Raw genomic sequence first — 67978 nt, forward strand, 5'->3', positions numbered from 1 at the left:
CATTCATCCCCACCTGCACTCATTCTTTTCTTGCTCCACCTCAACAAACTCAGTGAAAGAGCAACGGGGCATGATAAGAACTCTTTCAAAGTCTATTTATTTAGCACAAGCACTTACCCAAACACCCCATTGCGTCCGTCATACAAACCAAGCAAAATGCCAGGCCAGCTCTAAAAGCCAGAGCCATTGTTGAGTGTGGGCTGGGCGGGGGGCAGGGAGGGTGGGCAGAAGGGAGAAAGCGGGGAGGGCAGGTGCCTATACCTGAGAGGCAGGGTGGGCGGGAGCCCTGGGCCTCCCCTTCCCGGCTGGCAGGGCAGAAGCTTCACCCCTCCAAGCAGGCCTGGTGGCGAGGCCTGAGGGCCCGGGGCTTGGGGCAGATACCTGAGCAGGGCGAGGTGGGTGTCTGGAGAGGCAGGAGCCAGGGGGTCAGGGGGTGGTGTCCCAGCTGGGAACAAGGGAGGGGCTAGAGCTAAACGGTATGTTCTCCAGGCACTGTTGGGCAATTCTGGATCCACCTAAGCATCAAGCCCAGGTCCCTGATCAGCCGCTACGTGACAGAAACTAGGAAACAAAGAAAAAGACCTTAGCTCTTCTGTCCGTCCTCCACCTCACCGGCCCCCAGGGCACTGGCTTCCCAGGACAGCGGGCGGGTACAAGGCCCGTGGCCGTGGGCATATGCATGGGGGATTTGCTTCAGTTGGCGGGGACATTCGGAGGAGTGTACAGTGATCTCCTGATAGGGATCCGCTCCCGGGCAGAGGAATCAGTACGTCAGCCCCATGCTGTACCCTGGGGCAGCTCTCAGGCCACTGGCTCCTCTCTCAGACGCCTCCCCCTCCTCCTGGTCATGCTGAAGTTCCCAGCTCCACAAGCTGACTTCCATGTGTCCCCAAGCTACGGGGAAGTCCAGGATCCATTACACAGTCAGGGCTGGGCCTAAAACCCTTATGCACACACCAGAGTGCAGGAGACGTCAGAGCCCAGGGCTGCCTATTGGAGTCTGCCTGGAAGGTGCCAGTGTGTGATTCTATGACTGAGGCACACAGCCCACCATGGGCGGTGGCTGATGGATGTACTAAGATGTTTATTGTCATATGCAGGTGGCCAAGAGCTAGCCTTGTGCCCAGGGGGCCACCCACTGGGCTGGTCCTTGCTGCAGACTTGGTACAGAGGGTAGCACCCCGCCCACCTGGGCCTGGACTTGTCTGTCCGTGCAGAGGGACAGGTCTGGCAGAGCTGTCATGGGTGCAGGCCTCCAGGAGCCCAGATTATTGTCCTGCTCCACAGTGGTGAGATCGTTGGGCTCAATCATACAGTCACTCTGAGAATCAGCTTCCTGTCTGTAAAAAGAGAATCGTTAGCCTGCCTTAGGTACAGGGATGTTGTCAGGGTTAAAGATAATGGACACACGGAAAGACTTTATATGCTGTACAGCATCGCAGTAGGAATGCAAGTCATTTGCTTTATCTTCATTGCTGGGATGATATTTGACATTGGGAATATTTCAAATTGAACACATCCAGGAAATAACTTCCTGGTGGAGATATTAGAGCTGTCTGAGCTCAGGGGCCCTGAATCTCATAGTGGAAGGAGCATAGGCCTTGGGACCAGATAAATCTGGGTTCAAAAATCATTACCAGTTGAGTGATGTTGGGGAAATTAGTCCATCTCACCGAGCCTCAGTTTCCTGTCTACAAAATGAGCACAGTCACAGTCACCTGACCTGAGGCAAGGAATCGGCTCTCCCCAGGCCGTAGTTGCCTATCTGGCAAAGGAGGCCAATGACCTCAACACACAGGCCCCTGGGGGCACCTGGCCCAGGGTAAATGCACTGTAACAGCCCCGTTCCTCTCTCCCCTTCCCTTCCTTCTGCAGCTGTTCTGTGTCTTGGAGCCCTTTCAGTCACCAGCTTGCCCTCCCAAGTGCAAATCCCACCCCCAGATCCAGCCCGCACTGGGCAGGTTTCTGTGCTGTCCATCCCATGGACCTCAGCCCCTATCCTCCCGAAGAAACAGGTTCACTCCAACCCCTGATCACGGTGGAGTTGGGTAGGCAGGAGGCTGGGGCGCTTCCCCTACTCCAGGCCCCAGTTCTAGAAGATGCCTCACGTCAATTCTTGGTTTTTACCAGCTCATCCCCTGAAGCTCAACTCAGATGTCACATTCTCTCTTTTCTTCCCTCGGCACCCATCCTACCTCCCAGGGTTGGTCCTAGCCTCCTCTGTGCCCCTAGCGCCCTTTCCTTACTCCTTTCATGTGAGCAACATGACATTAATATTGCCCCTCTACCTGCCTGTTTCTCCCACTTGCAGAGCCTCGGAGGAGGAGGTGAATCCACACTGTGTTCTTTTTTCTCCCCGTCAGAGCACCTGGCATCGAGTACATGTTGAGCTGTGCTGTGTGGAGAGTGGGCCGTGCCAAGGAAACTGAGAGCACTTTAGTGCGTGTATTCCTTTTCCTGAGACCCAAAGGCAAAGGTGGGTCAGTGTGCAGGGGAGGGGCCCAGCTGGCGACAGGGGAACAAGGAAGGTGACAGGGAACCCTGTGTGTGTGTGTGTCTGGGATGGGGTGGGGGGTGTTTGTCATTGCCCAGCCCACACACAGAGAAATGGCTTCTGCCCTGGAAAGGTTAAGGGACCTGCAGAAGGCAGGAAGTGAGCAGCAGCTGGGTGGAGGGGAAGGTGTGGTGTGTGTGCAGCACGGGCACCTGTGACCTCCGCTTCCTCCATCCCCCCCGTTGCCCTAGGCAACCCCTCCTGGCTTCCCTGAGACCCGGGCTGCAAGAGTGATCGCTGCCCAGAGGCACAGAGGTGCTGGGGCAGAGGCCACAGGGCCTGGGAGCTTCTCCTTACCCACCAGGCTCAGCAGTGGAGGGGGAGGGGAGGGGAGGAGGCAGAGCCCTCCGCCCAGGGAGAGGAGAACACTTGCAGCGTCCTCTCTGGAGCTGGTCTGTGTGGGGGCTGGAGGGGCCTAGGACTGCGGCCCCTGGGAGGAGAGACCAGCCGTCTGTCTGGGGGTTCGGCTCGCTGGCCCAGGGCCATGGGAGGTCTCCAAGGACTGGGTCAGAGGTCACCTTCAGGGAGCCTCAGTCTGATCTGTCTCCCTTACCTTCTTCTCTCTGAAATGGGAGGCAGTGGGAGGATATGGGAGAGAAGAGGGAACAAGGACACGAGGTGAGCTAGGCAGAGAAGGACAGAGACACCTTATGTCAGTACAGGTTTGGTGACCCGCGTACTTTCACGTGTGTGCTTCTCTTTTACTATCACAACCATGACTGGTGGCCAAGTCAGAGATTATCAGCTCACACCAGGGCAGATCAGGGGACTGGAACTGAGTTTTCACCTGCGCACATCGTCCCCAAAGGGGCTGGCTCTCCACTGGGGAGCTCTTGGGGGTGAGAAGTTGGCAGAGATCCCAAGATAGCCAGTGGCCGAGCAAGTGATGGCATCCCTGGAGGAGGCTGGTGCCAGCCCCCAGTTGTCGCCACAGCTTGCCCAGGAAGGAGTTTGGAAAGCCACTCTGACAAAAGGAAGGAAGGAGCCCTTCCAGGACCATCCCGCTCCCACACACAAGCAGATGCCCGGCCCTGCAGAGGCCGGCCTTGCAGGAGCGAAGGCAGCGGTGCTCGAGTCCTGCCCCAGGTGCTCCTGCCGGCTGCCCGACCCACCGACATGGGGCCGAGTTACCCAGCGTCCCCGTCAACGTGTTTTCTTTCCTTGCACCTCTCACCTTTCCCTCATGAGCCCTTAAGAAACAGGTGGGCCTGGCCCGGAGAAGTAAATGATCCCTGACCCATGAGGGCATTTCTCGGCTTTTCCCAGCGTGAGCTCAGGTGTGGGTGTGTGAGGACCCGGGACACCCCGCCTGGCCCCCTCTCCAGCCCCGCCCAGCCCCGCAGGGACTGCAGTCTCTGCTCTGTCCTCATCTCCCCCTCAGCTCAGCCTCATTACCCCCGACCTTATCTTGCATTTCCTCCCAGCACAGTGGAGGGACTCTGACCTCTGCCCTTCCTTCCCCAGGCCGCAGGTAAAGCCAGTCCTCAGGGGTTGCACCACCATTCTTACCAGAGCCAAAACCTTGTCAATAAAACACTTTGTAAACAGCTGGGAGGGGACATATTTTTAAAGTCCAGTGAAGCCCTGGGAGAACAAAACCTGCCACCTCCCTGGCCCCGCCTGTGAGGCACACAGGGGTACCAGCCCTTTCTGCATTCTGTACTGTGAAGTGATGGGGAAGGGGACAGGGGCGGCGGGGTGACCACTTGGGGTGCCCAAGAATCCCTGGCGCAGGAACAGCAGCATTCTTCCACTGTCCTCCCCCCCCCGCCCCTGGAGCCCTGTGAGGGCAAGGCCCTTGTGCTTCTTGTCCTTTCTCAGCTGCGGTGGCAGCTGAGGGCCGAGGAGGAATCCTGCAGAGGGCCTGGAATTGCCCGTCTGAGGGTGCTGCACACCAGAGTTCAGAGTATTCTGGGGTCCTCCCTCCTGTTCCCCCCTCATAATGGCCCACGTCTCTGTGTCGGTGTCCCCCTCTTCCCTCTCCCCCACCTCTGTCCCCCTCTCTCACACACACAGAAGTACATTTAAACTGAGAAAGTCTCCCAGCAATTGCTCATATTTACATTGGTTTTTGTCTTTTCCAAAGTGCTTCTGCCCATGTTATGCATCATCTCTACTTCCTACAACCCCGCTCAAAGGGAGGTATTTTTTACCACCTTGGAAAGGCAGAAGAAACCTTACGTATGGCCAGTAGGAGAACTTAGGATAAAAACAGGTCAATCATAGATTCAATTAGTGAGTATTTATTGGTGCCACATTGTACCAGGGTTTGTGCCCGATACTGAGAACATGACGATGAATAAGAAGGTGCCACCTTTGCCCTCCAGAGCTGACAGGCCACGGAGGAAGACAGGCATCTACACAAGCAAGTTCAACAAAGTGCGGGATGTGTACAGAGCAAATATAGGTGGTCTGGAAACAGAGCAGGTGGCCTCTAACCTAGCCTGTGGGTCAGGACCCCTACTCTTCTCCCCCTTCTCCCAACACACACACACGCACACGCACACACATGCACGCACACAGCCAACGTATGATTGTTAAGCGGAGACCAACACGATGAAAAGAAGTTACAAAGATGGACGGGTGAATGCTGTGCAGAGAGGTAACAAGGCCTGGACATGTGAGGCCCAAAAAGAAGGACAATATAGCTCTACCCAGGAAGTAACAGTAATACAGTTTGGTGAATGGAGTGCAAGAGGAGGGGCGCGAGGAGGCTGCCGAGGTGGCCAGGGGCTGACAGACGGCCTCCGGAAGACCATGGCTGAAGGCAGGAGTTGGATCCCACAGAGATCATTCTGGCTGCAGTGTGAGCTATGGACTGGAGAAGACCAAGGCGCGTGCACAGAGAGCAGCTAGAAACCGACTTCTGTACTGCAGGGGGGAGATGACAGTAGCCCATTCTGGAAGAATAACAACAGGGCTTGGAAAGGTAGAGAAAAATGAAAGATAGTTTCATTTTACATTGGTATGGAACAGTCTTCAGAATGCATTAAGTGAAAAAAGGTTATTCTAATAAACTGTGCTATTATATGTATCTTTGAGAGGGATTTATACATACACATGCTTGGATAATGCATAGAGGATTATGGGAAGGATAAATAACCAACTTTTCTTAGTGTGTGCCCCTGGGGAGAATGCTGCCAGGGCTGGGACAGATGGGAAGGCTTTTTCCCTGGGTCTTGTGGCCTCTTTGAATTTTATGCTATGTGATGTATTATCTAACTGAAATTACTTCTTTTTCAAAGGAGATAACTTAAGGCACAGAATCCACAAGACTTGAGATTTATTGGATACAAGAGTTAGAAGAGACTTGCTAAGGAGAGGCCCAGGATTCTGGATTAGGCGGGTTTGCCTGTTACTTGGTTAGTGGAGGAGCAGGTTTGGTGAGGAAAAAAATGCTGTTTGGTTTGGGACATGTTGAGTTGGAGGTGTCTCTTAAATACCCAGGCAGAAGCTACCCAACAGATAGGCATCCACGATGGGCAGGCCTGGAGCTCAGGAGACAGATCTGAACGGAAGATGGGGAGTGGGCAACCATGGCGCCAGGTGCACCTTAACACAATCTGTAGAAGTAGGTGGGACTCCAGGGCGGTGAGGAAACAGCCTTGCGAACCAAAATCTTTAAGGGATTGGTAGAAAGGAGGCAGACAGTGTGGTAGGAGTGTCTGGCTCTAGATGCACTGAGAGGTGGAGAGCGGTCGAGTATGATCTGAATGCTACAGAGGGCTGCTCAGTGGGCTTAGCCACAGGGAGATGACCTTGATGAGAGCGATACCAGTAGAATGGAGAGGCGAGGCCAAGTCACAATGGGCAGAAGACTCAGTGTGAGGTCCGCAGACAACGGAGTCTTCTCCTAAGAAGTCTGGCCCTGAAGAGGGAGTAGAAAAGATATGTCAGTGGCTGAAAAGAGAGAGGACAAGGGAGGGCGTTTGCATTTCTTTGAAGAAGGGCAAGAATAGAGTATGGTTCTTCGCTGCCTGTTAGAGCTAGTGGAGGCGGGGAGGTTGAGAAGAGTTGGAGGAACCAGGATGCGCACAGCTTTCTGAAGGGCCAGAAGGGACCTGGGTCAGGAACACGGAGGGGAGGTAGGTTCACGGAGGGGAGGAAGGGCTTCCATTGTGAAAGGAAATCAGGGGGTCCCAGGAACAGCTCTTTCCGGAACCATGCCCCCCGGGCACCAGTGCGGATGATGACGTGTGTGCCTCCGTCACTGTAGGGGATGCCCACCCCGTTCCACCTCAGCTGTGCTTGGCATGAGTATCCAGATGAGCCTGCCTGTGGCTTCACAATCCCACTCACCTCTTTCTACTCCAGACCACAGGACTCTTCAAAGTTACTATATATCACATATTATGGGCTGGGATGAGAAGTAAAGGGCTGGAGACCAGACAGAGGCTGTCTGTGGGCCCCGATCACGGGTGCCCTGGACACCTAGTTCCCAGTTCCTTCCTGAGGTGGAAGGCCCATCCTCCGTTATTGCTGTCACTCAACTCAGCCTCAGGGCTAAGGGACAGGGTGTGGAGGATGGCTGCTGCCAGCTCAGAATTTGCTACCTCCAGGCACAAGGATGATTAGCTGCTAATGAGCCATCTGAGGGACAGACCAGGGACAGTCCCATAAAAGCAACCGTTGGGCCATTCAGGCACAGAAAGGCACCATGTGCCACACATTTTTAAAAGCACCAGGATGCAAATGAGATACAAACACTTCAGACTCTGAGCCTAAAAGCAAGGATAAAACAACTCAAAACCACAAAAAACCACCACAATTCATCCATGGGAAAAGGATTTGAATAGACATTTCTCTAAAAAGAGATAAGCAAATGTCCAATAAGCACATGATAGATGTCCAATTTCATTAGTCATTGGGGAAACAAATCAAAACCACAATGAGATACCACTTCATACCCACTAGGATGGCCATTATTTAAAAAAACAAAAACAAACAGTAACAAGAGTTGGTGAGGATGTGGAAAAAAATGGAACTCTTGTGCATTGCTGGAGGAGATGTAAAATAGCACTGCCAATATGGAAACGGTATAGCAGTTCCTCAAAAAGTTAAACAGATTGTTGTAAGATCCAGCAATTCTACTTCTAGGGGTATGTCCAAAGGAACTCAAAGCAGGAACTTGAACAGATATTTGTACACCAGTGTTCACAGCAGTATTTATTCACAACAGCCAAAAGATGGAAACAACCCAATGTCCATCAATGGATGAATGAATAAACAAAACATAGTGTGCGCTTACAATGGAACATCATTTGGCCTTTAAAAGGAAGGAAATTCTGAAACATGCTAGAACGTGATGAATCTTGAAAATATTATGCTTCGTGAAATCAGCCAGTCATGTAGGACTAATATTGTACGATTCCACTCACATGAGGTCACCTATAGTAGTCAGATGCATAGGCAGAAAGTTGAATACTGGTTGTCAGGGGCTCTGGGGAGGGGATGGTGGGAGTCAGTACTTAGTGAGGAGAAGAGTGTCTGGGATGACAAAAAAGCTGTAGGCGGGCAGTGGTGATGGCTGTGTAGTCAGCCACCGGAAGGTACTTAATGCTGCTGAATGGGATACCTAAAAATGGGAAATTTTGTTATGTGTATCTGACACACAATAAAAATTAAAAAAATAATGAAACAAGGTTAAAGAACCTTTCTTCTTGCAGTTTTCTAGGTGGGCTTTGGTTGCTAATCGGGGAGAACACTCCACAGGGGTACAGGAAAGGGAAGGACCACAAACTGACGCCAGGCCTGGCTCTCCCCACAGTTGGCCCTGAGGAAGCAGGCAGGTGTCACAGCCTACTGCTTCCTAGGGTCTGCAAGGAGCACCGGGAGAGATGACCCAGACACTAATATAGCAGCCCTACCTCATGTCTTTGATGGGCAAGTCCAACTTTGCTTGAAAAGATATGTTCTTTTCCCAAAATATGGGACTTGAGGAACCCAGAAGATATGTGAGACAACAGAAGCCCATTGCTCATCTCCAGAAATGTTCATGGGAAGGGTGAGACAGGGCCTTTAAGAATTCTTCTGTCCACCCCCTCCCATGATTCACAGGTAGGAGGTCAGATACACGTGTAGGCAAGCGTCTCCCCCTCTGCCCCAGCGCAGGCCCACCTAGAGTCCAGCAAACAGTAACAGGGTCCTAATCATATATGATAGACATCTTCCTCTCCATCCCCCTCACCAAGGTCCAGCCCAGGATTCAGGTGTCCCAGGGTGTTGCGACGAAGGATTTCCCAGCCCCGGTGACTGCTGCTGCTGTGGGATGTGGTCCGGGACAAGGAGGGAGTTGGAGGGGCTAAGGATGCTCTGGCTAGAGTCCCACTTTCAACCACAGAGGGCTGTTTCTCCGAGAGACGCTCCTGTCCATCCTCCTTGTCCGAGCCCTTGAAGGCTTCCACATAACGAAGCACTCGCAAAGGATTCTGGTCGTGGTGGTTCTCGACTCTGAGCAGGGGAAAGAGGAAAGGACTCAGTGAGGTGGGAGAGATGGACCGTGGGGGGAAGTCGAGGTGAATGGGGCACATGTAGCAAACAGGATCAAGAGCTGAGGGGAAGAGGGACTGAAGCCGATGCAGGAAGAGCATCCAGGCTCAGTGAAGGTCAGGTGCCGGAAGGGGGTGTGCACTGGGCTGGAGACCCCCGAGGTAAGTGGCCAGGATCTGGAGGGTAGCAGTGCTCCTGTGTGTGATGGTGGGGGGACTGGGTGAAGATGCAAGAGACAACGGTCAGTTATCAGATAAAGATGTCATGAGGATAAAGAGATGCAGTTGAGGAAATAAATGAGAGGAGAGCCAGGTCAGGAGCTGAAGGTAGAGCAGGAAAGAGGAGGTTGACTTCAAGGCAAGAATAAACTAGAAATGGGGGTCAGGTGGCATCAAGACTGGAAGGAGTTGGGTAACCTGTACTCAGACGTGTTTCATATACACAGCCGCTCACACACAGCTGCTCTGAGGTACTCCTGGCCTGATGTGCCCTCCACCCTGATGTGCTCCCAGCCTTGATGTGCTCCCAGTCTGGTGCCAGCCACCAGCATCCTTCTGTCCCTCCACTTCAGCTCCGTCCTCCTCCCCTGAGGAGGCTAACACGTCTCACTTTATAGAGTGATGCTTTCTCCTTTGGGTCCAATTTGGGATCTCCAGAAGGAGAAGAGGAGGATACACGTGGAACTGATGCCCCTTGCTCCGTGGCCTCACACCCAGCACAGCCCCCACACACACGCTGTCACTCACCGCAGGAACCAGTGGTCCCCCAGCCCGTAGGCTTTCCCGCAGATCCCAGACCGAGGCCACAGGAAGCAAGGCAGCTTCCTCTCCAGCATCACCGTGGTGGCCACCACCTAGAAGGAGGCCAGAAGGCCGTGAGGGCCAGGGAGCACTGGAGGCCGCCCACAGAGGGAACTAAAAGGAGCCTGTGGGATGACGACAGCAGAGCTGAGTGGGGATGGCGGCCGTTGCCCATCCCCTGTGCCAGGCACCATGTGGCCTGCCTTCCTCATCATTCACCAAAAAGGAGAGAGAATGTTTTGAGTGTTTTGAATGAAACAGTGACCCTTACATTACTATTCAGATTCATGGAAAACAAGTCATTCCAAAGTAATCTCATTTGCTTTTTCATAAGGAAAGCCACAGACCAATGACTCTAATTTAAATGAAATGATTTAATAGAATCTCTGTGTTCTTGGGGACACAATGATGCTGCTAGTGTTCAGGGAATTTGCAGCAAATTAAACACCACATATCCCAAGAAGGAAAAGAGTAGGTTAATGACCACCAACTTGGCAGGGAAAATTCTAGTGGCATGTCACATATTCTGTCCTTTGCCTCATTAATTATTTAAATGAAACACAGAAGAAAAGCTTATCAAACAGGCCTGTGACACAAAACTGGGAGGGATATATAATAGATGAGGTGACAGAAGCATGTAAAGGTGACCTCATCAGACCGAATGCTAGTCAAATAGCAGTAACATGAAGTGTAAGGAAACTAAGTGGAAGGTCCTAGATTTACATTTAAAACTAAAGTATCTGTACTGAGTGTAGGAAAACAGTAAAGGGGCTTAGCTATTTAAGTCACATAACCAAGATGCTGGGGTTCTAGTTGATCATAAGCTTAATAAGGGCCAACTGTATATCTGCTCTGAGACCTGACTTGCCTTAGATGCTCCTTACAGCACAGTGTGGAGGGCAGGACCCTCACTGCGCTGCTCTCCTCCTGCCCATCAGGACCATGCTAGCTTAGAAAGGGCCCCAATCTGTTAGGGCATGAATACAAGGCACAGTCAGGTCGGACTGGGCCCAGGGAGCTTTATTACACAAAGGAACCAGTATTCCTGAAAGGGGCCCAGTGCTCCATGTCCTGCCCCTGTCTTCCCCTTGCCCACTGCCACCTTAGGGGCCCAGTCCCCTAGGCATTCTCTGGATTTCTGAGTTGCACCAAATTCCCTTGAACTTCAAGACTTTCAATTATTTATTCTGTTTCCCTGGATAGGTCTTCTCCTTTATCTTGAATGTGTATTGTGTCTCCTTGTGCCCTCAGTGTCCCCAGCTCCTTCTGGTAACAGGACCCACCTTTCATTTAGGGGCCCGTTCCTTCACCGCTCTTGGTCCACTGGTTGGAGCAGACTGGGCTGCACACAGCCCTGGTTAATCAGTCCGTTCTCCTCCAAACCCCACCACCACCAACACCACCCTGCAGTCCTGGGCATCATCCCTGACTTCAAGGATGCACCCATGACTGACACTTGATGCAGTGAGAAGGAACTCAGGCTGGGTTCACTGGGGGAAAGATGCTCTTTTGAAGGCTGCATTTTTCCACGGCATCAGGAGACACCCAGGATACCACAAGAATGGAGCCCTTGGAGTTGTGCAGTGCAGTGTACCTGCACATTCCTTTTGGAGTCTGGAGCTTCTAGAAGATAGCTCACCAATACGCCAGGAGAGTCTGACTTACAAGAGAGCCCGGACAAAAGATGGCAGAGCAAAGCAACTGATGTCATGTGTGACCTGGAGATCTGGGCTCTGGCCAGACATGCCTAGAGCTAGTTTAATTTTAAACTCTCTAGTTATGAGGACCAACACATCCTCTTCCCAGTGCCTTCTTTAAAAAAGTCTATTTGAGTTTGGTTTTCTGTGCCTGTAGCCAAGAGTCTTGATTGAAGCAAACCCTCATCTCCATCCTCATTCTTCTTAACTGGCTAAGTCTTACTTATATTTAGAGGCTCATCCTAAACATCACTCCATCAGGAAAGCACCTGCTCACTCTCCAGGCAGACCCCTCTGTTGCATCCCTTTCTTAGCATCTTCTACTTCTCTGTGACGCTTTCCCTGCCGCAATTGTACAGCTTTCTGTCAAGTCCTTTGTTTAATGTCTGTCTTCCCAAACAGACTGTAAGCTTCATGAGGGGACAGACTGCATGCATGTGTCCCCAGCTCCCAGACATTTCCAACACATAGCGGGCTCTAAATATTATTGTTAAATGAATGGAACGTCTGAGGGGATCAGTGATGGCTGTATTAAAATATTTGAATGTAGCCCATGTGGAAGAATGTGTGCTGTATTATATGAGAAAAAAGACTGGGGCCAAAGAAAGGAATCAAAGATAGGTTTAGCTCAATGTAACATGGACCTTTCTAATAACAAAAACTTTTGAAAAATGAAAAGCTCTCTTCCTCCCAACCACTACCCAAATCCACATGATAATAAGATCCTCATCGGCATGAAAGAAGATATTGAATGACCCTCTGACAATAAATGACTATTCTTGAGTAGGAATTCAGCCAGAGGACCACTAAAGGTACTTACTACTCTATAATGTTATTAGCAAATTATTACATAAAGAACAGATCATACAGAAACAGGGAGTTACAGAAGCAAATAGAAAATAAGGCCCAAATTAAAAACTGGAACGTATAAGAAGTTTCTATTCCCACCAGACTCAAGAATAGCCACTGGAGCTACTTTTCCCCTGTGATCAACATCCCCGGCTCTTGGGTGGTGATCTTACCCCTGTCCTACCATTTTACCCTGCAATTTCCCCCCTCTATGCCTCCAGATGCTCCTCTGTTGAGGTGACAGTCCCACTGGGTTGTTTTATGACTCTCCTAAGAGTATCAACTGTAACATATTCCACTTTGAATTTTGTCTCCATTTCCTGCCCTTTCGAAAGACTAATACTAAGAAACTCACCTGGGCCCTCCATAGCTCGTCCTGCTCGTGGGCCACCCTCCAGTGTGTGTCACCCATCATGGCGATGAACAGGTTGAGCATAAGCAGTGTGGCAACGATGGCGAAGACAAAGTAGACAATGCCAAACGTGAAGGGCAAGTTCACATTGTAGTTGGCGGGTCCATCGATGATGCTGAGGAAAAGCTCGAAGGTGCTGAACAGAGCCATGGGGTAGTCATAGAAATTCCCCAGATTGGTGGGGTCCTCCGTCTGGAAAATGATATAGAACGCTGCTCCGCCCAGGAGGAGGGCACGGAGATGGGAAAACACGTTGTTAACAAATAAGCGTGGACCTGGTCAGTACTCGTGCATTCACTTTACCTCCAACATGTATCTCCATACGGTGAACACACACATACACACCCCTAAATGTAAATGTGTATGCATACATGTAAGTCACATTTTACCTGTGGACCTGGTTAACCCTGAGACATCCTATGACCAAATCCATCACTCTTGATAATGGTAACACACTCAGTCATTTATAAAAATTTATATATATATATATGTAAAATAAATCACCAAACTGGTTTTTATATTTTAGAAAATCAAATATTTAAGAGGCAGGTAACTACAAGAAAGCATGGAATCTCTAACAATTTTAAAGAACTGAGCACATGGAAAGGCTAAAAAACAAAAGCACCTTTCAGAAAGTCTGAATGCCCTGCAGATAACCATCCGCCACTCTAAGATTCCCTGGGTGAGTTTGGACCATCATGGAAAGTTTTCCCTGCTCAGTGTCTAGCCTACTAGATGGTACTGGGCATCCTCAAACATTTTTACAAAATTTGAACCTTTACAAGACTCCTGTCTGTGTGGGGAACTCAAATATAAACAAGGTGACCGCAAGAGCAGAAATAGGGTCTAGGAAAAGCGTTGTTTCTCATTTACTTAGGAAGAAAGCAAGTGCAACAATAAAGAAGAGACAACATAGGTGATATGGGTATAGGACCCCTACTGACAACCACTCTGTGAGCCCGAGCGCATTTTGTCATCTGCATCCATGTGGATGTGGGTGGGACAGAGGGCATGTGTGGAGAAAGGGCATGTGAGGGGTACTCCCAACAGGAAGATTCCCTTTCAGAGTGCAGATCTTGGTACATTATTTTGCTCTACTCTTTTGTGGGATCCCCATACACAGGGGAATTCCTAAGACAGAGATATTTCCCTTTACATTGAAAGCCATGGTCCTTTGGAGTTGGGGGTTCTCCAACTGTCATCCAAGACACCCCCTTGTCTAAGGACGCTCATTCGAGAGAGCGAGACAGGAAACTCTCCATTCCTTGGAAGGTCTCTCCCCAGACCTTCCTCCACGCCTCACGCCCTTCCCCCCGCCGCCCTGGGGCTCTGGCTGGCTGCTCCTTTCTTCTTGTTCTTCTCCCTCCTCCTGGCACTCGCCCATGGGCTCCGAGTCCCAACTGGGTCCCGCTTGCTCTCTTTGCTAGCCTCTCTTCATAACTCCTCCTCTGTTTTCCTCTCTCGCTCTTCAAACTCTCCAAACTCGTTTTCTGCACCTCCTTTTTTGAAATCTTTCCTTTTCTCTCAACTCTGACCACACATAGAAAAAAAAAAGCATGCTATATGCCACCAAATGCTGTTTCTTCTTCTTTAGTGTAAACAGAGAAGAGCCCAATATCACCCCGTCTGTCTACAGCGTTTTCTGAGATCTGCAACTGGCCAGTCTTTCCTGTTTAATGTCCCTCTCTCTCCAAAGTCCTCTTTTCTCTCTCTTCTTTAAAGGTTGTGCAGGGCAGTGAGTCAACATGAATGTTATTCAAAGCACATGGGTCTACCTTGTGGGCCAACCTGAGTGACCCTGATCTGATGGACTTGAGTGTGCTTTGAGACTCACTTTCCACCAGGGGAAAAGGAAGCAAAAGGGGGTGCAAATGAGAAGCCAAACGAGGACTGAGAGCAAGAGTGAGGGAGCTTTCTGGAGACCTGGATCCGATGATCTGGCAGAGGGCGGAGTCGCACTCTTACCTGAGGCAAATCCCAGAATAACCACAACCATCAGCCAGCAGAAACGCATCAGGTCTCCAAAAATCATCTACAGGAAATAGCAGGGGAGGGAAGAAGGTGACCTTTCTCCCCCTGACCCCCAGCAGCACCGCTGGCAGAGGGAGGGCCCCATGGTGGCACTCTGGGCGGCTTTTCCCTCGCTCGCCCTCCCTCCCTCTGTCTGGGAAGGTCCTGTGGCCGAAGCCAGAGAAACTGCTGGGGAAACACAGACCTTCTGGATCATGATGGTGAAGGGGCCCAGCATCTGGAATCCTCGAGCAAAGTACATGACGCTGCACCAGCCCAGCACCAGGGCGAAGGACATGGGCACCACCTCCCCGGGGGCACTGGAGAGGCGCATCACCATGGTCACCAGCACCAGGCAGGCGTGAGTGATGCTGGGGGAGAGCAGGGAGCAGAGGGTGAGAGGGGAAAATACCCTAGGTCCCCTCCGGCACTGCAGTGAGTCGAGTGGTACCCCACACTCAGACTTAGTCCTTACACCTACAACGCACGTATATTCACACATTCAGGCCCACTGGAGAGAAACCACTGGAGGTGAGGATCAGCTGAGGTCCCAGAGGGTGAACAAGAGACCCAGAACATGCATGGGCAAGGGAGGCAGGGGGGTTGGAGGAAGGGTCACTCACATGATGACATGGAATGGCCCCCCGAGGACAGTCTGTCCGAAGTAGCGAGAGGCACCAACCCTGAAGATGTCCGGGATCTGGAAAGAGGCCAGTGAAACAGAAAGACAATGTAGACTGCACTTCAGACTGCAGCCTCAGGTGGACGACCTTAACCTGCACCCCTCACCTCTAGCAGCAGGACGATCACAGCCCCAACGATGGTCACCAGCTCCCCCACTAGTCGGATTTTATCCTGTGGAGTCACGTAGGCCTCCTGCGGGAAGAAATTCAAGATAAGAAGTGCTTTCTGATGGGTCAAGAGTCAAATCCTTTAGGGCAAGTGGTCTAAAGCAACTAAAGTTTATCCAAGATGAATAAAGGCCCCCCCTTAGCACCACCCTCATGACCCCCTTGCCCCCATTGTGTCTGTCACTGTGGCTAACTCTGTGGCCAGGGCATTAGTCGGTTTATCAAAGCTTAATAAATGTTGCACATGCTAATAAGTTGAATCGCCACCTAGCAAGTTGTAAGCAGTAATTTATGTTGTGTGTACTGAAGGAATTTATGTTGTATGTACTGAGGGGCTGAAATCACATTTTAGAGCATCCAGTTAAAAAGGCTAAAGCAACAAGAAGAGGTATTAGTGGCTTGGATGGTTTCAGCTATGCTGAAAGTCCAGTTTTCACAAACTCACTGTGGTTTCAGACAGGTAGAATAGACCATAAACATATCACAGGATTCAGGTTCCGGAGTGGAGCCAGAACCTACCAGGTCTAGTTAAACCTGGAATCAGTCCCCAAACATCCCTGAGCCTGAGGTTTCTAATCTGTAAAATGGAGTCTATAATGCCTACCTCTTAGGGCTGTTGTGAGATCAAATTGGATGATGTATTTGGTTATACTTTATATAAACAATAAAGCACTGTTGATGTATTCATTGTGTTTTTCTTATGATTTGGCAGTATAGAAAAGATCAGGAAAGGGGCTAGAGATATGAAATGGATTTTAGTTCTAAGAAAGGGCCTTATCCTGAGCAGTAGGTATTGAAAGTATAGTCCTAAGGTTAAGATGAAAGAAGCCCATCCTTCTGTGCATGTTATTTCACAGTGAAAGGCTCACACATTACATGGATGTAGTGAGAGGATCCTACAATCATAACCCTTAAGTTTTTTGAGTTTATGAACCCATCTGAGACTATCATAAAGATGATGGACCCTCTTTCCAGAAAACTCTATTCATTTATACATAATTCCCACAGGAAATTGTACAAATAATTTCAACACATTCGGGTTCCCTTTAGACTTTTGGTAACTCTGTTCTCCAAGGTCACATCTCTGAATAGTGCACCCAAGAAAGTTGCTGAGAGTCCTGGGGGCCAGTGGGAAAGCTGATGATCTAAGCTAGCGAGGATGTGAGCTCTCCTTAGGCTTAAGGAATGTAAGTTATCTCTGATTTGCTGATAAACTGGAACCTCTCATCATCCCTCTGCAGGTCCCTCCAGCAGCAGACCCGCTGGCACAGTGAGAGGAATGGTTTTTGAAGTAAGAAGAGATGCTCTGTAGTAGGAGGCAATTTGTGGTATAAAAAAGGCCCCCACCAGGAGCCCCATGGTTGCCCAGAATGTGAGTGCCAGCTCAGAAGAGGCCAAGGAGGTAGGCTTCATGGAAGGGGAGCAACAGACTTACCAACAGATGGTGGACATACTTCAGGCAAATCTTTTGGGATGAGAAGACACTGGGAAAAGGGTTGGCACCTATGCGCCTGGCGAACAATGTGATCTAACAACCTGTGACTCAACTTCAGTTACCTTGTTGTATAAAGAACTGATGTTCTGTAAATGTCTCTGATGTTTATCCCTTTTGGTAAGCTGGTGAATTTTATTTTATCATATAATGGGATATTTCCCTTCTGCTTCGCTTCTGAGGAGGCTCCGAGTTCTTTTTTTACCCTCAGTTCTAGCAACTATTGTTGAATCATCTCTCCTCTGTCCTGAAATTCAGTTATGGGCCTTGTTCTCTTTCTTTATCTTACTGTTCCTATAGCATCTGTTTTAAATTGTAAAACATTCCAATTCCTTTTGCGAATCAGGTAGTAAGTAGAAAGATAAATAATACATTAACCATAAAAATAAAATAACTTTAAATATAGAGATAAAGTAATTACATCTATGCCATATATGTGTTTGTACAAAATTTTTGAATTCTTTTTAAAACTCTGTATCTTAGTTGCATATATCTGGAAAGCCAACCTTTCCCTGGCTCAAGTAAGAACAGGAACTGTACAAGTTGGCCAGGAGAACAGTGGGGATAAGAGCGGCACCCCTAAAGGACAGCAGGCGAGAGGCACCAGCCATTTCCTCAGAAGATGAAAAGGTAAAATTCCAGCTAATGGAGAACTTGACCGCTCTATCTGACTACCTAAAGTGGCCGCCTCCACAGCTCTATCCCCAGAGGTCCTCTCCCTTAAAGCAGCTGCAGGGTGCCGCAATCTCCCGAGATCCCCTCCTTCCTTCCTGTGCTCCGGGACCACCACACAGACCTCTGGGTAGGGTTTTTATTTGTTTGCTGCTTGTTTTTAACTGCTCTTTCTGGAAAACAAAAGGTAATATATGTGTGTGAAAATTGCAGTAAAAATAATGATAATTCATACAACTCACTAGCAAAAAATACCAAACAATCTAATTTAAGAATGATCAGAGGAACTGAATAGCCCCTTTCCAAAGAAGATACACAAATGGCCAACAGGGACATGACAAGGGGCTCAGTATCACTATTCACTAGGGAAATGTCAATCAAAATCACAATGAAATATCACCTCACCCCGGAGAGAGAAAAAGACAAAAGATAACAAGTATTTGTGAGGATGTGGAGAAAAGGGAAGCCTTGTGCACTATTCATAGGAATATAAGTTGATGCAGCCACTGCAGAAAAGAGTATGGAGGTTTCTCAAAAAATTAGAAGTAGAGCTACCATATGATCAAGCAATCCCACTTCTGGGTATATATACAGAGGAAATGAAAACAGGGTCTCGAAGCAGTATCTGCACTCCTATACTCATTTGAGCATTATTTATAGTAGACAAGACATGGAAACAATCGAGTGACCATCAGCAAATTAATGGATAAAGAAGATGAGGTACATGTACATAATGAATAATATTTAAACATGAGAAAGAAGGAAATCCTGCTATTTGTGACAACATGGATGAAACTTGAAGGCATTTACATGCTAAGTAAGATAAGAGAGAGACAGATAGTGCATGGTATCACTGACATGTGGAATCGTTTAAAAAAAAAAAGTCAAACTCCTAGAAACAGAGAGTAGAAAAGTGGTTGGCAGGACCAAGAGGTGGAAGAAATAGGGAGAGGTTGGTAAAAGGATACAAACTTTCAGCTATAAAATGAATAAGATCTAAGGATCTAATGTAGAACTATGACTATGTTATATAATTGAAATTTGCTAAGAGAGTATAACTTAATCATTCTCACACAAAAAGAGTCAAGTATGTAAGGGGACAGATGTATTAAAACTGGATGGTGGGAATCCTATCACAGTGTATACACATAGCAAATCATTGTGATACAGACTTCAAAAATCTTCAATTTTATTTGTCAATGTTAACTCAATAAAACTGAAGAATATGGTGCTATGGGGTTTTTAAAATATTTTTCCTTTTTTTATTGTTAAGGGGAATTCTAGTGTTCACACTAATGAAAATGCTGGCTCTTGGTTTGGAATAGATACCCTTTTCAAAGTTGAGAAAGGTTTCAGTGTTTTAACAATGGACAGGGTCATTGAATCTTAGTGAACATTTTTTATGTCTATTGAACCAATAGTAAGAACTCCCTCTTTAATTAGCCATCCTTGTTTCTCTAGAATTAAACTCTAAAACTGCTAATGAGTTTTTATTTGAATTTTTCAGAATGTTATACGCTGGTGATTGTATTCAAGATTTTCTGTTGATATTGCAAGGCTGATCCACAGCTTTCTACATTTATGGTTCTTGAGAAAGGGTTTTGGGATCAATGTTATGTTTGGCAAAGTAAATTAGCAGAGACACATTTTCCAGATCCTGTTCATTCAGTCACCCAATTCTTTCTCAAATACCCTTATTTCCCTCAATTCCCTTAATGCAGACCCTTAGCGTCTATCATCTCGTTTCTCATGCACCATTTCTCCCTCATTCAACCCACTCCCTGCCATGCTTCTGGACAGGTCTTTCTAAAGTGCGACTACCATCATATGGCTTCTCTGTTTAATACCATCCCTGGCTCCCCAAAGTCTCCAGAATAAAAATGAAGGGAAGATGGGAGAGAGGGTCTTCTCTAAATCCTTATCACCATAGTTTAGCAGAGAATTTCTAAATGTAATTAATGAACAGAGAAGGAAACACATCATTCAGCAGGTAGAGATGAAGACAGGATTGAAGAGCTTACAGAGGTAAAACTGGTGGCCTCCTGGGAAGAAGATGTAGGGGAAGAGAACCAGCACGCTATTGCTCTCCACTGTACCTGCTGTTTGATTTTTAATCGTGGGTATTTATTCTTTTAATTAGAATTGCTCATTGTGAGATAAGAACAAGAAAAGAAAACCCATTGCTACCAACGTGACGTCCAAGACACTTGCTTTCCTGGCTCCCAGTTCATGTCCCATACTCTGTGTGAGCTCAGCCTCATTCCACTGTTGGGGTTCTTGGTTGTTAAGTAGGGATGGATTACCGTTCGCATGAATGGTGCCGTATTCTTACACTGCCTTCCTCCACCACGTTCTTCTGGTTCAGTTTTATTCTGCCCTCCAGACTCAGGGCCCAGCACGCTCTCTGGGTCTCCTTCCCTGCCCCACCCGCACAGGGGGGTCAGTGTCTCTCCTGCAGGTCCAGGTGCTGCTCCACAGACAGCCCTCTCCCTGAGCTGAATCGTCTGAATGCTCCCAGTCTCTCCGATAATTTTAGAGCCCCCTGGGAGCAGGGACTTTTTATCCACGAAGCACAATATAGTAGATGCTCCGTTAATTCAGAAGAAGGAAGGAGGGAAAGAGGCAGAGGATGCTAGCTGAGCAGGATCTGAACGTCACAGAAGGAAAGTGAAGCCGGGGGTGGGGGAGTGCCAGGAAGTAGGACTGGGGAAAAGATGGCAACAAATTGGGCTTTTCTGGGATTTCCAGATGCTTAGCTCAAGGTCACCTAAGCAGACTTGATTAATAATGCACTGAGAAAATACTCCATCCAACCCTGTTAGAAATAAATGTCTTCCAACAATGAGTGGAATGCTTCACAGCATTACATGGCTTGGCATTTCAGACACTGTCAAAAGCCAAATCCCCTGCAGAGGCTGACCGTTCATACTTCATTGAGAATGGGCCTAAGGAGATTGTTCTCACTTACCAGCTGGCTGAGCTCAGGGCCTTGAAGGAAATGCCCAGAGGGTATGGACATAGCAGAGTAGTGCGCAGGACCGAGGGGGAGGGGAAAGCATGGGCCACCCCGAGGAAGTGGGAGGACTTCAGAACTCGTCAAACTCCAGGCCTGCACCATCTTTTCCTCCCCAAGATGGGGCTTGCAAAGACGTGAAGTTCCCAGAAAGAGTCCTGCTGGCTCCCGATGGAGAGTTACTCTGATTCTCTAGACTGTGAGGGGTTCCTAGCCAGGGCTGCCCATCAAAATCAACTGGGAAGTTTTTGTCACAGCCCACATGCCCAGGCCAACCCTGGGGCTTCTAATTCAATTAGTTTGAAGCAGGCACCTGGCATCTTCTTTTTTAGCTGTAGGTATTTCTGCCACGTACCACAAGTTGAGAACCACTGGGCCAAAAAAAGAGGGTGATCTGGTCCCCATCTAAGGCTGCCTTCCAATAGTTTACTTCATGTCCTGGTGTCTGCATTTTCTCAGGAGGATTAATTTGGGAAAAAAACCACTCCCTACAGAGGAATTCTCCCTATTCCCACTGAAGTATGACTTACCTTAGAAACTGACAGGTTAACCACCTCAAAAACAGAGGCCCTTTATCCAAACTAGCAATCAGACAGAGCTCAGTAGCTGAAAGAAGAAGGTGCTTCCATATCTGCCTCCTGCCCGACACCCCAGTGTCCCTCACTGGGACAGGGAAAGACTAGCTATAGCCAAAGGTGAGTGTGGCAAGCCCTGGCTAGCTCTCAAAGCCTGGAGACATGGATTTCTCACCTTTTACTCATCCTTTTCACCTTTAACTCATCCCCAGATCTCAGCCCAGTATTCTTCCTCAGGGGAGCCTTTGCTGGCCTCAGAGTGCCCAGAGGCCCTTATAATAAGCTCTTAGCATCCTGTTCTTTTTCTTACAAAAGGAACAAATAATGTGAATTGTAACAGTAACATTGCCAGTCCGTAAACTGCAAAAGGGCAGAGATCACATGTTCTGCTCAGACCACGTTGAATTTCCAACACCTAGAACAATGTTTAGGCTCTATGGGTTCTTGGTGATGACTTGCCTAATGAATGAATTAGTGAAATGTTTTTGGGAAAGGGGCAAAGGTGAAAGCAAGAAAATCTTTAAGAGACAAAAAGGAAATCAGCTGATAAGAGATCAATACCCTCTGACTGCACGGTTCATCTGGAATCTAAACGAGCAGAGTGACCAACTCAAGACTGGAAAGTTGTTGCCTAGTTGATCAGAAAGATGGAAGCCGGGAGTTCTCAGCCCTGCTGAATATTAGGATCACTCAGAAGGTTTCTTAAAAATACCAGTGCCAGGGACTCAGCTTCAGACATTCCGATTTATTAGGTGTGGCATAGCTTAGGAGCCAGTATTTTTACCAACTTCCAATGTTTCTAATGTACAGTCTTGGTTAACTACCACCAATCTAGCAAGAGGTTGGAGCTGCTCAAGGTCAAAACACTATTTGGTTGCAGAGTTAGGGCTAAAACCCAAGGCGACTGACTCCCAGCTGAGACTTCTGCTCACCTGGAATCCTCAGACAACTATAGTTCATGTTCTGCCTGAGCCAAGCAGACCCTGGGTGGGGAAAGGAAATTAACTCTAACTAATTAATAGAGTTCTTGGAAAACTGTGAAAGGGCATAACTTTCATGACCAAACAATGAGGCATCTTAGAGTGAAAAACCCATTAAAATAGATCCCAAACTGGATGGAGACACATTGACGCCATCCTCATACATCTGCTTTTGTGTAGTTTGTGCCACCTCACATAAATAGACGAGTTTTTTCTTTCATTTCAAGTGCCCTGAGGTGGTACCACTGTGCTGCCCTCATAGAGCCCAGTGATTCTCCAGACCCTGGAAGATTCACAGGGGGAATCCTACAGTGACTCAGAGCCCTGTGCAGCCAGCTTTATTAATATAATTGGATATTAAAGTATTCATTGATCCAAGAAAAAGTTCCACGGGTTAACTATTATGGCAACAATTGCATTAATCAAGTCAAGACACTGTATTGGTGGATTTTCATTTTTCTAAGACTTTCAGGTAATAAAAAGTGTAGAGAAAAAGAGAAACTCCTGTTGTTTAACAAGTCATGAGAGTAAAATCTTTCAAATCATGGTGATAAGTTTGGAAACCCATGATCAAGTCCTAATTGACTTACTACTGAATAACAGGAACACAGATAATCCATAAACTCAAGACCAAGGCTCAGGGGCTAACGCAACGAGCAGAGCTCTTTCGTTGGTGTTCTTCACCGTCCAAACCCCTTAACACAGCATTCATAACCCCTACTCTACCTCCTGCACCAAAAAAGCATATGTGAAAGTCAAGAGTTCTATTTGAACCAAAACAGCTCTTTACTAGGTGGAAGGCAAAAGGGTAAAAGTGCTAAAGGGGCAAAGGAAGGAGAGAGGAAAGGTGTAATCAGGCTTCAGTTCGTCCTGAGCCACGGGGAGGGCATCTTTCAAATATAAACAAGACCATCAGGGCCAAAAGACCATGTTCTCTTCCCCAAAGAGAAGCAGACACATAGGGAAAAGACTTACTGGTTATCAGTTGCTCAGCATCACCCAGCTCTCAGTCCAGAAAGCTATCTACATTCTAAGTCCCCAAAATTCCCAAGTTTGAGACCAAAGGGAAGGTAGAGAAAGAATGCATCTGAGAAATAGAGCCAAGAACATTGGAAAAATCCCACCACTCTCAATTCATTTGTGTTTATACATTTCCCCCATTTCCGGTTACTTTCCTGTCCCAATTGACTGTCTCCTAAATGTCCTTACTGTGTGGCTTCCACCCAAGGCAGCCTTCATGCCCAGCACGAGATGCATGGAGCACAGCTGCCCCGAGCACCCCTGTGCCCGTTCTAATGAGGCGGCCCCACCACACCCAGGCTTGTCCTCTGCAGGCAGCAAACGCTACTCTGTGAGCAAGTGGCTCTGGGTGCTGAGCACACTGTGTATATGTTTAGAGGCAGTTACAGAAGCAGAGATGGAGTATCCTGAACTGCTTCAGGGTTTAGCAAGGCTCTCTGCTCTGTTCCTTCTCTGTGCCTACCACTGTCTTTTGTCTAACTTCACTCAGCATTTTTGATCCTCAGTGAGGCAGGCAGTTTATATTCTCTTTCTGACCCAAGCTACCCCTTTTCCTAGTCTGAGCTGAGCTATGCCTGTGGCTAATCCACCTGCAGGAAGCACAAACTCATCACCCATCTGCTACTTGCCAAACAAAATTCTTCTTCCTCTTTGTTTTGCTTCCTGCCTACATGCCCGCATCCCCTTTTGGCTATTTTCAGGTCACCAGGACAAACATGTTTGTGACCTATGAACAATAGGCCAACCCAGTGGAGCTACACTGGTTTGAATGTATATGCTTAGAAGCACCCATTAGAGTCCAGTTATTCTGTCACACAGGGAGGGTCAGCTCCCTTTGACCTCAGGCTTACATCTGCGCCACCCCTCTGCTCAGCCATCCTCTCCACGCCAGGTTTCTGAAGGAAACCAAAGAGTACAAGCCCACAAAAGCAAAAGGGACTGTGGAGATTATTTACCTCCACCTGCTCCCGCTCCAGGCATCCTCCAAACAGGGTCTGACAGCTGGTCAGGCAGCTGACACGTCATTGCCAATGGGCTCATATTGATAGTACACAGAAGAGAGTGTGGGCCACAGGGGTATCTGTGTTGCCCCAACAGATCAGAAAAGGACTTAGAAGTGGACGTGGAGCACAGTTTTCCTCCCTTCGGAACAAGCTTTCCCTTTAAGTTCACATTACTGGTTTTTATGTAAATCGTCAGGAATTTTACAAACGTGTGGTGTTTGTAAGGATTCTTACAAAGTTAACGAGAAAAGCCACGGCTGTGGACGAGTGCACATTGACTTACTAAGAGCCCGGCCTGGTAGCCTCTCTCATGCCTAATTTCTGCCTGGGTGATCAGCAGCCTGCAGTTGCTGGAGCCCGGGACCGCAGCGCCGTCACCCAGGCCACCCTTCCCTCCCACCCCCTCCGGGGAGAGGCACCTGCAGCAGTTTCTGTTCGAGGATGGTGCTATCTCGCGGATTCGTGCGGTTGCCACTGCGTAACTTCAGGGGGCGGTAGGCACAGCACGTGGTGAAGCAGATCATGTAGAGCACGTACAGGGCGCCCAGCACACAGAAATACGGCCGCCCATGTTTCTTCCACTTCTGGTTCACCAGCTGCTTCACTGGGGTTTGTTTCAGGATCTGGCGAGCCTGCCACGGAAGGAGAGTGCCGTTCGGGGCGACCAGCATAGTGAGGAGGGCGGCTTTCCCGCCGCGCCCCAGAGGGAGGGCAGTGGCCCGCTCTAGCATCATTCATGCAGCTAGATCGCCATGTCTTTTACAGACAACTAGCAAATTTCTCCTGTGTGCTAAGCCCTGAGCTAGTGTGGCAGATAAACGATTGCAGAAGTAAAGACAAGGCGCCACTGACGCTTCGAAAGATGAGTAGTGGTTAGTGAGTTAGAGAATATTGCTCGGCGAAGTAGCAGCAGCTGCCAAGGCCGGAAGGTACGAGAAGCCACTGGGAATGAGGTGTGGACAGGAGACGGCGGAACCTGTTGGGAGTAGTGGGCAGGAGTTACAACCCAGGAAGTCACTAAGGGCCGATCACCGTGCATTGTGAATGCCAAGATGGGGAGTTTGAACCACTCTCTGAATGCACTGGGAAGCACTTGGAAGTAGTCATATTTGCTCTAGAAGCATTGTGGGGTGGAGAGGAGCAATAGAGGGCATAGGTAGCAGGATGTGACCATAATCTAAGCCAGGTGGGTTGGTACTCTGGGGTAAGCAGACAGCGAGAGGTTAAAGATACTGATGAGAGAGGAGGGTGGATGGGATGAGGCATGGGAAAGTAGGAAAAGACAAATATTCAAAGTGCAGCTGGAAGGACTATTAGCCGGAAGAGTATCTTTGCCCCTAAACCTACAGGGAAGGGCAGACATCAGGCACTTTCCAGATATGCTTGGCACATCAGGGCAGGAAAGCTGAAGAAGTTCCAGCCAGAAAGCCTCTGTTTTTGCCATTATGTAGGAGTCTGGGTCGTGGGTTGGAACTAAAAGGCAGCAAGTGATACAGAAGGGGCTAGGAAGGAACTCTGAGGGAAAAGAGAAGAAGCTGACCAAAAGAGGAAAGCCTGTGGGAGAACATGAGAGCTGGCTGAAACCGGAAGTCAGGACCCGTGGTGGCCTAGTCAACGCAGAGGGACCGCGGTTCTCATTCCCAGGAAATCCTTCTCAAAGCTTATCTGTTTCCAGGCATAGTCTCCGGGAAGATCACAAAAACTGGCCACTCAAGTTTTCTTCTACTCATTAGTGCTAACAGACATCCGAGTTTTATGGCTCTGGGGCTCCTAGGAAATTGCCATGTGGCAGATAAACAACAGAAACGCTATCTTGCCACTATCTCGGAGGTTTCTGAAGGCCTGCAGCATTTTCTCCTGTCTACCACAGTCTGCAAAGGGCTTCCTTTCCTTCACATCCCTCCTTCAGTACTGTCTGACTGACCCACGTGTTCTCCCCTCTCTGGAAACCCTTCTTCTGTGGTATCTTCTCTGGCCCATCCAAGGCAAGTTCACTTTGCATAGTACAGACCCCTGTGATGCACGGAGATAGGAAATTAACTCTATACATTGTTGTACTCTCTTGCAATGATCAAGGACAGGGACTAGAATCTGAGGAAGCTAAGTGACAGGACTGTGTTTATTTATTTCTGTGTTCTCAGTTCCTCGTACAGTGTCAGAGCACCTTCACTTGATAGGCTGAATGAATGATAGGATGCGACTTCCCTTTGGAGAGTTCCTTCTCAGAGATGTTGGCATGAGAAAGGTAAGTGGAAGGGAGAGAACAGCTGGGAAAGGGGAGCTAATTGGACTTTTCTCCTGAAGCCTCAAAATTCTGTCTTCATCTCCGTCTATTAGAAGGAGCCCAGGATCTGAGCACATCGACAGGGACACCTGACAGCCCCGCATGCTGCATGGCTTCCATACCTCCCGCTTCCTGGAGGAGACCACGAGCTCCAGAAAGGACACCTTCTCTCCCCAGGAGTCGATTTCTGTGAGGTCGTAGAGAGTGGAGGTCAGTGGCCCGCACGTCCACTGGATGTGCTTCCGCTTCTGCATCAGGTGCTGGAACATCTGAGAGAGCACGGCGGTGAGCAGAGGGTCAGTGCAGGACAGCCGGCAAAGGGACACCACGTCCGAAGAGGGCTGCCGCCCACTCCTCAGGGCTCCAGACAGTCAGGAATTGGCAAACCTCTGATACATGAAACTCCATTTTTTCTGGTTGTCTTTCCTTTCCACAAACCTTATAAAGATCTGAACGAAGGGAATAGGCAGAGGGAGCAGAACTTTGGATTACAGAGTAAGTTTTCTAGGGTATGAGTCTCAGCACTCCTGAGCCAGGGATTCCTGAGGCAGACATGGAGTAGGAAGTAAGGGGCCACCTCCCTTTGGGGAAGTTCGGGAGGAAGGGTCATGAGAGGGACAGCACGGGGCTGGGGGGCCCTCACCACGGTGTTGCCCTCCACGCCAGCCAGCTTGAAGGGGGTGAGACCCTGGTGGTTGGGCACGAGGTCCAGGGCTGGCAGGCGGGCCCCGCGCCCATCGTGGGACAGCAGCAGGTTGTACATCTGGCAGGCAAATGTTTTGTTGGGCTGGAGGACCAGGATGTGCAGCACAGTGTTTCCTGGGAGAGGACACGGGTGTCACGTGGCCCCCAGATCAAAGTCCCTGGTGCTCCCGATGCCCACCCCAGGGGCGCCTGGGGGCTGTCCCCGTTCCTCCCCTCCCAGCCCAGCTCTTACCCAGGGAGTCCTGGGCCCGGATGTCAGCTCCGTGCTCAATGAGCAGCCGCACGATCTCCTCACTGCCCACACAGGCAGCAAAGGACAGAGGGTGCTCCCCTGGAGACAAGAGGACTCCGTGGCCTGAGTGCGGGGTGAGATGGGTGGTCTCCCCGGGTGACCACCTCTTCCCCCATCTCAGCCCTGGGCTCGGGGACCCTTGTCAGCAGAGGCAGAGGCAGGTGCGGTGCAGAGGGTCAGGGAGGGTCGTGTCTGGCCTTAAGTCCCGAGAGGCTGGCCCCTCCCAGGTGCCCCGGGGCTGGAGCTCTGCTCAGCCCACCCCCCCTTTGCTCTCTCCCCCCTCTCACCCCGCCTCCCCCAGCCCTGGCCCTGGCCCGAGCCCTCACCAAAGTAGATGAGGTTGCGGGCGCTGTGGCGGAAAGCTGCGCCTGTAGCTCTTGCAGAGACGCTGGCCCCGTGGGCAAGCAGGGCTTTCACCAGGTTCACGTTCTGGTTCATGATGGCTATGTGCAGCGCAGTCTGACCTGGCTCGGAGACAGCCCTCAGTCACGGGCTCTGTCCCTAATTCTGTCAGGGGCACATTGCCCCTGGCTGGCAGGAGATCCCTGACAGATTCTTGCATAAATGTCTGCCCTTGGCTCAGCACAGTGGGACTGAGGGCAGTTAGTCCCGCCGGCTGTCCACCTCACTGTCCCTACCTCTTGACTACTGGGGGAGTGGGGTGTAAATGCAACCACTCTGTGTTGCTAGGAGAGAAAGAAATGGAGTTCTTCCCTTCAGGGAGCACGAGAGAATTCAAGGAAATAATAAGTGGCTAAAGGGAGGCACAGACGCTAACGGCCCGAACCAGAATCTTTGCATTCCTCCCAACTCAAGGGCAACCTTTATGAACCCTCCATCACTCCTTCCACAACTCACCCTTCAGAAGCCCATTTTAAGGGATGACATCAGACCCTCCCATACCTGTAGCCACCTTGAATTTCTGTGCAAGTCCCTCACCTACAAATGGCTCACACATGGTGGGCTCCTTGACCAGCTCTGGGGCGGCCTCCATCAGCACTATGGCGGCCTCGAGATTGTCATAGAGAGCAGCGATGTGCAGCGCTGTCTCCCCCAGGGCTCCTGGAGCAGAATGAGAGATGTGTCAGACACTTTCCAGAGCGCCTGGTAGGATGGGCCCCAGGCTACAGAGATACTTTCCAAGGCCCCTTTGCAGAAACCCTTAGCATCCTGGGGCAGAGAGGGGTGCCACCTGCCCCTGTCTCCACCACGGTAAACTCCAACCCCACCTCTTTGTCCAAAGTCGCAGGCTTGGTCCAGCAGAAGTTTCTTCAGGACACACAGGTCATTTTCCTTGGCTGCCCGAAGCAGTTGAGATTCTTGAATCCTGGGAGATAATGAACATGAGTCGGGCAGAAACAGAATCACAGAGGATAAAAACAGAAAGGATCAGAGACTTTCTCTGCCTAGGACAGATACCATTCATACAAAGTGTTCAGTGACACATTGCAAAGAGCTGCTTACTGGATTCTAGCAGAGGGTCAGACTGCGGATGGAGCCCATTTCTGGGTTTCCCATGTGGTTGCCACACACTAGCTCTTCCCACTTGGGGTGCCTCATGGCTCAGCTGTGTGGGAGACTTAGTAGAGGGGTGTCGGGCCTAAGGAGGCCATCAGGCCTGGCTGAAACCATCTAAGCTGAGTAAATATTTCGGGAACCTCAGGACCTGGGGAAAGTGGAGGAAAGGGAATTTCTACCCAGGTTTTCATTCCTGTTCCCAGGCCGGCTGAACCGGCTCTTTTTAGCCAAGGGGAGTTTGAGAGACCAGACGGGTAGAGAGGGAGAGATGGGCCAGCTGTTAGGGCTTAGGAGTTCTGTGAGCTGACTAACCTGCGGGCTCTTCGGGTTGCTGTGGGACAGGGAGCGTTGCGGAGTGGGGGATGGAGGGGCTGTTCGTTCTGCTTTCTACCCTTTGATACAAGGGTTAAATACCTAGTTTACATTGGAGGAGGAATGTAGCCTTGGGCTCCTCTGAGGATAGTACAACTCGGGGTGAGCAGAGGTCCCTGGGGACCTACACACTGTCTTAGTTTCTCTCCTGGGAACAAGAGACAAAGCCGAAGCTTAAGTTGAAGACGATCTAGCTGGGCAAGTACGTGTTGGCTCCTGAGGTGAACACAAAGCCTGGCAGGTTGAGGGTCATGAGGAAGACATGAAAGACAGAGAACCTGAGCGGTTCTTCCATGGTGTCCCCCAGCCCAAAATTCCTCTCTTCCATGCACCCAGGGAACCAAAGAGAAGCTCGGGTCTGCCCCTTAGGGCTGCGCTCTCAGGACGGGTCTTCAGAGTGAGGGCCAGTGGCCCCCTGCCGTCTCACCTAGACCCTCGGTGGGCCTGCACCCAGGATTTCCAGGTTCAGCCCCTGTGCTGAGGGCACCCCACACAGCGTCAGCACTCCAGGCCCTTAGCCCACTGCCCTCTGCAGGGTGGAGGTCAGAACTCAGCTTTCTCCTAGAGAAGGCTGCCCTGGTCCCACCCTAAAGTCCGGAGGGAGGTAGGAGGCCAAAGGTTCCATTGCAGGGCCTGGGGTGGGGGTTGGTGAGCAAGCAGAGATCCTTTCTGCAAAGAGGGCTCAGACTGCACCCAGGGCTGGCTGCACAATTTGCAAGGCTCAGTGCAAAATGAAAATACCAGACCCCTTGTTTAAAAACAATTAAGGATTTCAAGATGATGAGGACAGCACCGGGTTCTTCTGAACCACAGGGCCCGATGCACCCACCCACGCAGCCAGCCTTGTTTGTCCCACAGATGTGCTAGCGTCTGCTCCCTTACCCTCCAACATTCCCCAAATGCTCCAAGACAGAGGCCTGCCTATAGGATGGGTCTCTGCCCTGGCTGCTGTTCCAGGGTCTGGACCTCAGGGTAGCCATGAAATGATCTGCCCCAGGTGCACCAGCTTCCCCAGAACTGAAAGTACCCCAGGAGCAGGCACAGGCCTTATTCAAACTGTATCCTCAGGACTTACTTAGCTCATTGATGCACACAGTAGACTCGCAGTAAAAGGTGGATGGACTGAACTAAGGACTGTCCATCATCACCTGGTCCCCCAGCTGTTCATCTCCAGGTGGTACACAAAACAAAGCTCTCCCTGCCACTTTCCCAGGCAATCACATTTCATTCATTCTAATGGTTGTTCTGTACTCTTTCTCCAGCCAAGTCTTCTAAAACCCACAGGAAGGATCTCATCCCTTCCCCCCAGCCTGTGCCTGCCTGTCATCCCCCCAAATACCCTGGCTTCCTCTAGCCAGTCCCTGTTGGCCTCCCCCCAACCCTTCCACCGGGAAGGCAGGCAGAGCCTTAGGGTCATTCTGTTCCTGGCTTTGTATCCACATACATACATACATGCACACACACCTGACAAACTAGGCCACTGGGGCTTTGGGATGGGAAGGCTGGGTATATCCAAGTGCCTGGCCCTGAACTCTGGGGCACTCTGTATGGAATTTAGAACCCACTGGATCAGCGAGAAGTGGGATACGGTATGACTGGGGCCCCTTACCTCTTCTGTTGTTGCATATAGGCCTTGTCCATAAGCTGGTCCCAGTCTTGCTCTCTGACCAACCAGGAGGCCAGAAACTTCTGGAGTTGGATCCAGGGCCCTTCTGCCTTGGGCGGAGGAGCCCCCATGTCTTCTCCTGTCAGCACTGGCAGGTTAAGGGAATGTGGTAAAAGGAGCTGGTCTAGGCTCAGCAGCAGCCGAGGAGGCGGGGTCTGTTTGGGGTTGGGACCGGGAATGAGTATGTCTTCCACAGGTGATGTGTGTGCAGCGAGCAGTTTGCGGCGATGTGGGGTGTGTGTGTGCGCGTGTGCGTGTGCGTGTGCGTACGCATGTTTGCAGTAAGAGGACTGGAGTGCCTGCCAGGACAGAGCAGCTCTACCTGGAGGGGGAGGAGCTGTCTGAGAAGGAGCCCTTGGGGCACAGAACCTGCCCGGGAGCTGGGAGGGAAAAGGGGAGGGCACTTTGCTCCTGGCAGCCGGCTGGGGCAGCAGCTGAGAACTGAGTGGGGAGGGCTGGACAGAGGAATCTAGAGGGGGAGCAAGCATGGAGCCCCCCGGAAAGTGGGTCCCACAAGCAAGGTGAGCAGTTAGTGGGATGCAGGAAAGTAGGGAAGCAAAGCCCTCTAGCTCGGCAGTCAGACTGGTCAGGCTTGAATCCTGGAGCTCAGCCCTTACAAGTCAGTTAGGGGAGCCTTCCGTGCCTCAGCCTTTCAATTGTAAAATCAGGGTGATAAATGCACTTTCTACTGGAGGTGTCTGTAAACTAAGGCCAGAAGAGCCTGAGGACTGTTGATTCTCCTTTGATGGGCTCAAAGCCCCGGGGGCTTTTCCTCTAAGTTGTGATCATCTCTGTCTGCAACTGTGAAGGCCCTCACGTCTCCAGGCCACGTCCTCCGTGAGAACCCCAGCAGTGACTCCTCTTCCTTCCCACTTCTTAGACACCAGTTGGGGGGCCCCCAGAAGGCTCTGTATTCCCACAGAGGTTGAACAGGAACTGAGCAGAGGTGGAGGACAGAGAAATTTGGGACTCTCTTCAGGAATGAGACAGCAGGAGGAGTGAATAAAGATATGGCAGTGTTGTGTGATTTTATGACAGGACAGTTTCTATGTCTCTTCCTGATTGTTTTCAAAGAGATACGTCCATATTCTTGATTTGGAGTCAATCAATAGACCTGTGCGGTGCTTGAGAAATGGCTGAGGGTCTTCCTAAATGAGAAGATGGGGCAGGAATGTGATTACCCACTGCTAACAGCAAACTGGAACTGGCTTTAAAGTTGGAACCTGAGCTCCAAATCACCCACCTTTTTGCCTCTTGGGAACCTTCTGCCGATAAAGGTATGAGAGACTTGGGTGGACATAGGCTGGGGACCTTAACCCTTGGGGGTCTTCTGTAGAGGTTGAAGAATGGACTAAACAGCCTTCAGAGAAGGCTGCACATTGAAAGGAAAATCAGTTGGTGGGGGAAGAGCAGATGTCTGAGATGGGGAAGAAGGGTGCTCCCCACCCAGAAAGCCGGGACACTGCCTGCTGGGAAGGGGAGAGAGTCACCTTGTGAGACATTTTTCTGCGTTGCTGGGGGTTGGGGCAGCAGCGGGTGGTAATGGTCTCTGAAACCTTGGGACTTCCAGTCTGAGGAGATGGAGGGAGCGATAAGGTTGAGGTGGGGGGTGTAGATGGGCTGATAAGCGGAGCCTTTCCTTGCCGAGGAAACACTCACCCCATAAAGCCGATCCTGGAGGGCATGGGGGTGGGGAGCACCGCCCGGTCTTAGCCGCATGGAGCAGGAACGCAGGAGCCGCCACCAAGGGCACTGTGCTTGGGTCTGAAAGGGGTGCGAGGGCCACGCACTGGGCTCCAGCTCTGGGTCCTCACCCTCTCGACCACCCTTCCCTGTCCTCTCCAATGGGCAGGGCGTGTACAAGTAGCCTCACGGGGACCCAGTTGTCCCACCTGACCCAGCTGGGAGACAGGGGGTTTAGAAACTAGTCCCCAGTCTTTAAGGACATCTCTCCTCTGGCTTCCTCCCACCACTCCTCACCCTTGTCAGATTTCGCAGGGACACCCTGTCTTCCCTTTTCTCGGCTCATTCTTCTTGGCCTTCTGCAGGCCAAGACACCTAGGACCCCCTCCCTGAGGCAGCAGCTGCCCCCCAGGATGACCCAGCGGGGCTCAGTGGAGCCTCCCAGGGGCCCAGAGGGAGCCCTCGGGCAGCAGCTGACCCGGCTGTCCGGCTCCAGAGCCCCTTGGCTCAAAGCAGCCACACCTCTTACTCTGATGTGAAAAGGAAGAGGAAAATACATAAAACTTGGGTCTCAGGTTTTAGGAAATACCCTCCCACTCCCACCTGCCTACAGCCATATAGGGAAGGGATTTGAAGACATCACTTTAAAATATTAACAGTGATTATCACCAAAGAGTGAAATTATTAGCCCTTTCTGTCTTTCATGCTTTTTAAACACTCTTATAATAAGAAAGAACAATTTAGAGGGATTCCTGCTTTCCTGCAAGGATTTATCTTTTTCAGCATTGGGAGTGGGGCAGGTGGGTGGTGAGGAAATGGATGTCATGGTGGTCAGTCCAGCCTGGCTCTTTCTGCACCAGGCTGCCTCTGGAAGACACTCCCAGGGGCAGCCGCCCTCCCCAGCCACACTCACAGAGCTGGGGACAGCGTCTTTTTTTTTGCCAGGAACCAAGAGGCTCCTTCTACAAAATAGCCAGCAAATTAGTGATTTTTTTTTTCCCAGCCAGGGCATCATTCTGGGCCTGCAGGTCAATGAGTGCAAGGTAGGGGTGAACAGGGTCACCTGCTTATTTGAGTCTTTCCTCCTTCACCGTCAGGTGACCTCCTGTACTCTGTCACCTATCTTGGATCACCAGAAAGCATGTAAGAGGTAGTGTGGGCTGTCTACCTGCCAGAGCGCCTGCGTGTGTGTGTGCATGCCTGCTAGTGTGGTCTGGGGGAAGGAGCCGCCACATGCACGTCCGTGTCTGCAGCTCCCTCTTTCAGGAATACATGTTTCTGTACACATCCTTGCCCCTGCGTTTCAGGTGGCTCATTCAGGTGTGGAATGCGTGGATGCCAGGAGCGGTGTGAGATGGTCGCAATAGTTGCGTGGGTCTAAAATCTCCTCCCACTTGTCCTCGTGCCCCTCCTCTATTTCACGCCTGTATCTGTTTCTGGTTTTCCAGGACAGGCCTCCATCCCGCCTCCCCAGCCCTCCCCACCCGCTCCAGCCATCTCTGCTCCAGGAAGTGGATGATAATTAGCCACAGTCCCTTACCGCCCAGAGGTCTGTGCTCACCAGGTTCATGGGCAGTGTGGGCATGGGGGCACTGAGGCAGGTTTCTCGGTGTTATTGGGATCCTCATCTCTCTACCACTCTGGATCTTCTCTGAAGATTCTAACTCCTTCCATCAAGCAAGGAGCTTACCGAATGAATCTCTAACACATTTTCTCTGTATCTAAGAGTACAAGAGGGTGTCTATTGAAAGAAGAGGGGTTTCAGTCTGTCCGTACAAGAGGGCAAAGGCTAGGAAAGGTGGAAGAATGGTCTCTGCTTAGGGGAAGGGCACACTGCTCTGACTCTCTGCCGCGGCCCCCCCACAAAGCGTGTTCGCCCTTCCCACCCTTCACCTGTGCTCCTCCACTCCCCTTGTTTCCGATGGACTTGGGTTCCAGAGACAGCCCCAGACTTGAGGATCCTCATTTCTACATCTGGTCTGTGCTGCATCCTGTGCAAGACACTTTCCTTCAAGAGAGAAGGAGGGGGAAGATGTGACATTTGGAATCAGGAGTTGACCAGGTAGCCTGCTCTGCCCCTTGTTATCTGTATGACTTTGAGTGGGAGAGCCAGTTCTTTTGTGAGCCTCAGTTTTCTCATCTATGTAATGGGTATGGCGCTATTACTACTTTGAGTCCTGGTTGCTGTGTGGATCTAACGATGTAATGGGTGTGAAAGCACTTTACAAACTCTTAAGCCATTTTTGTTGCTCTCCGCAGGATGACCCGCTATGGCGATCCGAGAAGCCTGTGCCGTTCCCTGCTGGCCGCTCTTCAGCCTGCCAGTGGAACTCTCTAGGGAGCCGGAATGGGGGCCAGGCCCAGGGCTGTGATGTCACAGAGCTCATGAAGTCGGCAGTCCTGTGGGAGAAAGGGGAAGACAACAGGGCTGGGAAGGGCAAGGAGGTGGTGGGAGCCTGCGGAGCACTGGGGAGCCACGAAGGCCAGAGGCAGCTGATGGGCAGGCCCCTGACTTTCCTGGGCCCCCAGCTCTCCAGGGCAGCACTCCTGGCAGCCGTCCTGCTGCTGCTGTGGGTGAAGGGGGTAACGCCTCAGAAAGGGGGCCCAGGCTCTGAGGAGAGGAGTCAGGACAGGGGGAGGCCCCCTCCAGGTAAGGAGAAAACTGGCCGCACCGTCTGGAGCTAGGGACCAGACCTCTCTGGAGCTAATCCCAGGTTACTTACTGGGCCAGAGTGAACCTGAGACAGGTTCAGGTTTGGGGGAGAACCCCGGCAGCCCTACTACAGCGTGAGATGTCATGGAGAGGGTCTAGAGCAAGGGCACTGAGCCAGGCCGTCTCTAGGGCCACATCATGGGCCGGCTGGAAGTGCACGTGGCTGTCGTGAGTGAACATAGGTGCATTTTTATGGGAAGAGGTTCTTTGTTCCTCTTGGAGAGGACACTTTGGAGGAGGCAGTCTGAGTTGAAAATGGGAGCATGTGCACCTGAGTTGAGGGCCATGACTGAACACAGAACAGATGCTCTGGATGGAGCGTCATCATCTAGTCAAGGACAGGATACGGCAATTGGACTAAGAGCCCCCATATTTTCCCTATTCTCCGACTTCTTCCCCTTTTCCCTACAGCCTGGGGCAGGAGGAAGGTCAGGACCAGTCCCTTCAGTGCAGTCCTCTTTCCCCTGTTCCAGACCAGGAGCAAGAGCAGTTTGAAGAGCAGTTTGTGGCCTCCTCGGTGGGAGAGATGTGGCAGGTGGTGGACATGGCCCAGCAAGAGGACGACAAGACATCAGAGACGGCGGCTGTCCACTACCATTTATTTGATGTACTCTTCTACTTTAACCTGGCCAGCATCATGGTTTTTTTGTGAGGAACATGGAAGCTGAGGGGGTAGCCTGGTTCCTGGATGAGGACCTGTACCTCTACCTCCACCCCATGACAGCTTACTGAACTCTCTCCCCAAGGGGCTTCAAGTCACTACCCCAACGCAGATGCTGCTGGCAGCCCTTTACCCTGGGACGCAGTGTCAGAGAGATGCTGGCTCTGGCCTTTCCATGCCCATCTCTCTGCCTGGTGCCCTCCCCACGCTCTGAGCTCCACTCCCCAGGGCCGCAGAGCCCGGACCCATGCCCTTCTCTCCCCCGCCTCTCCTGGCTTTGTTAAGAATAGCAGATTAGCAGGAGGAGGCAGCATCAATAAAAGTAATAGCAATAAAATCCTGAAGACAATTGAGGACAGCTCCAAGCCCTTTTGTCTCCAACTAGTCTGTTTAATCACCCAACCTTTGGCCCACCGACCTTTAGACCCACCAAAAATTGGGTCTCTCCTTTCTTTGTGTATGGAACGCTGACATTTTCTTCTCTTATCTTTTCTGAATTCTAGGCACAGAACATAGCAGGAAAGAATCATTAAAAAACAGGCAGAAGTCAAGTGCCAGCTTTTATTTTTGGATATGGCCTGATTCCACGTAGGGGGCAGGAGATGTTGATACAACTGAACTGGGTTCTCTTTGGTAGCCAGGTTACCAGAGCTGGCAGCGGCTGAAGGGGTTCATGAGGGCACCGTGTGGACAGTGGAAATGTCTGGCAAAGGCTGGAGTGTTGCTGAGGGGCCCAAGGACTCGAAGGATGGGGGGGCTGTGAGTGTCCTGAGAATCCTGGGTGTCAGGCTCCCTACACATCACCTGTGGAGAAAGAGGTCCATACAGGATAAGGAGAACGGCAGGGTAGACTGGGCAGTAGACCAGGCACCTGGTGACTAGGTGGCAACTAGGGCCAGCTGACAAAGATGAGAGTGGGGATAGGAACCCTCGAAGGACCACACCAAGGAAGGAAGAGCGTTGGCGATCTGTACGCAGGTCATTTAACCCGGCGGTAGGCATCTGGGGGAGGTCCATGTAACCAGCCCACTTATAGTGACCACGAGGTGGGCTCTCTTGGAAGAAGTCTGTGAGGGGTCTTTAAGGATACTGAGGGGTTGGGGGCCGTGTCTGTCAAGGGGCACATGTATGTAGAGGGTTATATCGGGTAGGGATGAGGTCTCCCGGGAGGAATGCTCTCTATAGGCCACCTGATGAAGGCTCATTTTTAATGGGTCTGTATTTCTAGGAGAAAAAGTGAGAGAAGAAAAAAGCTGGGCTCATCTCAGGGAGGGATTTGACAGCAGAGTTTTTTTTTTTGAAGAGGCTGCTGAATTTGGTGGGAGAATTGAGAGCAGTATGGAAGATGGTCCCAAAGCAGACGTGTGAACGGAGGACGGGGGGGATGAGAGCGGCACAGGACAGGGCACCTCGGGAACGCTGTCTCGGGGGAGAGGTCTTCACGCGCCAGCACAGGGTGTTACCTGACACTGAGCCAGCTGTGAGGGCAGGTGGCCACTGCCTACCTGGGCATAGCTTCGGAAGAAGAGCTGATGGGGGCTGAGGCCCAGGTCCGGCAGGGTGGTCTCCCCATGGTGCCTTACTAGCCTTTGGCTGTATGCCTGGATATTGGGGTGAGACAGAGGGCAGCCTTTGGGCTCCAGGTCCATGGCCATTTGGAAATGCGATGCCCTACACACAATACCCAAAACCAGTTCGTGGTCTGTTTTCCTAAGTTTGGTACTGACACACTGCTCCAAGCCAAGAGAAAATGTACATGTCAGAAGATCTATGGATATCCTAGGAAAGAGGGATCTACAGGGAATGAAGGGGATCCCCAAATTGCCATCTGTTCAGTGGCGATGTGAAGGGCAGAGAGCTTTTTAACTACATGTTTGCACGAGGGATGCTGATAGAAAGAAAAATGGGGGACAGGGTATTTATCTGCCAGTAAAAATAGATACTGGCCCTTGGGATGTGAGTTACCTGCAGGGCAATGGTCAGCCCCCCAGTGTCCGCAGCATTTTCCAGGAATGTGTGGGAACCATTGAAGGTGGTTCCACTGGGTAATGGAAAGGCAGCATAGTGGTCCTCCAGGCAGAGTTGCGCCCCCTGTAGGGCACGGGTGTCACAGGCCGGGCAACCCCCAGGCAGTACTGTTGGAAATGGAGCCTGGTCAAAGAATAGTGGGGCACTGTGCGGGGGTGAGGCCATGGGGGCACCGCGCACTGCGCTGGCTTCTGGGCACATTCAGAGATTTCAGGACTGTCCCACCTGGAGACCCCTGTTCTCCTCTTCTAGGCCTCTTTTGGGGCCTTCATCTGGGTTCCCAATGGCCCCACCTCCCAGTGGCCCTCTATTACCCACATTGCTGGTAGAAGATGTGCAACAGCTCACGGGCCATAATGCTGCCAACAGCGCCATAGTTCACAGCTCTGGGGAAATAAGGGCTTGTCTTACCCCCAGAATCCTTCAACATTTTGACCTCAATTCTCCAACCACAAGTCCTATCCATCAAAACACCTGTCCATCATTCTTGGGAAGCTCCCTGGCCACCCTCACAGAATGGCCCATACCTGGGGTAGCCAGGGTGGAAGAATGGAGGTTGGAGGAGTCCAGCTGGGAAGACCACCACATGGTCAGATATTGAGTAATAAGCATTAACCCCCCAGGGGACCACCTTCCACCTGTGGGAAGAGCACATATGAACACCAGCTCTATCATTTATCGCCCCTCCACCAGACATATGCAGTCCCTCCCTACTCCTGTCACCATTCCTGTTTCCCTGAGCCCCCAGCTTTCTTTCCGGCTCGTCTGGGATGGGTATCTCTGGGACACTGTGTCTGCGCCTTCCTTGCTCTCATACCTGTGATAGGGGACAGGCTGCAAGAAGCTCTGGACAGTCCTAGCTTGGAGGGATCGGACACAGCTCAGGAAGGACTGCAGGTAGCTGGAGCCGAGCTGTACCTGGAGGAAGGAGGTGACTTGGATACACAGAGACACATGCAGGTGCACGTTGACACCTAATGGGTGCATATGATTACAAACCGACAGCCTAGCACACAGACATCCACAGCACAGTGGCACCCAGCACACTGACACCACCACACCACACATTGGTACGCAGGTTTCATGCACATTGGCACACACATAAACACAATTAAGCAAGTCACATGAATGCATGTGTGAACACACATTCACTGTGACCCGAAAAGTTTCCGTTCTTTTGCCAGAAAGATCCACAGTATGGATATTTGCCCATGAAACTCAGCCAGCAACAGCACAACAGAGGGATTAGTTATGATCACTCAGGGAAAGTGGATTGTCTGACATCAAGCGGGTTGGCAGGTAAGGAGAAGTTGCAGACTACGGAGGAGCCAGCAAGGGCAGGCACCCACGTCATTGTATTCCTCTCTGGCCAGCGCTGGCTCCAGGGCCCATTCTGGAGCCCCTATCTTCACCTGCAGCTGGGTGACCTGGGGACAGACACAAAAGGTAGAAAGAACCTAGCTACCCCGAATCTATCATAGGGCATTCCTCTTGCTCTCTGCCCTTGTCCCCACCTTTTCCACTGTCACCAGAATATGCATGTAGCATCTTGGTGTTTATACCTGCCATGTGCTCCGTGCCTTTTGCTCTGTCCCCAGGTCATTGTGATCTCCTGATCCAATACTCAATTCCACCCCCAACACGTTCCCATATTGTCCCTTACCCTTCAGAGGTCTTACCCTATCCTGGGCCTCTTTCCGGGTCTCCTCATCCATCCAGGGAAGTCTTTGGAGGCGAGTGATGAGGGCATCCTTGATTGCAGTGAATAATTCCATGGCCTGCAGGTGTGAGGGGAGGGGATATAGGAACAGGATAAGAATCAGCCTCAGTCTTGGGTCCTGCTCACCTGGCCTCTGGGAAGTGGTCTTGGCCCTGAGGAGCTGTCAGAGAACAGGGAAGTTCTAAGAAAGAGAAAGTGGAAAGTAATATTTTAGGTGAACAAAAACCCAAGTTACAAGGGTCTGTGGAGAAAGAAAGAAGGTGCCAAGCAGAGAAAGGGAAGGTGGGAACCAGTCACTCCTAAAGGTAGACAGGGGAGGCAGTTCATTTCTGTGGGGAGATGGCAGCCTGCCCAGGTGTGCTGTACACATAGTCCTTACTCTTGGCCAAGCAATCTGCTAAGAAAGTGGAGGGAGGAAGGGGATAACCATTTCCTTCTCTGCTCTTGAGGGACCTTGTCCTCAAGCCCTCTTTCTTAAGGCATGCATTTCCTTTTCCTGGGCTCTTCAGCTTCCCAGGAAGCTGACTCTTCCTGGCTCTCCAGCTTGCCTGGGTAGTTACTGCCTTCCCAGCCACCTGCCATCTACCACCCTGTGTATATTCTTTCTTGATGGAGGAAAATGGATGACAAGACCAGAAGCCCAAGTTCAAATCTTGGCTCTGCTATTTGGTAGGTATGTGACCTTGAGAAAGTCACTAACCTTCCTGTGCCTCAGTTCTCTCTTCTATAAAGTTAGGATGATACTAGGAGTTAAAGCAGCTCATGCAAAGAGCACGAGGCACGTGGTAGGAACTCAGGAAGTATTCAGCAGTTAGTTATTTGTACTTTTCTTAAGATTGTATCGTTCCATTCTCAAGTGCTAAAAAATCATCAACAGAGAGTAGCCTTAAAGGTCACGGAGTTCAGTTTTCTCATTTTATGGTTGAAGAAACACAAGGGCGGGAAAGTTGGGTGACTTGTCCAAGTTAGTTAGTACGTGTTGTGGACACTTTGTGTCCCACAGCTAAACTGGGCAGCCCCTGGGGATGCAGCCTGTCGCTTAGGTTGTCTCTCCTAGTGAACTCTCTGAGACTGCCTGATTCCCTGACCACACATACCATCAAGAAGGGCAAAGTCAATAGATTCAGGAGAGGATGGGTTGAGTGGGAAGGGACAGGGGACATGGGCTGGGGAAGAGCCCTCACATACAGCACTTTGGGTGCTCGGGCGGAAGGCCTCACGAACAAACAAGGCTGCCAGAGTAGGTTCAAAGAAGGTTCCTGTCTCCTCCACGCACTCCATCCATCGCTGGTGGGCAGGCTATGGAGACAAAGCTGGAATGAGACAAAACATTCTCCCCCATCCATTTCCCTAGGCTAATCTTGTCTAGGCCTTCAGCCCCAGAGGATGTGCTCTTTTCTAGCCATTCTGTGTTTGTCTCACTTTATTATCCCTTTCGGTGACACCCATTAGGGTTATTGCTATTCAGAAAAAAGGGGTGTATGTTCTCCAGGATTAATTTCATGAGCCTGAGTTGAGTGAATCATCCTTGTTTATTGTCTATTGAATTTGAAAGCAAGGCATCTTCCTGGAAAACCAAAAGTGTTCTGGGAAGGAGAAGACTAGCAGCTAAACCTGTACCTTGGCAGGTCTGTTGGTTGCCCTGTCCCCACCCACCACACGCACAGCTCTGGGAGGCCAGCAATGACTCCCACTCTCCCATGCTTCTTTGCTTACAATGGAAATTAGAAAAAGTAATTCTTCCCTCCCAGCACCCTCCCTACTCTCCTAATAGTTATCTAGTTATCATGGATCATATGGTGGGATCTTGTCTTGTGAAGAAAATGATCAGAGTGAAATTGGGTTTGAGATGCCATGTTGTTTGGTAGGAAAAGACAAAAGAGAAGACTAAATATATGAATTCAGACAGCTAAGAAATTTAGGTAAATCAGGGAAGAGAAAATAAGATGAGAAAAAGCATGTCTTTGACTTCAAAGGCATGGAGACAGTTAGACAAAAACTCAAGAGAGACTTGGCAACTGGGGTATTTTTTAACAGCAGAAAGGGAAGAATAAGAAACATAAGAATTGCTGTGGAGGTTTTGGTGGTGGGCTTGGATGGCTGTGGAGGTGGTCAGCCCAGCAAGGACACAGGGCAAACAGAGAGGCGTGCTCAAGGGGTGGGGGTAAGGAATGGGACAGCCAGCCCACGGGAAGGTTGAGCTGGGACTTGGGAAAACCAGCTAATATGCTAATTTGGGTTAAGTGGGATGAAGTCACAAGACTTCATTCCAGTAACTTATTTACTCCCCACAGATCTCCTGGAAGGGAAGGTAGTTAGGCTTCTATGCTCTCTGGTGCTGAGATTAGAGAGTTTATAGGGCTTCCCACCAAAGCAGCAGCAGAAAGGGAAGGCAGTGCTGCTGCCGATGAGGAAGACTCTCTGGGCCTGCCCGTTAGGACTTCTATCCTTCTGGAGGTGGCTCCAGACCTGGCTGAGTACATTTGTGTGTTCTTGTGAGGTTTACCCTCACCGTGAGGTTTGTCAAGCACCTTCTCCTCTTGTGAGAAGGGACTGGACACTTCTGTAGTGTTCTAACTGGAGCTCTGAAACACAAATGTGAAAAGCAAACACCGGTTGAAAGGAAAGCTGGGTCTGATATGCACCGACTGGGTAAATGTGTAGGCTTGCTGGCCACCTGCAGCGTCTGTCCCCAGGCAGCAGCAAATGCATCAACCTTGAGCTCGGTAGTGTGGGCCTGCCTGTCCTGTCTTTGTCTTGAGCTGTTTCCTGATCCCCTTCCCTGGTGTCTGCCCATTCTCCAACAGCCTTTGCATGCTCCTTGCCTGTCCCCATAGCCTGGCCACAGCAGGCTCTGACCTGGTTACCAGGGAACTGAGATGCCCCTTCAGACTACCCATTGCTCACCACTGTGCAGATCTGGGATTGTTTTGGTCAGATTTGTGCTGGGTCACATGTCCTATGAGCAGGAAAATAATTTCCAGAATCTATAAATAAATGTAGCTGTTAGGGGTGGAGGCTGCCAGGTTACATATTCATGTACTGGGGGTTACAAGTATCTGAGCTGTCTCTCAAGACATGGAATATAAAATATACCATATATTTTAGAAATAGAGAAAGAGAGAGGAAATAGGAAGAAAAATCACTGCCAAAATATAAAGGATGGAAAAAAGACTTTAAACCCAATATAATGAAGCTAAGTAAATTAATTTTAGGGAACAGAAGAAAAGTTACAGATATAACCTTAAAACTATACATAATAATATTTGAGAAAGGATAGCAATCAAGAAAAATTCCAAGAGTCTGGAGGAAAGTAAAAATTTGCCCAATTTTCAGTAGGGGAAAAGTAGATTTTAGAGATTATAGGCTAGCTAAGAATCCTTAATGTTAATTTCTAAACAAAATTCTAGAATGAATCATTAAACTGACCATTTTTCAACAATTGGAAAATAATGTGTGGCTACTAAGGCCAGATGAGAATCACTGAGGACAAATAATGCCAAAATAATAACAATTTTTCTGGTTAAAGGTTCACCGAAGTAGAATAAACCACAGACCAGGACTCACAAACTCAAAAGTCGGGCCATGTGGTGGCTTAAGTGAGAAGAGTCCCACATCAGAGCCTCAGGACATGGAGGGGCGATGACAAATTGGGGAGGCATGCCCAGTCCAAATGGGGCTGCATTATTTAGCTCCAGCCAATTGCTGTCCCTGGAAAAGGGCTAGCCCAGTGCTGCCAAGGTCTCACATTCACCACAAAAAAAAGAGGGCTGGAAAACTGATATTGGCATGCTGTCTTCCAATTTTTGAATGTTAGCGATTAAGTCAAAGTTTGTGAAGAGCGTTAAAGACAAACAAACACATCTGTTGGTCATGTTCCTCCTCGAAGAACCACCCAACACCACCTCTGAAGGGCAAATTCAGCATTAACTAAATGTGGTGCTGACATAAAACCCCCATACTTCAGATACACCAGCTACAGACATGCGACTAATACCTGTTTCCTCTTCCTCACAGAATGTAGACATAGGTGGCTGGACAACAGGAGAAACAATATATTGTATTGAAAGTTCTCTGTAAACTCCAATGTACTATCCCACCCTGTTCACATTATTTTGATTTCAAGAAGGCATTTAGTAAAACCACAAATGAAGTCCTTGTGAAGTAGATGAAGAAATCTGTTGGATGATAGTGTAATTTGAGCAGATTCTTAGCTGGCTGCACCATAACAAAACATCAGTGATTAGTGACTCCAAGTTAGTATGAGCCTCCTTGGTTGTCCTACTAAAAACTATAACATGCCCAGTCCTCCCCTCCAACTTATGCTTCCATAAAACTTATCACCACCTAACACATTCATTTAGTTAACTGCCTTTCTTCCTCCATTGGAATGTAAGTGTCTTGAGGGCAAGGATTTTTGTCCATGTCGTATCCTAGAGAAGTGTCTGGCATATAGTACCTGCTCAATAAATATTTGTTGCATGAATGAATAGATGAATTTATAGCTACCTCTTCAAAAATCTGACCTAATGCTCTTCCTTCTTCAGGTTCGTAACAGTCTAGATGAAGATACACTAAATAAAACTGCAAATGACTCACAGTACAAATACAGTGGATGATTGAAACGAAGGCTAAAATTACCTGAATTAATTGGGATGTTGAGCTGAATATAAAAGTTCACATTCAATGGGTATAAATGTGAAGTCCTTCTTTTACTTCCTAAAACTCAGCTTCTCAAGTCTTATAAGAGAAAGACCTGGCTTAACAGCCATTTTCATTGACTGCATATTAAAAATTAATCAACAAAATTTGGTCAGATGATGAGGCCTAGTGGTCTTTCTAAATAAGGACACTATAAATTAGACTTCATTCAGAAGAATATGGTTAGAAATCAGTCATTAATGACCATTGCATAGGAGCACAAATTTTGGTCAAATCAAGGACAAAACATTGGTAGTGTCTTTGACCCTCTGACACCATGCATCCCTCAGGAAATCCTGTTGCTTACCTTCAAAATACATTCTTTTAAAATGTGAAACAGATCAATCCTTCTATAGGCCCTCCTTTCATGCAGGAGAAAGTGAAAGTTCTTACAGTGACCTATCAGGCCTGTACATGCCCATTCCCTCCCAGATTTCCTTCTATTATCTGATTTCACTTTCTCTGCCCCCATTGTACTGGCTTCCTTGCTGATTCTCAAACACCCAGGGCTCCAGCAGCAGCAGGCAGAGCCTTCCATGCAAGTCTAGTCATTGCTTCTCAGCCAGGGGCACCAGGAGGACCCAAGTTCTAGCTAGCCTGCTCCAGGCCCTGTCCCAATGAAATGACATCCCTTTCTTTGCCAGAAAACCCCTTCAAGTCTAGACACTGCATCAGTTGAACCTCCTGCAGAGATCCACTGGTCATTCAAACCTTTCCTGACCTCTCCCTCTTGGGAGCTCCAAGAGAATCCATTGTCTAAAACAGTTTTCTTGGAATGCAGCCACACCCATTCATTTACTTAGTGTACAACTGCTTTTATGCTTCATGGACAGAGCTGAGTAGTTGCAACACAGACTGTATGGACTGCAAAACCAAAAATATTTACTATCTTGACCTTTATAGAAAGAATTTGTCAACCCATTTTCTGCAACACTGCTTATTTCTCAATCCTGCGCAGAATGCGGTTATAAAAAAATGGCCTTGTGAGCCAGACAAATCTGTTTTAGAATCTGTTCCTTCAATTATGAGCTATGTGTTCTGGGGAATGTTATTTGTCCTTTCTGAGGACCTTGGAGTGTTTCGGGGAGGATTAAATAAAATCATCTACACTAAGTGCTCCATGCAGTGCCTGACGTACAGTAACTACTCAGTGTTTACCAGCTGTTATTATTATGGGTCATATTTCATACTGTTGTTCCAGAGAAGTGAAGAGGTCCCCCCCAAGGTCATGCAACTTTTGGTTGGTAGAGCTTGACTCAGCTTTTAAGCACAAGGACAACTGTGTACCGTAATGCATGTATGTGAGGATGTATATAATATATAAGGGATATATATATATATATATATATATATATATATATGTATGTATATAAGTGATGGAGAATTTAGCAATTTGTAAGCCTTCTAAGTTCCCTAAGTGTGAGTTTTGATGTTGCCGGTTAACACTGTTCAAGAAGTGCCATCAGGCCATGGTTCTGGGATCTACAGGAAGCTGTTTTGTTGCCAGGGATTTGGTAGCAACCACAGCTCAGAGCAGTTGGGGCTCTGTTCTGTTTCATCGGAGTAGACAGAAAGGCCAGGCAGAAGCTTCTTGATGAAGTGCCCACCTGAGGGGAAGTCCTAAGGAGGTGTATCTGCTTTTTTTAGTGCAGTGATTAAACACACAGACCCTGGAACCAGACTGCCAGAGTTCCAATCCTAGCTCTACCAATTTACAAGCTATATTCACTTGAGCAAATCCCTTAACCTTTGGGCTCAATTTCCCCATCTGTAAAACAGGGATAAAATGGTGTGCCTACTTCATGGAATTGTGAGTATTAAATCAGCTCATGTATCTAAAGGGTTTAGAAAAATGTGTAGCACATTATACACTCTTAATAAGCAATAACTACATTCCAGTCCCCTGTACATACATTTCCCCTCTCTGCATTCCATAGATATTTCAGGTTGCCAAAGCAGTGAATTTCTCTAAGGTAGAAAAAAAGGTCCACAAATTACTAAGAAAAAAAACCCTGTGATTTTCAATACTATACTGAGGCCTTCACTGAGGGCAGAGCATAACTAATGTTTTAAATATCTCCACTTGCATCTGGATGTATTCAACCTCGGATTTCAAAGTTCTCAGTAAAGGAGTGTCTCCACATCTTACATAACACAGTGGACTTCAGTTAGTGAAGTGCATTTGCTACACAGCCCCTTCTAAGGTGTGTCAAGATCTATATCATGAAGCCTGTGGTTTATCCCAATGGATCCTACTGGACATCAGAGATGAACTCTGTGTGGAACACATCTGAACACTGAACACTGCAATCACCTAGACAGAGGGAAGGCCACTGCTTGCTGCACTTGTCTCTCACCCTGATGAATCCTTAGCTGTAGGTTCAGGTCCTTAAATCACTGAGCTCTGGATAACTAGGCAAATAGTTTAAGGGTCATGACACAGGAAAAGCAGTTGTTGATAATTTTAGGATTTTACATTTAAACTTTAATACTCAACAAACGCCATAAAGGTGGCCAGATGTGTGCCTAAAATCTGGTACCTGCTGCCTCAGTTATCAACATAAACGTTGTATACCCAACTTGTCTGCTTCCACGGAAAGCCCAGACATGGAGGGGCATCTGCCCTCAGGTCCCCTCCCTGAAAGAGATATGCAGACATGTATCCCACAAAACGGCAGATGCTCCTTTTTAAGCCCCGGGTGTGGGAAAGCTCGTCCCCTCCTCTCCTCACCATGGGTGGTCGATCTGTCAGCTCTCGTAGTTTCTGGTTCAGCATTCTGCGTGCCTCCTGGAATTTACTGTCCAAGGCTGGAGAAAGGGCCCCCACCAGCCCGAAGATCATGTGGCTCTGCAGAAAGTCCCTGTGAAGAGGAAAGAGACCCACACATCCACTCCAGGGCTCTGGGGATGCTCCCTTGCAGAGGTGCCTTGAGACTCCTAGGAGAAGCCCCTTTTCCATATTTATAGAAAATAGCTGTTTGACCTCAAGAAGAGCTTTTCTTGGGCTGGAGAATGATAGAAGGAACGAGCTGAAGAGGCAGATGATCTCCAGTCACAGGGAGAGGAGGATCTGGGCTCTATGAAGACTCAACTAAAGGATTTAACAAACAGATTTGTCTACTTTCACAACCAAGAAATCTCAGCTCATTTGAAGATGTACCTATAAGCACAACACAGCTGGGATTGAGACCTTTCTCTGCCCCAGGTTTGGTCTGCACCCTTATGTAAACCTGTTCACACCTGCATGAATGCTTGTTTGCTTCCCTCAAAAGGAAATTTCTAGATGTAGCTGCCATTTAGTTCTGAAGGGACCATTAAGAAGGGCCCTGAACTCAAGCCCCTGGAAGGAAGCCACTGTCTTCAGATGGTGGCCACACAGGCATCAGTGGTGGCAGAGAGCTCAACACAAAGCTTCACCCGATGTCCTGCACCCTCATCAGCCTGTCTTCCCCATAAGGACCCCAGAATCCTCTCACCCAGCTGAGAGATGGGCTCTCCTTCAGCTCTTTACCCAGAGCACCCCAACCTTCACCTTCTCCAGCCACTCATCTCATGTGCCTCTACCTCCTGCCCACACCCCTCAGCTGTTAGCAAGGCATGCATGCCTGAGCTGTCCCCAGAGACTGGCCACCCAGCATCCCTCCCACTCAGTGGCTCCCCACAGGCCAGGTTCTGCTGGACGCCTGCATCCTTCATCTCATGTGCGTTCCCTTTCCCCATGCTCCCAAGCCTCTCAGATCCCCTGTTTCCTCCACTGCCTCCTAGGTCATCCACCCCACTCCTTCTCTCTTTCCCCACATGTCTATGGATCCCCCCCATCCCCCTGAAGGCTCTCAGCAGCCTTCATTCTCCAAAACCTTCCATGGCCCTGTGGCCCCTGGGCCCTCAACCCCTCTCCCCACCACCCTCCTTCCCTGATCCCAGCTCTGCAAACCTGTGCTCCAGCAGGTGCTCTTCCATTAACTGTGACATGTTTTTCAAATACTCCAGGTCATGGACCACAAGGGGCTGGGAGGGGCTCAGGGACATGGGTGTGAATGTCGCTTGCAAGCAGGACAACCAGTCGATGGCAGGGGCCATTGCCTTAGAGGAGGGAGACAAAGGTTGATGGCGGGGGGCAGGAAAGGAAGAGACGGGGAGTCCCCTCCTTCAGGGTTTGAGAGGGACTACAGAGGGAGGTGTCTGCAGGAAGGGATGGAGCCAGGAAAATCAAGCAACGAGGTCAAAAAGGCTGGGGAGAGAAACCCTCATGCCCACCCTCCTCCAGGCCCCAGTTCAAGGCACCTGCAGCTGGTCAACAGTGACCATCTGGAAGAGCTTCCCCTGGGCCCGCCGCTGCTCCAGGGGCCTCAGAAACTGAAACAGCTTCGAGGTAATGGTTATGGACAAGGAGGCATGTTCTTGCACCTTGCTTGGGTCTCCTCCCAGCAAAGTTCCCAGCCGGTTCAGGTAGGTCAGGTATTCCCGCACGATCTGGGGGAGGGGCAGCCTCAGTCACGGCCATCAGCAGCCCTTGCCTTTCTCCTAGTGTCAGAGGTCAGGACCTTTGTCCACATCACCATCTTACCTGAGCATAGATCTTCTGTTCCTGCTCTTGCTTGAGGGGAATGTCAAACTCTGGTTGGTCTATCTGGACACAAGAGAGACTGGAGAGACGTGGGGAGAGCAGAGGAAGGAGAGCACGGGCACGCACGGGGAGAAGTGGATGTGTCCTGGAAGATGGCCTCAGGAAATGGAGTAAACAGGGCCCAGAGCAGGAGCGGGGTGCGAAGAAAGGGAGTGACTGGGGACAAGGGAGATGAGGAAAAAAAGTGCAGACATGGAAACAGAAAGAGAGTGGGTATTTCATCCAGCTTGGGGTGCTCAGCAAGTGAGAACCATAATAAATCCAGGTGCTAAAGGAAAGCGTCCTTCAGCCACGGCCAGGTCTAGAGCAAAGGGAGTGACATGATACTATACCAGATGCAAAATTTAAGAGGCATTGAAAACAGTAATCAAGATAAATAATAGCTTGATACTTTTAAAAACCAAACTTAATGCCAGAAATCCATGCTGAATAAAGTAGGAAAACTTTGCTTATCATGGATATTTTTCATAAAATCAGAAACCTATTTTTGATCCATTTTGAAAAAAAATTACAGATGTTTTCAAAAAGTCTACAAATAAGTTTTGATGGTTTGAGGGGCAGGATCTTTTTTCCAAAAAAGTCATGCATTTTTGCATTGACTTTGGTTTTTCAGAAATATTCCTTAAAACACAATTTACCTTGATCACTGAGTTTCCGGTGGCCTCTTCGGTTGTGCACCCCAGGCAGGCAGCTCGCTCAGCCCCCTGCCCCTCAGGTCTGGTGCTGGCATGTCCCTCACTCTATTCTGAGGATCTGTGTTCCCTCAGTTTTCCTTTTCTTCTCCAGCTTCAATATTCCACTCCCACCTTGAGCTATTACTTTTCCCCTATCTGAAAAACACTTCCACTTGACTCCTTTGTCCTATTTTATGTCCAAACGTTCAAGAACTAAAAGTCATCTACACCCCTGCTTTCACTTCCTTACGTCCCCTCCTAAACTCCCTGCAATCTGCGTCCATTTCCAGAACTGTCTGCATAGTGTCTGCCAGAGCTTTCCTCCTAGAAGGAAGGAGCATTCCTTGTTCCCTGGGCTCCGAAATCTCTGGAAATAAGTGACCCCACCCTCCTGAAGCTGGCTCCTCCCCGTCCTCTCAGGTCACCCGTGTGGCTCTGACTCCCACCTTTCTGGTGCTCTTGGACTTCTCGGCCCCCATGCCCCTCACTGGGGTGCTTCTATGCTTTCCCTGCACCCATGTTTCCCCTGAGAGTCCATCCAGTCTCAGGATGTAACCAGCCTCCTCCAATTCACACCACATTAAAACTGCGGTCTTTCTCTGATTTCTGCATTTCGCTTATTTATATTCTGTCTCCAAGTCCTCCAGTCACCATGGACGATCACCACGAAGATTCAGTGGCCTAAAGCCCCGTGCCTGGCCTTCCTTTCCGTTTCTGCCACAGTCATCTTAGTTCGGAGCCTCTGAGTTGCTCATCTGGGGTTCCCCAGGTTGCCTCCAAAACTGCTGACTCAACCTAAAGCTCAGTGTACAACCACCACATTTGAAAGACCTCAGTAGGCACCCCCCCTTTTTTTTTCCTGTTATGTCAAAAGTGATTGCCTTGGTCTGGTTTCTTAGGCCAGGAATAATCAGGCCCGACCTCATGTTTTCAGCCCTACTCTCACCTCCCACAGCACCTCATCCCTACCCCAAAACTTCTGCTCAATAAACCAGCCTCCTCCCAAGCCCACAGAGGAGCCACGCTATCCCAGGCTCTCCCCTTAGCTCAGGACTTCCCTGCAGCCTTTCTGATGCCCTGCAGCTCCACCCTCACCTGTTCAGACCAACCAGGCTTCGAGGGTCGGCTCACAATTCCCCTGCTCTTAGCCTTTCCTGAACCATTTCAGTTCTTAACTATCCCCAAAGGCCACACCAGTTAAACTGAGCACACAGCTTAGAACTGAACCTTAGAATGCCTCACACTGATGATCAGTTCTTCTTAAATATTTATCCTCATATAATTTTGAGGAAATTTTGAAAGTAGGAGCTGAATATGCAGCATCGTGATGCCTACCACAATACTGACGCTGCCAATGTTTATATTCATTTACTTGTTGAACAAACATGTGGTGTGGGCCTCTAGATGCCTGGCCCTGTGCTAGGTCCTGGAGAACAAAGGTGAGTAAGGTGTGGTCCTACTTTTAAGAGTCTCAGTTTTCCGGGTAAGATTCCTCAAGGGAGGAACAACCTAAGACAGGCACAGTTGCAGGGGGCCATCTGGTGAGAAAATGGGGAGCAGCAGAGGTGAGGCTTAGAACCTCCCCCCTCATGTTCTGAGAGAAATCTTCTGCATACGTGGATGTTTTATTGCCCTGGTCTAGCTTGGATTAACACATAGTCTACAGGCACACACCTGATCATCTACATTTGCTCTCTTACAACACTAAACTCTGTTTTCTACCTTTATCTCGTATCTACCTACCACTTCAGCATTTTATTAAAAATAATAATAATAGAGAAATGTGGTATCTACATATAAATCAAGTTTAAAAATCAAATGAATATTCATATTTGAACTGACTGTGTATAGTTCATAATGCATGAGCAAAACCGAAAGCTTCTGTGATGGCTGCCCTTGCACTGTTCACCATGTAACTTATTCACTATGTAAGAATTTGTTCTCCATGTAAGAATTTGTTCGTTATGCATCAGAAGATTGGAGACTGACGAAAATTAGGCTTGGGGTGGATTAATGATTGTGCATTGAGTATTGACCCCCCTATACAGAAATTTATTGTGGTTAACAACTATTTGATCAATAAATATGAGAGATGCCCTCACACACACACACAAAATATATATATATATATATATATATATATATATACATATATATATATATATATATATAAACACACTTCCAATTGTAAAATAAATAAGTAACCAGGATGTAATGTATAGCATAAGGAATATAGTCAAAATATTGTAACAACTTGGTATGGTGATACCTGGTACCTAGAATTATCATGTATATAACTGTTGAATCACTGTGTTGTACACCTGAAACTAATGTAATGTAATACTGTTGTCAACTACCCTTCAATAAAAAAAAATAAAAAAAATAAAAAAAATAAAGAGTCTCAGTTTTCAACCCGTGTTAAATGCTGAAAGCGTGGGGAATGGGAGGACACAGGGTTCACCTAACTCATAGCCAGGGAGTCGGTGAAGGCTTCCTGGAAGAGATAATAAAGCCAAAATTTGAAAAATATGGACAAATTTTCCAGGCTGAGTGGGGTGTTGGGGAGGAATGTTGCAGGCAAAGAGAGCCATGTGTGCAAAGAACTGAGGAATATTCTTGGAGCTGTAAGTGAATGGCTTAGGGCTTCGGGGGGGGAGGGTTGCGGTGGGAGATAAGGCTGGAAAAGCGTGTACGGGTCAGATCTCAGGAGGACCTGCAATGCTTTGCTAAGGATTAAGAATGAGATCCTAGTGACCCGGTGAGCCATCGAAGGCATTCAAACAAAGACAATAGCATAATTTGGTCATTTAGAAAGGTCCCTCTGGTGACAATGAAAAACAAATAAGAGGAGGGCAGGCCTGGAGATAGGGGGACTAAGTAAGAGGCTCTGGGGGTGGTCCAGGTAAGCAGTAAGGAAGAGCAGAGCACTGGCACCTTCTCAGACTGGTCCTTCCCTCATCTCACCTAGTGTGCCTGCTCCTCACACCCATAATTTTCCCTAAAGATAGGTCTCTTCCCTACGCTGCGTAGTCGTCCCGTCTCCCAGGCCCCCAGCCTCCTTGCAGAGAAGGCGGCCCAGGTCTCACTGCCCTGTTGCTCGTGCCCCCCTCACCTGGATGACTGGCGCATGTGGCAGGCTGGGGTGAGGTCCCAGATAGGCTCTGAAGAATGGGAAGTAATGGTACTGACTCATCAGAAGTCTCAGAGTTCGGTTAAAGTCCAAGGAAGTCCAGTTCCCAGAGATTCGCCAGCCTCCGAGCTGGTAAGAGGAGAGACGTGGCTCAGCACGGGAGCACCCTCTCTGAGACTCACCCCCATTCGCAGATGGCTGCTACTTGCTGACCTCTCCTCGTGCCCCCTTGTCCCTCTGGGGACCCACCTCTATTCTCCTTCTTCCCCTCTCACCCAAGCGTTGAGATACTTCTGAGGGTTGTCGTTTCCATGTCCTTCCCAGCCCTTGGGGATCCCTAGGAAAGAGACCTACCCTCTAGGAAAAAAAAAAAAGGCAGCCCTGAGCCTACATTGGTATCTAGAAAAGTTGATGCCCCAGATCTCACCTCCTCAATAACTTGTCTGAGGGGACCAGCCCCTGCAGCCTCAATGGCACCTGTGTCCATGCAGGCCTGGTAGAACTGGAAGGCTTTCTCCTGCCCAGAGCGCAGGGGCCAGGAACCGGGGGCTTCTAGAAAAAAGCGTGGGAGAATTAAAGATGTAGAGACACGCAGGGGAGGTGGGAGACGGGTTGCTCATAGGAAAGAAAGAGGAAGCCTCTGCGGGAATGGAAGGAAGGGGAGGAATGGAGGAGAATCGGGAAGATGGGACAACCGCTCAGCGTGGGCCGGATGGACTCCACGGAGGAATGAGTGGGGAAAGGGAGTGTGGAGAAGGCGGCGAGGGAAATACAGGCAAGGCGAAAATGAAAATAGGGAGGAAAAGACAGGGGAGGAAAGGATGCAAGAGGAAGGAGAGGGGGTGGACAGGGAAGGCAGGAGGAGGGTGGATGAAGACGTCAGGAACATTCGGGAAGCCAGAGAGCCTGGAAGGACTGCAGACAGGAGCCCTCATAAGGACACGTTCAGCAAAGAGGAGGCGAAGGCGCGGGCTCTGTGGTCTGGAGTCTTCACTCCCTGATCCCAGGAAGCAGACACACAGACACGGACAACACCCCAGACACATGCCCGTTTGAATCATTGACCCCTAATATCCAACAGCTCTCCCTCAGTCCCCCGAGACCTCTTTATTCTTGTGGGAACAGAATTTATGCTATGTGTATTTTTTCCTTTCATTTCTGTGCCTTAACTGGAAGCGTGGCCCTGCACCAAGGGAATGCCCATCTCTACTCCTCTCCATCAAGCTCAGGACAGAGGGATGCGGTCATTTCTCCCAAATTCCAACTGTCAGCATGCTCCCTCAGTCCCCTTGCACTGGAAAACCATGCCTATCATACAAGTTCTCATTCCCAAATCCTTGCCACAATCTACCATCTTCCTGGACTGACTTCCAACCTCACAGATGCCCTCGGGGCGCTGGGGTGACCGGTGCAGTGACAGAGGGGTGGACTGTGGCATCCCCGGGGCCCATGAGGATGCGCAGACCAGCTGCCACTCAGGCGCCCGGGTCTGTGGCCCACGACGCCCGCGGCTGTCCTCCGCTTACACGGAGGGCCTGTGCCCCTTACCCAGGATTCTCCGGAGTCGTTCCTTGTTCTCCTCTGCAAGAGTCTGGAAGGAAGTACTGGTTCCTGCGGCCTTTCCACAGGCGAAGCTGAAGAAATCGTCACAGGGCGCCGCACTGGTGTTCCCGGAGGCCAGGTAGCGAGCCTGGAGGTCCCTGCACACAGGCGTCTCACAGGGGCCTGCGGGGAAAGCTCAGAGCTGGGGGACGGAGAGAGGGCTCCCCGGGGGGCTCAGCGAAAGAACGCCTGGAGGACCAGGCGGAGACCCCGGGGCGAAGGAACCAGTCAGAGGGCGGGAGCCCCAGGAGGACAGACGGACGGACGGACAGGGCCCACATGTGAGGGAGGCCCGACTTGGTAGGGGGTTCCCGGATCTTGCTTACGGGGGCCACAGCTCCAGAAGATGTAGAACAGAAGCACAGAAGAACCAAGGAGCAGCCCGAAGAGCAGGGCAGCCATCAGCCCCCGCCGGGCCAGGGCCCGCGGTGGGCACGGTCGGCTCCGTCTGGCGGGCAGGCCCTCTTCTGGAGACCTCTGTGCAGGAACCAGCAAGAGACAACCACAGGGTGGAAGGGTCAGGAGAGACGGGCGGGGAAAGGGCAGGAGGGTGGGGGGGGACGAGTAAGTCAGAGCCAGGGCCCCTCTGCATGGAGACAAGGCTCTTCAGCCCCCTGGCACCCGGCGCCATGTGCACCCGGGGGCTGCGCCAGTGGGGGCTGTCACGCATCCCGGGTAAGGATCAGGCAGGCTGTGCAGGGGTGGGTGTTGATGGGACTTTGGAACAGGAAGGATGTCCTACATCTGCCCTGCAAAGGCCCAAGAGTCACTTACCTCCTGGCTCCAGAGAGTCCCCATTCCACTCTGCCGGCGCCGTCGCGGGGGTTCCCTGAGGTTCGTCCCCTCTCTGGTCCCCACCCTCCCGACCTGAGTGAGGAGTGGGGCAAAGAGAAGCTGGTTCAGGAAGTGGATGCATTAAAGCACACCACCTCAGGTCGTGTTGGCACAGCCCCCACACATTCTTCCACCGGGCAGTGTTCCCACCCAGGCTTCGGCGTGAACTCTCCCCAGGAGGCACCCACTTCCTGCCCTTGCCCAGCACCTGCTGTCCTTTCCCATTTGCTTCAGTCTCCGAGCCTCACATTCCCTCCTCTCGGTGGGAGTGGGGGACACTGTCCCCTCCCCCACCCTAGGCTTCTGACTCCCAAACGGAATGGTTTCCTCCAGGGGACTTGCCGTCTGTCTGTCCTCTCTGGCTCCTAGGATCCTTCCTGGTTCTGCTCTAGGTGCCGAGTCTGAGAACTGGGATTCAGGAAATGGCCTTCCTCCTACCCCCACCCCAGTTCCTCTGTCCTGGAGAAGGGGAACTTCTGCCTCTCCCCCAACCCCATGCACATGTTACTGGCTTCTGGGTGGAGCCTGTTTATCGGTCTGGAGACACCCAGCCTCCCCTCCTCCTTTATCTCAGTGTCTCAGGGGAGGTGTTGGGAGGGAGTCTTCACTCCCCAAGCACTCTGGCCCTTGGCTGGCTCCTCTTGCCCTGCTCTGTGCCTTTGCTCATGGAGTTATTTCTGGAGTATTCTTTCTTCTCTCCTTCCTCGTATGATAGAAATCTTTTAGCTCCTTAGATTCTTAGGTCAAATGCTGCCTTACCTGGGAAGTCTTCCAGCTCTGCGCCCATTTCCCCTGCTCCTGAGTAGGAGCCCAAACTTCTCTCGGTATGTCAAAAACCTGCTGGTGCAGGCACAGCAGTGCTCAGAAAATACCAACAAACCTGGTGGGAATGTAAATTAGTTCAGTCATTGCGGAAAGCAATATGGAGGTTACTCAGAAAACTAAAAATAGAAATACCATTTGACCCAGGAATTCCACTCCTAGGAATTTACCCGAAGAAAACAAGATTACAGATTCAAAAAGACATATGCACCCCTATGTTTATTGCAGCACTATTTACAATAGCCAAGATATGGAAGCAACCTAAGTGTCCATCAGTAGATGAGTGGTAAAGAAGATGTGGTACATATACACAATGGAATATTTTTCAGCCATAAGAAGACAACAAATCCTACTATTTGCAACAACATAGATGGGGCTAGAGGGTATTATGCTCAGTGAAATAAGCCAGGCAGAGAAAGACAAGTACCAAACGATTTCACTCATTTGTGGAGTATAACAACAAAGCAAAACTGAAGGATGAAAACAGCAGCAGAATCACAGACTCCAAGAAGGGACTAGCAGTTACCAAAAGGGAGGGTTGGGGAGGGCTAGTGGGGAGGAGGGAGAAGGGGATTGAGGGGTATTATAATTAGTACATACAATACAGGTAGGACATGGGGAAGGCAGTACAGCATGGAGAAGACAAGTAATGACTCTATAGCATCTTACTGTGCTGATGGACAGTGATTGCAGTAGGGGGAGGGAATTGGTAATGTGGGTGAATGTTGAAACCACAATGTTGCTCATGTGAAACCTTCATAAGATTACATATCAATGATAGCTTAATTTTAAAAAAATGACCAACTAACCAGGACACCCTGGCTTGCATCTTCATCTCCCTAATGACTGCAGACTCTAGTGGCAGGGACAGTCCCCATCCGCTTTCACATCCACCTAAGATGCTTCATAAATATTTGTAGGAATGAATGGCATTCTAAGCCAGAAATGCTCTTGCCCACATCGTACTGAGTCTTCATCTTCCGTCTCAGTGAGCACACTTCATCTCTGTCCCTTGCTTGCCCATCCCAAGCAGAATGGGATTCATTAAGATGGTCACATGAATGACATGTTTGTTGCCAGTATGTCCCGAACACATCAGCACTTGCTGTGGTGCATTTGTTGGGACGGAGGTAAGGATGGCTTCAGGGCTGGAGACTAGAACAAAGCTACCATGTCCCTGTGCCCGTGGAGGCCATACTGTAGAGCATCAAGAAAGCTGTGAAGAAAAATCAGGGCTTTGTGTGTTATCAAAGGTGGGGCTGAAGGCTTTGGAGGAAGAGTTTGACCTGATGAAAATGGTAGCTACTAAAGGCTGCTGTGGTACTGGGGATCTGGACTGATGAGATAAGAGACAGGATAACAGTTGTGTAACATCTTTCTGATAGACAGTAACTGCACTAGTTGGGGTGAGCATTTAATAATGTAGGTAACTGTCAAATCGCTTTGTCATATACTTGAAACCAATGTACTGTTGTATATCTACTATACTTCAATATAAAAAGGGACAAGAGACACAGTAGCAGTTTGGTGGCACATGGTGAGTGATGAAGTGAGGTCCTGGCCCAGGGTGATGACAGAGAGAAAGAAACACATGGGAGGAAAAATTTAAAGGAAGGAAATAAAGTCATGGAAGCTGATTTGATGGTGGTCGGCAGAATATAGAAGAGGCACAGATGAGCTTCACAGTTTACTCCCAGATGACCAGGAGAATAACGATGCCAGGGATGGCAACAGTGGAATTTTAGTTGCAGGTTGAAACAGGGATCATCCTGTGAGCAAAATGATGATCCAGGGTTTAGAGTCTTGGGTACATTTGGGTACAAATCGATTGTGCCCTCTCATATTACCATCCTTTCCCCAGATCGTCCAGTAGTCTACCTGGGAACACCTAGCTTCCTTCACACCTGTTGCCTTCCCACTCCTTTTATTACCAGTCAGGTCCTCTGGGCTGATGTTTCCCTGGGAAAATCATCATGGGGACAACTCGGGTTAGGTAAGAGCAGATGTGCTGTGTGACATCAGCCTTGGGAACAGTCACTGTGACCTGGGCTTGGGTTCGCTTTCTGCTAGAGAGTTGAGCCAGCCACCCATCCCTACCCTGCCACCTCCTGGAGGCAGAGTAACCTCTGTTCTGGGAGCTGTCTCAGGAGCACACCTCCCCTTAGCTCCTGTGTCCTGCTCTGCTGGGAGCCAGCACCCCCACGACCATACCCAGTAACACCACGCACAACAGGGCAGTAGTCACCACCCAGCTCTAAGCACAGAGGGAGTTCCAGCTAGCAGGCACAGGCTTGTGGGGCAAGTCCATGTTCATCATTGCAGACACTGCCTTCTGGTTGCTTTAACTGTTCTGTCTAGTCTATTCAAATTTCAGGATCTTTTGTTTGATACCCTAATAATATCAAAGTAATAATAATAATAATAGCACCTATTTTTTACTGAGCACTTCCTATGTGCCAGGGACTAATAAATGTTTTGCTTATATAGATTTTTCCACTTGGTCTTCACAGTAATTTCATGAGGGAGATGAGAGCTGTTTTCCCCAATTTACAAATGAGAGAATAGAGATACATGGAAGTACAGTAAACTTGCCCAAAGTTATAAAGTCAGTAATGATCAGAGCTGGGAAATGAACCAAAGCTTTACCATGGAGCCCCATAGTCATTAAGATTCTGTTTTGGGGGGTCTCTTCCTTCACGGCTTGACTGTGTTACATGACTGCCTTGAGGGCTATTATTCTCCAGACTCTCAAACATCCAGCTTCACCTTTTGAGAGTCATGCCTTTGTTGTCTGTCCATGATCGGCCACCATGTACACAGTGTCCATAAAAACCACCATGGTTAAATTATGAAAACCAAGGATGGGACATTTACCTACCTATTGTGACACTCTCAGGTATGTACTTCAGTGGCAATTCACTTCTAAAATCACCTGATGGCAGTGATAACAGCTAAAGAGCTGCCTCCTAAGGAGCAATAAACCACATTCTGAACAAACCAGAGAAGCCTTGATGTCACAGGCAATGTTGGGGAGTTTGATAAGAAGAGGAAGAAACAGATCACTGGGTTGGATTTGGGGACATTCCTATTTCAAAAAAAGCCATATCAAGAACTGCGCATCACCTTTGGGAAAGAAGAATTTATGGCCTTTGAAACAATTTAAGTGACAAGTAGATGGACCACTCTTAGTATTTTCATTTTCATATATACTTTTTCTTTTATAGATATGACTAGAATATATAATCCCTGTTCAATTAAATTAGTAAATCAATAAAAAATACATTTAACAGATAACAGTTGGGTTGGTAATGAATATGGCAAACACTTGAAGGTAATGCCCAAAACACTGAAGTCTGAAATGTGTATATGTCAACATGCCTCAAAGGGATGATCCTTATCTTTATTTTTCTTAGTATTTTTTTTTCATGCCACCACTCCATTCTTTATATAAGTGTATCAAATCACCACACTGTACATCTTAAACTTACACAATGTTATATGTTAATTATATCTCAATGAAGCTGGAAAGAAAAAAAGATCACCCTTACCAGTGTGAGTGGGCATCGTCCCATCTGCTGCCTGTTCCCATAGAGCACAAAGCCGGAGGACGGGCAAATTTGCTGTCTTTGCTTGACCTGAGACATCCGCCTTCTCCAGGCCTTGGGCACTGGTGCTGCTGGTTCTCAGGCCTTTGGACCAAAAGCACAATCCAAAAAAGGAGTAATTAATAAATTGGACTTCATCAAAATAAAAACTTTTGCTGTGCAACAAACCATGTTAAGAGAAGAAAGACTTTTCTCAAAAAATAGAAATTTTGCAAACCACATTATCTGACAATGACTAGTATCTAAAGTATATATTTTTAAAAACCTCTCAAAACTCAACATTAAAAAAATGAACAACCTGATTAGAAAATGGATAAATAAATTAATCCAATTAGAAAATAGACATGGACAGGCATTTTTTCCTAAGAGGATATAAAGATGGCAAACTAGCACATGGAAAGATGTTTGATGTCATTAGTCATTAGAGAAATGCGAATTTGAATTTCAACGAGATATCACTGGTATGTATCAGAATGACTATAAATAGTGACACCAAATTCTGAGAAACCAGATGACTCTACGTTGTTTGTGGAAATGCAAAATGGTAAAGCCACTCTAGAAAACAGTTTGATGTTTTCATAAAAAACTACGTATGCAACTACTATGTGACCCACCAATTCACTCCTGGGTATGTATTGCAAAGAAATAAAAACTTATGTTCACACAAAACATGTACCCTAATATTGGCAGCAGCTTTATTCATAATAGACAAATTGGATACAACTCTGATGTCCTTCAACTGGTAGATAAACACACTATGAACAGCTTCCTATGTTGACAGATAGTAACTGCACTAGTTGGAGTGAGGATTTAATAATGTGGGTAACTGTTGAACCACTGTGCTGTATACTTGAAACCAATATAATATTTTGTATCAACTATACTTCAATAAAAAATGAATAAATAAAAAAAATAAATGCACTACAGTAACCCATACCATGGAATAATACTCAGCAAATAAAAAGGAACAATCCATTTATGCAACATGGAGGAATCTCTGAAGAGTTATGTTGAATGAAAAGTTGTCAATCCCCAAAGATTACATACTATAATTCCATTTACATAACATAGTTTACATGCCAAAATTATAGAAATGGAGAGCAAATTAGTGGTTGCCAGGGGTTCAGCAGGGGGAGGAGCAGGATGGAAGTGGGTGTGGCTTTACAAGGGAACATGAAGGATGCTTGTGGTGATGGAGATGTTCCATAGGTTGACTGTACCAATGTCATATTAGTGTCTATATCCTGGCTATGATATAGCATTGCAAGATGTTACCTCTGGGGGAAACTAAGTAAAAGGTACTGTGAATCTTCAAATATCTCAAAATTTAAAAAACTAATTTAAAAATAGTTGTCAAATTGCAAGATAGGTTCTATCATTGCCCCATAGAGTGAACTGGATAATGTATCAGTCTGATTCTTTTTGCAAGCAACAGAATCTACTCTAGATAGTTTAGTCAGAAAGGGAATCTAGTCGATGGTATTTGGAAGTTCACAACACCTGGGAGGGGCAGAGACATAGAATTAGAGTCTAGGCATCAAAAAGACCAGAATGGCACCATGCTCTGGTCACTTCTGCCGCCACCACTGTGGCCTAGATCCTGTGGCTCCCATCAGCGATGAGGGGAACAGACAGCAGAAGCCCTGGCACTAATATTGCCCAAACTTGATCCACACTACATACTCTGTTTCCTATATTTCACTTTACACGTGTCTCTGACTGAGCCTGGGTCTGACTGCAGGAGAGGCGGGGGGTGGCATGGCCTGGCTTCCACAATGCAGAAGAAGGATTTGTAATATGGGAAATTCCCCAAACACAGGAAGGTATTCAAAAGATATTTGTCAGCCACAAATGTGACAAATCTACAACATAGGTATAATGCCATGTTTTGCAGAAAAAAAGATATACTTTTTGAAAATTTAGAGAAAACTTTCAAACACTAGTGAATAGGGTAGGTAGGGGAAGCAAGTGTGCCTCTTTGATAACTTACCCACTTTCCCCTTCAGTTCTTGTTATTCTCTATTTTTTTTATCTAATATTGATATATTGTATTTTTATTAAAAGTCACACATTTTAATTACCTTTTTGATTGCATTCACTGTGCCTATCATTTCTAAATTTTAATGTTTTCTCCATTGCTATATATTCTCTTTTTTTCTCAACTTTATTTTTCATTTCCTTTTCTCTTTTATTACAAAATACACATTCATCAGAGCAAATCTGAAAATCAAAAAAGCACAAAAAAGAAAACAAAAATCATTTTAAATCCAGGATCTGGTGAAATCCCCATGTCTACTCCATTCATATCCCAGTCTAAGTGCATAGGTGGGATTGGCTCCACCACCTTAGGTTACCCACCATACTTGGGTGACCTGAGGCAATCAGAATGAGTTCACACACACACACACACACACTGTCCCACCAATGCAATGAGTTCCCTTATAATCAATCAGTGCCTGGCATGCTTCTGGCCAGTGCTTGGTTCAAGAGTGGGCACATGGCCTATGTGGTCCAGTTTCAAAGAAGCCCTCTTCTGCATGTTAGAAGAGATGTTATCTTCTGTCACCACCCCTGCCCTCTAACCATACAGACATAAGTGTAAAGGGAAAGCATTTAGCCCCAGAGCTGCTGGAAGCTATGTGCAAGTCAAGCTGATATTCAGGAGATGGAGTTAAAAATGGAGAAAGAAAAACTATGCTCTCATCCCATCATTTGAGTTCCCAGCACCAGATTATCATAAATCTAGTCCTGCGTTGTTTTTACTTCTTAACTGAACAAGATAAGATTTCCAGATTTATCATTTGACAAGTAGAAAATGTGTATTTTGCCTCTATCCTTGCTCTGGATCTCCTTGTGTTGCTGTCTTGAAAAGGGGTCTCCAGGACAATTCTCTTTTGGAGATTGGAGTCTCCCAAGCAAATCCTGTTTTGAAATGAAATTTTCTTAACTTTGCTTTCCAGATTGTCCTCTACATTTGCTGAAGCCTGTGGTCCATAAATATAGAACTGGCGGATGTAACTTGATTTTAGTACAGCAGTTTGAGCTTTGGTGCCAACGCTATGTTTGAAATGTAAGAGTGTTATTGCATTTGTACTATGTTTAAAAGACTGATGGGTTCCTTGCACCTGGAATGCCTAACCACTCTTGAAAAGGGCCACAGCCACACTTCGTGGTTCTCCAAAAAAGAGATGATGCAGAAGCTGTCATCTGTGGATGTCTGAAGCTACAGGACATGAACCCCTGTCCAAGCTACTATTCCTGGGCTTGCACTTAAATGTGCTGCCCTTCCACTGACTGAACCTGAGCACAGTTTGCGGACTATTAAGACACTACTCTGATTTCTCTCCCAAAACTTCTATACACACTGTGCCTGGAGTAGTGAGAAGCCATAAAATAACTCTTTAACCCTGGCTTTGATAAGATTCTCCCCTGAAAGGTGGATCAAAGCTAGCATGTTTGGTTACACCTTGAGACTCACTTAAAGAAATAAAGAATCCAAACTAGCTCCACCCCAGAAGTAGGAAGACAGTACAAGTAAGTGACCTTTGACTCCCATTCTCATATTTATAGATGGCAGGTCTTGTCTATATTTCTTTTGGTGTTTGTCTGTATTTCTAGCAGGTTTTACTGAGGTCATGGCTTCTCACAATTGCACAAAAACTCTAAACCCTAGCACACATTGAAACTACTGTGCTCATTGTACCTGCTTCTGATCATGACATGGGGGAGCCTCCCACAGCCTCAGACAATGCCCTGCTTCTCCAGACCTCCACTCTATCTTCTCGCCTAGGCATTTTTGGAAACTGCTGTTTCTGAATAGCATTTTTTAAAATAAAAAGTAATACAGGTGGGTCAAGGCAAGGGTGTATGCAGTGCTCTCACACCCAGAGGGAGAGAGAGGCAGACAATAAACAAGTGTTGAAATAAATACTGTAATTTTAGGAAATGGTAACTTCTGGGAGGAAAAATAATGCAGCGAAAGGGGATGGACAGAGTTGCAGGGTGGTGGTAATGAAGTACCATTTTTTTATAATGTGATCAGCCTTTGAGCAGAAGGAGTGAAAGTCGGCCCTGTGATCTGGCGGAAGACTCTGAACTCTCCTTTATGTGGAGCAGGATGTCATTGGACAGTTTTTAAATGATCACCCAGTCTCCTGGGAGAGGTAGTCTTGAATAGAAGCAGGAAGACTGGTCAGGAGGCTACTGGAATCATCACAAAATTCAAGCAAGAGATGATGAAGATAAGGATTAAAGTGACAGCAATGGAGGAGGTAAGAAGCAGCAGAAATCTAGATATATTCAAAGATAGTGCCAGTAGGATCGGTTCATGGATTCCACCTGAGATGAGATGAGAGAGAGATGGATCAAGCACAGTGACACAATGCCCGGGTCTGACACCTGAAGAGCTGGATGAATCGTGGTGCCATTTCCTAAGGAAAAGAAACCCGAGGGAGGAGTGGCTGTGAGTGCGTGCTTGTAGAGAGCTCTGTTTAAGGTGCTTAAATTAAAGGATGCTTATTTGACATTGAAATAGAAATGCAGAGTAGGGTATTATATATAAACGTCTAGATACCAATGTAAAGGTCAAGGATAGAGACAAGTCTGGAAGTCTGAATGTAAATAGATTATCTTTAAAGTCAAGGGATCACAGGAGATCACCTAGGGATGAATCTAGGAGATCAGAACATGGGCCTTTGCAACATTTGATGGCCAGAAGGAGAAGAAACCAGCAAAGGAAATTAATTTGGGGAATGCTAGGGGATTTCTCATCTGTGTGTGCTTTAATGTTTTTTAACTGGTAGATGTTGTAGGTAGTGAAGAGATTTGATAGGAGATGTATGGGTATTCATTCAGATCTCTTTATGCACTAGAATTATTCTGTCTTTTAAATTATGTTTATCAGAGGTTTTATATTTATTTTTATTTGTATTTTATAGTTACATTTATCATTTTCTTCTTCTCTTCAAGTAACCAGCTCTTAATTTCATGTATGATTTATACCAGTCATTTTTTATGTTTTTAATTTACCCTTTTATATTATTTTCCTTTTTCTTTAGATTAATAGTTTGTTCTAGTTTAGAATTTTTAAGTATAATAGTTTTTCATTAACATCTCTTTTTATTTCTCCTTATTAAAGACCTTTAGATGAGTACATTTTCTTCTAAACACTGTTTTGGCTACATCCCAGCACATTTTGCTATGCAGAGCTGTGTCTGTTATTACTTTAAAATAGATTTTTATTACATTCTTAATTTTTTCCTAAGCCAATTTTTACTTATAAAAAGTATTTTTAATATCCTAAGAAATTAAGGAATTTGTTAGTATTTTCATTATTCATTTCTTCTTAAATGAGTTATGATTAGAGAACGTGTTGGCAGAATTCCTACTATTAGGTTGGTGGTTAACCTTTTAAAAACACCTCCATGGCCTATTTATGGGTTTTTTGTGTGTGTGACATCTTTATACAGATATAATTTCAATTTTTCCCATCTAATTTCACAGTAATTTGTTTAAATTATCTGAAGAACTGAATTGTCCAAGCCTTCGATATTTTCACTAACTTGTTTCATCGTGTTGATGCTGTCAGTCCTCCCCTTTCCTACCTCTGAGAAGCACCGCTCTGTTTGAGGTAATCCTGACCAAGAAGAATTGCATTAAGGGTCATCCTCCGAGTCTGAGGAGTTTGTGATGAGTGCCACTGCTCCAAACAGCGTATTTCAATGGCTGGGTGAGGCTCCTGGGTCATTGCTTTCCTATCATGACGTCTACATGATGCCGCAGAGCTGTTGAGTCCGTTCTGGTCATCCTCTCCACCAGGACCGGATCTCAGCTCCAACTCAACATTACTGTTCCCTGGGAAACTTGATCCTGGCCCCTGAACCCTTGGCACTAGATGAACAGATGAGTCAACCACAATTATGCACCCATGGTTACTGCTTTTCGCATCTGAGACCCTATTTGGGATCTTCTCAAAGTGCTGAATTCTACCAAACCGAAATCCATGCTTACCCCTGGGATCTACCTGCTTTGGGGAGTCACTATATTGTTAAGTCTAATTCCGACTTCCTTCCCCTGCCACATCTGAAATGTTAAGGTGCTGGCATGCCTACAGCCTGAACCTGCTGAGTACGTATCACATTCTGATACCGTGCAGCTCTCGCCACAAATGTATTATTTTGTCACTCTCTCCAGGTAGTCTGGGTTACCAGGGAAATAGATGCCAAGACCACATTAACTCTGCAAGTGTGTATTAGGGAAAAGCCTGGGAGAGAATAGGAGGAGGGAGCCAGAGAAGGCTGGGGGAGTCATCAAGCACAATGCACTCTGACCTGGAGTGAAGGGAGGGGAAGAGAAGGTGGGTGGAAGCAGTTCAGACCACCTCGTCCTCTAAGGAGGCTTGGGAAGTCACCGCGGAGTCCTCACGCTGAGGTTTCAGTCAGAGGCATCCCGTGTCTCCAAGAATGGGTGTGCCTTGGGTCCCACGGGAGCAGCCTGTGGGTGCCGCTGCCTCCCACGGTCAGGGGTGTCACGGCCCAGTGGAGTGCCCCTCAAGGCACTCGGGGGTCTGCGGCGAGAGCTCTGATGGCTACCGTACTCTTTTCCATTTTAAGCAAGCTTTCATTAACACATTTTAGTGTCACATTGTTTGACTGAATGTAAAATTGTTAAAGTGTTCTTTTTTATTGTGCCTTTTCATTACCTTATATAATGACTATTATGATTAATAATTTATGCATTGACTTCTATTATATTTGAATATCATTTACATTTTCCCTATAATTTAGTAGTGTCTTAGCTCATCTTCTATTTTTAAACTGTATAAGTTGGCTTTGCTTTTAAATATAGAGTGACACTTTGATTTTGGGGTGAATTTCATCATTTCGAGAACAGCTAAAATCCACTTAATTGAATCTTTTTTCACCCTCTTATACGTCTTATTCTCATTTGCTTTAATAATTATGCCTTTTTATATGTAGACATTTACATGTATTTTTCTTAAAATGGGATGAAGATAGCTTTATGTGATGCACTTTAACTCCCAGTAGGTGGACTAACAAAAACATTCTTACCTTTATTTATTAAACACTGAAAATAGAAACTTTGGACTCCTTTCTCTGAGATGAAGCTTTGTAAGAATTGTTCCATGTCTAAATGTGTGTTCTGTTCATTCTTTTCTTTGGTTAATCTCATATATAGTTTTAAGTCAGGAATTATACTGATCACGACATTCAACTAGTTGCTATCAGAGTTTTCAATTAAGTCTTTTTAACATGATTTTCCCACATAGTAAGCTGCTAATAGTAATTTTAAAATGATACTCAGAGGTGAGATCTGTGGCCACAAAATCTCTCTTTGGTGTTTGAACCTGTGAAAAATCGCTCTACTTTTTTTCCCACATAATTGATTACTCAACCAGAAAAATATGGTCTTTGGAGGAACAGAAACTCTTTAACAACTTATAAATAAAGTTCAGGATTTTAGGATTTATGTTCTAAAGGTTGTAGGCACCCTTATATGTAATCTTTTGAATGTTATCAGCTCTCTTTCAGATTGCTATGTCATCATTACAGCCATTGACAAGGTGGGAGCAAATCATTATGTCTGTTTGCTCGCCCTTTTTTTCTGTTATTAGCCAGCATGTTTTTGGTCGTAAAGGACAGAAACCCAACCTAAACTAACTTAGTTGGAAAGGGGAATTGTTTTCCCAGGTACCCACAGGAAAGGAAGTGGGGCAGTGGCATAGCTGGGCCATTGTAGTCTGCATCCCTCCTCACAGATGGTTTCTAATACTGGCTCCATGATCCTCTGCACCTGGGCTTCTCCCAGTGGGTGGCGGGAGCTCCAGGAAGGTGTGTTCCTTAATTCCCACCATCAAGGAGGGAACGACTCCTTCTCCTTCAAACCCAGTTTGAAAAGTGCCAA

The 67978-nt window shown here is 48.3% G+C and overlaps 3 protein-coding genes across 4 annotated transcripts; 1 reads left to right on the forward strand and 2 right to left on the reverse strand.

Annotated features, from left to right (window-relative positions):
• Positions 1-7659: 7659 nt before the first annotated feature.
• TRPV5 (transient receptor potential cation channel subfamily V member 5) lies at positions 7660-31522 on the reverse strand. The gene is made up of 15 exons (XM_057504848.1): positions 31199-31522; positions 28929-29026; positions 28639-28761; positions 28026-28163; positions 27640-27738; positions 27346-27521; positions 26825-26971; positions 24838-25050; positions 15601-15687; positions 15435-15511; positions 15017-15182; positions 14767-14833; positions 12745-13013; positions 9790-9896; positions 7660-9004 (listed from the first exon to the last, which is right to left on the reverse strand). Exons 1-15 carry the CDS (start codon positions 31324-31326, stop codon positions 8704-8706), a joined length of 2196 nt encoding a protein of 731 aa, XP_057360831.1. The 5' UTR covers positions 31327-31522; the 3' UTR covers positions 7660-8703.
• Positions 31523-35099: 3577 nt separating this feature from the next.
• On the forward strand, positions 35100-36334 carry LLCFC1 (LLLL and CFNLAS motif containing 1). The gene is made up of 2 exons (XM_036926227.2): positions 35100-35588; positions 36014-36334. Exons 1-2 carry the CDS (start codon positions 35144-35146, stop codon positions 36301-36303), a joined length of 735 nt encoding a protein of 244 aa, XP_036782122.2. The 5' UTR covers positions 35100-35143; the 3' UTR covers positions 36304-36334.
• Positions 36335-36856: 522 nt separating this feature from the next.
• KEL (Kell metallo-endopeptidase (Kell blood group)) lies at positions 36857-56502 on the reverse strand. Of its 2 annotated transcripts, none has more exons than XM_036926253.2 (19): positions 56388-56502; positions 55569-55661; positions 55121-55271; positions 54741-54917; positions 53620-53744; positions 53175-53321; positions 49329-49391; positions 49046-49234; positions 48696-48844; positions 47493-47622; positions 41249-41359; positions 40020-40118; positions 39690-39767; positions 39158-39258; positions 38868-38978; positions 38659-38726; positions 38278-38447; positions 37818-37913; positions 36857-37116 (listed from the first exon to the last, which is right to left on the reverse strand). In XM_036926253.2, exons 2-19 carry the CDS (start codon positions 55590-55592, stop codon positions 36955-36957), a joined length of 2151 nt encoding a protein of 716 aa, XP_036782148.2. In that variant the 5' UTR covers positions 55593-55661; positions 56388-56502; the 3' UTR covers positions 36857-36954. The 2 variants fall into 2 exon arrangements, with proteins under 2 accessions (XP_036782148.2, XP_057360832.1); XM_057504849.1 differs by having other exon boundaries at positions 36987-37536.
• Between the last annotated feature and the right edge of the window lie 11476 nt (positions 56503-67978).

Source organism: Manis pentadactyla, chromosome 7 (genome assembly GCF_030020395.1).
Source record: "Manis pentadactyla isolate mManPen7 chromosome 7, mManPen7.hap1, whole genome shotgun sequence".
Taxonomy (NCBI): domain Eukaryota; kingdom Metazoa; phylum Chordata; class Mammalia; order Pholidota; family Manidae; genus Manis; species Manis pentadactyla.

Bases quoted from the DNA above. Each gene is read 5' to 3' on its own strand.
- TRPV5 (XM_057504848.1), bottom strand. From the start codon at position 31,326: ATGGGGGCTCCTCCGCCCAAGGCAGAAGGGCCCTGGATCCAACTCCAG. The intron at 15,688-24,837 runs GTGCCTCTCCCC...TTCTTCCCGCAG, and splicing joins TCGAACAGAAACTGCTGCAG to GAGGCCTACGTGACTCCACA. The intron at 15,512-15,600 runs GTGAGGGGTGCA...GCCTCTTTCCAG, and splicing joins TGATCGTCCTGCTGCTAGAG to ATCCCGGACATCTTCAGGGT.
- LLCFC1 (XM_036926227.2), top strand. From the start codon at position 35,144: ATGGGTGTGAAAGCACTTTACAAACTCTTAAGCCATTTTTGTTGCTCT. The intron at 35,589-36,013 runs GTAAGGAGAAAA...AATTGGACTAAG, and splicing joins CAGGGGGAGGCCCCCTCCAG to AGCCCCCATATTTTCCCTAT.
- KEL (XM_036926253.2), bottom strand. From the start codon at position 55,592: ATGGGGACTCTCTGGAGCCAGGAG. The intron at 54,918-55,120 runs GTAAGCAAGATC...CTTTCCCCGCAG, and splicing joins CTTCTGGAGCTGTGGCCCCC to GCCCCTGTGAGACGCCTGTG. The intron at 48,845-49,045 runs GTGCCTTGAACT...CCCTCCTCTAAG, and splicing joins TCACTGTTGACCAGCTGCAG to GCAATGGCCCCTGCCATCGA.